The sequence below is a fragment of the Larus michahellis genome, chromosome 21, assembly GCF_964199755.1.
Source record: "Larus michahellis chromosome 21, bLarMic1.1, whole genome shotgun sequence".
Taxonomy (NCBI): domain Eukaryota; kingdom Metazoa; phylum Chordata; class Aves; order Charadriiformes; family Laridae; genus Larus; species Larus michahellis.
This window is the reverse complement of record NC_133916.1, coordinates 557642-625485: the sequence shown is the minus strand read 5'-3', so window position 1 is coordinate 625485 and position 67844 is coordinate 557642. Positions and strand designations below refer to the sequence as shown.

Sequence of the window (67844 nt, the reverse complement as noted above, 5' to 3'; positions counted from 1 at the left end):
AAGGGGACCTCTGACAGCATATCCATCATTGTGGTGTCAGGTCTGGCTTATGCTGAGGGACAGTAGCCACAGTGCGGTGGCTCCAGGGCAGTGCCATCCTCAGACCAAAGCAGAGTCCAGCCCCCAGTTTGCCTTTCTACTCCATGCACCGGCCTTTACTCCAGGCACCCTGAGTGTGGAGCTGGTGGCACAGGGCTTGTCCCCACTGAGGCATCTCCCAGACCTGAGCATCTTCCTCCAGACCTGGGGCGAGTAGGAGACCCCCCTGGGAAGCACCAACTGGGGTGAGGATGAACAAGGTGGGCAGCAAAGTGCGTGCCTGCAGCACCCGAACATCCCTGGTGTCACAGGGTCCGTATGTGGTGACAGCCGGTGGGCAATGCTCCCAAGGCTGGGCATGGGCAGAGACCGGCAGGGTCCCTGCACGCGGCTGCCAGGGGACAGCGTGTGGGCAAGGACACTGCCACTCCCTGAAGGGACTCAGCCTGACACCCAGAGAGGGCACAGCCATGGCCTGGCACTATGCCATGACCGATGCTGTCACTGCACCGAGGAGACTGTACCCATGGCTGGACACGCAGCCCTGCTGTCCCCATGGGACCTCTGCCATCCCTCCCTGGGCAGGACCCCTTGCATCCAGCCTGGCACCCTGTGACAATGTGGTGCCCCGGGGGATGCATTCTATGGGGCACTGGTGCCACTGGGATTGGGCTGGGAGCAGCGCTGGGGCTCCTGTCCCGCCTCGGCCCAGCAGCAGCATTCCTCTGGTCCTTGTCCCTCCGGTCCCTGTGTCTCCTTGTGCCCACCAGCACTGTGAACTGCCCCAGGCCACGATTTCTCCTCTCTGCCACCTCTGGGGAGCCGAGCGCTGCCCGGGGCTGCGAGGGAGGAACCAGGGGAACAGGCCGTTCCCAGGGCAGAGCCTGCAGACGATGCAGGTGCCGCTGGGACCTCTCTCTTTGCAAGGTTCACACGCCACCGTTCTCCAACCCTAAACCCTAGGGCACTGGGATGCTCTTCCTCCAACCCCTTGCAAGTGTTTAATCATTTCCACATGGAGCCCTGCCAGCACCGCTGCCTGCCTCCTGCCCCGTGCTTTCAAACCTTGGAGCTCTTCCCATTTTGCAGGGAGGGGAGGGCAGGCAGGTGAGGGGGGACATCACCCCTTCTGCAGGGCAGAGCTGTGCCCAGGGCAGGCACAGCCGTGCTGGCCAGGCTGCGGGACAGCCAGGAGGTGCAGGAGTGACTCCCGTGCTGGGGTGATGCTCAGCACGCCCCCCGCAGCTTGCTGCAGGAGGCCTGGCAGCAGAGCCCGGGATGCCTGTGGGTGCGAGCCAGGTGCCTGCAGAGCTGGGAAGAGCCGAGCTGTGGGTGACTCAGAGCACGCCCAGAGCCGGCAGAGCCGGGCAGACCTGCTCTGCCCCCCCCCGGGGTGCGGGTGCCGCCCCTGGGGCTGAGCAGGCTCAGGAGTCCCCTTCCCCTGGCAAGAGGCACCAGGTGGGGAGGGCTGATGGCAGCCTGGAGAGTGCCTGCCCCACACCTACTGCAAGCAGCGCTAGGGCATCACCTGGATGGCCCCCCAAAACCCCCCACCCCATCGCCAACAGCCTGCGGGGCTCTGCTCCCACCCTGGGAGGCAGTGTCTGCGCAGGCCGACACCAAAGGCGTCCAGTGCCACCATGGTGCCACACTCACGGGGCCAAGAAGTATCCGCGAAGAAGCTCCCGGTGCCCACCCACACCTCACCATGCTGGAGACCCCGGGCATGAGATTCCCCCCTGCGCAGGCAACGCCGTGTAATGCCAGGCAGAGCAGCGCACAAAGGCTGCCCATCCCCTGCCACCCGCCCCGGGGCCGCGTGATGGGGTTTGCCAGTACCGTGCCAGAGCGCAGGAGAGTCCACACTCCTTTCCCCACCGCACGCATCCTGGCTTCGACCGCACGGCTGGGAAGAGAGAGGGAGTGGGACCAGTACCTCTCCTGGTGGGCATCCCCAGCGTGGTCCACATCCCGTCCCTGCGAGCCTGGCGCGTGCTGTGTCAACTTGGCGCGCTCACGCTTGCCGTTTACTCCCGCTTGTGCACGGCCCTGACGCTCAAGTCTGGGCTGGTCCTGGGGGAAGGCCCGCCTGGGCTCGCCCAGCGCCTCAGCTGCAGGATGCCAGGGAGGAGGGATCAGCTGGACGGAGATGTCTCCTGCGGCCCCATGATGGCAGGGGTCTGCACGCCAGGGAGGGTGGGAGACGCATGCCGTGCCGCAGTCTGGGCAGGGCTCACACCTCCCTGCACCTCGCCTGGGTTTGCACCATGTGCTGTGGGGCCAGCCCAGGTGCTGAGGGCACCCTGTGGCAGGACCCTTGGAGACAGTGAGGCATCCCTTCATGCTGCTGTTGCAAAGGGAGCGGGGAGGGCCCCAAGGCTGTGATGGAGACAGAGCAGACACCCAGATCCACGCTCAAGCCCTGAAGGTGTCTGTGGGCTGTGATTGCTAAAGACTCTGCTGCCCTGAGCCCCATCAGACCAGCCACCATTCTGGAGTGAGACCATCCTGGTGCCACTCGGTCCCACATCAAGGGGGAGATGGAGAGGAGCTGGTGAGTTGACTCAGGAGGTCCAGAGCAGCCCAAGAGCTTGTCCAAGATGGCACTTATCCTCACCCTGGGCCAGCTGGACCCTGGGGGCAAGGAGAAGGGTCTTGCAGTGGGTTTGGAGGAAAGCTGGGACAATGGGAGCAGGTCCCAAGGCATCCCCTCTCCCATCTTTATGGATGTGGCAGGAGGATGTGCAAGAGCCACGGCAGTGAGCATGAGACTCCCGTCTCCTGCAGTCCCAGCTGAAAACAAGGCCTGGAGCTCATGTTCCTGGTCTCCTCACAAGACGCTGGCAAGACGCTGGCTCAGCCCAACATGCCACCGGCAGGTTCCCGCATCTGCCATAGGGGCTGGCAGGGGGACTTCTGCATCTGACCCTTTCCCGTCCCACGAGGGTCACACGTGTGTCAGCTGCCGCTCGGGGGCTCCGGCCGTCCCACCACAGGCACCAGTGCTGCCAGAGGCTCCCCCGCGCGCCCGCCTCGGCTGCGCAAAGCACTCTGTGGAGAAAAGGCAGAGGGAAGGTGACGGTGGCTTCATCCACCCCAGCGTGCCTGCCTGCACAGCAGGGAGAGGAGGAAGCCCTGGACGCTGCTACCGTGCTCAGCAGCTACGTGAAAACACAGCCTTCAAACTTGGAAAGCGGCTCAGTTTCCAAATACCACCATGAACTGAAAAACTCACCTCAAAATGAAACCAGTCCTGGCCCTCTGGTTCAAAGTTTCCTGTATAAAAACAAACCTGCCAGACGGCTGCATTTGCACACAAAAGGCTTTGTTTTCGGGAGGAAGGTCTCTTTTTTGGAGGAGTAAACACAGGGCCTGCCCATCCTCCATGCCCCTGGGCGGGAGGCCTGCCTGCCAGCTCCGGGCGAAGGAAGGCAGGGCATTGTCCCATCTTGCTGCCTGGCCGTTTTCTCTCCCGTGCATCGCCTGCGAGCACACCAGACCGCTGCCTGCACCAACACCAATGCCGCCGCCGTACCGAGCCGCTGGCCAGCTTGTCCTGCAAGCGCTGGATCCTGTCAGCCCGCGCCAGCAGAGGCTTATTTGCACGCATCCCCGTAGCTGTGACGCCTTGGAGGGTCCCTGGGCGTGGGGAAGAGTGCGGGATGGGGCTGTCCAAGGGCAGAGTCCTCAGCAGAGGGGATCAGCACCTGCTCGTAGCTCTCCTTGTGCCGTGGTGGTCCTGGGGTGCTGTGGCGCGGTACCCAGGGGTGTTCCTCTCCCCACAGCACAGCTGCAGCCCTCGCAGCGCCTGCTTCTGCGGCTCCTTGGCTTCTCCCTGGTATCTCCCACGGCACCCGGAGCCAAACACGACACAGGCCCGTCTCTTCACCTGTGAGTGGCGTCTGCTGCCATCCAGCCCCCAAAAGAAGGCAGGTCTGCTTCTTCACAGGACCCCCAGCCCTGCTCTACTCTCCCCAGCTCAGCTGCAGAGCCCCCTGAGAGCACCCTCCCCGGGTTGACGCACGTTTGGGGCCGGCACCAGCCAGGCGGTGGCTGGTTCCCAGGACACTGCCATAGGTGGTGTTCACCCACCACAGCAGAAGCTGCTTCTTGGGACATGCCTTGGCCATGGGTCTCGCAGCAGGCGATTGCTAAAGGCTTTGCTGGCACAAGCGTGGCCTCAGCAGGCAGGCGCTGCGGTTCTGGAGCAGGGGTGAGGCGGTTGCGGAGGGACGCAGGATCAGGCCCCTCCACTGTTGCCTGCTGACAGTTTTGCTCTAGTGTCTGTCCCTTCGGCCACAGCTTCTGCTGCTTGGCTTGGGTCGGTGGGACCCTTCTTTGGGTCTTGCAGAGTGATACAGAGCTCAGCTTTGCCTCTCTTGGGGTCCCTGATGAAGTGTCCATGGGGTTGAGCATCCTGGCTTGAGGCTTTGGGGGCAGGGAGGATGGAGGGTCTGTGGGGCTTGTAGGCCCTACCAGGTGCCAGACATGGAGAGCTGGTTCCTACACAAACCACAGGCAGAAGCTATTTTCACCTCTGAGCTGGGACACACCCACTCTGCCTCAGTTTACCACCCGTGCACAGGGAAGCAGAGGTGCTCTGCTGCTGGAGGGGAGGGAGGGAGAACAGGCAGCAGGCTGGTAACGGGGACACATCAAGCTTTTCCAAGCCTCTTCATCCCTCCCTGGGCTGTCATTAGCAGTGACTTTGGCATCTGGGCTGCGAAGCCACGCTGTCCTGCTTCTCCCGTGGGTGGTGCAGCTGGGTTGGGCTGGCTGTGGGGTCCGGGAGGGACTGCCCCAAGGCTCGGGGGGGATCAGCTGGGCCGTGGTCCAGCTCGAGCCGCTTGGCTGGGAGAGCCTAAAACAACAAACATTGCAGAATAAGGGGACATTTCACTGCTTTTTCCTGGTCAAGTGGTTTCCTGTTTTCTAAGCACTTCTTCCAGCACCACTGGGGCAGAGGACTTGGTCCCAGAGCAGACCCTCACCGGGGAGGCAAGTTCCTGCTGCTTGACTTCTGGCAGAGAAAGAGGTCAGCAAAGATTTGCTCTAGGATCAGCTGTGACCTTTACCGGAGACCTGCAGCAGGAGACAGAGTTATTCTCTTTCCCTCTGGGCTGAAAGCATCCATGAACGCGTGGTCTTACTTAGGCCAAAACAGGCTGGACACCGCTTGTTTGTTTACACAGCCTTGTTGGTATTTCTTACGGAGAGCTTTCCATGGCCTGACAAACTCATCACATGCGTGGCCACCCGCTCGACACGCTCAGCCCTGCGCGGGGAGCACGGGAGCTCCTGGGCTCAGCACGGCTCCGACAGGCTCTGCTGTGCACCGGGGTGGCTCGGTGCTGCTGAGGGCAGGGGACAAGGGCAGGACACCCCGTGGCACGCCACCGCTGTATTTCCCAGGAGCGTGGAGTGCCTGTCTCCATCTCCATCACCCCTGATCCTCCCAGGCCAGGCCCTGCCCCCGAGCTGTGTGTTGGGGTCCTGAGCGGAGCCCTGTACAATCCCAGTGCTGTTCCAGCCTTGGGTCCATCCTTTCTCCCCCAGAGCCGGTCTGCAACTGTGCGCACGGGTCAGGTCACCCCACCGGGAGGTGCTGCCCCCCCAGCGCCCCTTCCCGCTCCTCTGCCCCAGCCCGGAGCCCCCTGCCCAGCTCCCGCCGCTCCTTCCCCTGCCTGTCACTGACCTCCCCTCTGTCCCTGGCGGTACCAGGAGCGGGGGTGGTGGGACCATCCCAGCAGGTTTCCAGGAAACACACGGGTATTTTCTCAGCTGACAAACATCATCTTTCCCCTCCTTTGCTGAGTGTTATTACAAAGAAGCTGTTGGCAGAGAGTCTGCCCTGAAAGCCAGCCTGTGAGTGTCACCCCCGGGGACTGTCTGACCTACAGAGACGAGGCAGGCAGAGAGGACGCTGACACACAGGGCGGCTGTCGCTGCTTGAATCAGTCCTGGCTCCTTGTGGAAGACAGGACCCATCTGGACCTCCTCAGGGTCCATCCTGGATCCTTACACGCTCAGTCGTCCCTGACCGTGACCGAAACAAAAACCAGGCCCTTGCAGGAACGGACAGATAGGCAGACGCCCAGGGTCCTGTCAGCACCCGTGGGCCCAGACCCAGACAGCGCTGCGGGATGCGGCCGCATGCAGCATCTCCTCCCTGGCAGGAGCAGGCAGCAGGGATCCTGCCCGGCACGTGCCCGCAGGCTGCGGCGTCCGAGCTCCGCTGGGTCCCCCCGGCTGGACTCCAGCTCCCCAAAGTGGAGCCTCCCCAAAGCCCAGCTGAGATGGTCTCACTGGTGGCTCTTGCATCTGGGGAGAGGCTCAGGAAACCCACAGAAGAGGGGCGGGCAGAGCTGCTTGGGGGGGCTGTGAGAGGAGGTGGAGATGGCCCCTGGTTGGGGGGATCCCCTGGTAGGGGGAGTCATGCTGCCAGGTTGGCTGGTGGCATGGCAGGGTGGGGGTGACCTGCCCCATCTGAGAGCAGAGCTCGCTGGCCTTGCACCGCTCTCCGCAGCCCCGTGGGTCTCCAGCCAGTGCTTCCCCATCCTCTCCCCGACTCGCCAGCAGCATGGATCCCTCCTGCCCTATCCTGCTACCACAGACCTGAGCCCCAGCACCACATGCAGGCTCTGCATTAAGGAGGGGCCCACCCTTTCCCAAAGTGCACACACAGCCCAGCAGCCCTGGCTAACAGGGTGCAACGTCCCCCATAAACCAGAGGGGAGGCATGGGGGGAGAAGGATGTGCTGGAGGAGCGGAAGCTGGAGCACTGCGCAGTGACCTGGCACCACGGCCGTGACCTGCTGCTCTCCCCCGCGGTGGCAGACCCAGTGCCTTATTCAGGGTTACTTCAAACACTGCCCTGATGCCAGCCCCATGGCTCGACCACGTGCCCATGCCGGGCGGGAGCAGGGGAAGGGTGTTCGGCAGTGCTGGGTGATGGAGAGGTCTGCTGCCTGCCGCTGCAGCTCATCCAGTGCTGACAAGGCGAGGTTTTCATGGGCAAAAAGCCCGGTGCCTGTGCTGCATCAGGGGCTCTGGTGCCACCAGGTTTATCCTCCGTACTGAAAACTCCATGGCTCCATCCTCCACTACCTGCACTTCCTGGCAGGAAAGGTGTCCCCTGCCCCAGAGCATATGGGGACCACCCTTGGCCCAAACAGCAGAAGAAAAAAACAACATAAAAAGCTTGCAGTTTCTTAGCTTCTCCTCTAAATCTGGGGCATTCGTGGCTTCTAGCACCCTGGCGAGCTGATAGGAATATTTCTGATCCCTGGAGCTGGGATAAAATAGGCTGTGAGTTCCCGTGGCTCAGACCTACGTCCGCACAGCTGCGGCAAGACCAAGGGGACTTGGGAGGCACCACTCAGCAGGGGCAATGCACGGCCCAACGTGGCAGCTTCCTGATTTTCTGAGGCCAGAAAACATCCAAAACAGCTTTCAAGAGCAGGCAGGCCCATTTACTCGCACGCCAGCTGCGTGCTGGAGGAGCTGCGCTGTGCAGATCCCCGTCCTCTCTGCATTGCTGCCCTCTGGCTGCCTCGGCACATCTACGGCCCGTGTCTCCGCCAGCTGCGGAGGTGGGACCTGGCTCTTGCAAGATGCACCACAACTTGAGAACCCACCTTTGGGAGCAAGTCAATGCCTTTCAGTGCACCATCAGCCAGGCGTGGGTGCTGGCAGCCTAGTGCCAAACTACAGGACTGAAGATTTGAATTTAGAGAATTTGCCTCATTTGCACATGCGCTGCATCTGACATGATCCCAGCTGCAGGTCCTGTCTGTAGGACATATCCTGCTGTGCTGAGACAGGATTGTCGCGGTGGGATTTTCTCGGTGGGATTCAGGCGAGGAGGCTGAATCTCTCTCTGTGCTCAAGGGGAATCTTGCGGGGTGCTGCATGACAGAGGTAGGGCAGTGGGTTCACATTTGGAGGGGATAGCAAAGCTTTTCTGTGCGCTCTCTGACCTTATAAAGATACTTTAATAGAGCGCAGGAAAACAGCATGGAAAGCTCTGGAATACATGGCTTTTGTTAAAAAACCCGACAAGCCTCAGCTCTACAGTTTGCCCAAGAAAAGAGGAAGAGGCCACCGGGGTGAGTTATGCAAGTATCTGCGTGGAGAAGAGGTGCCTCCTGTCCAGCAGCAACAGCCGACATGACAGCAGCTGGAACTGGAGGAGCCGAGCTCTTGGGTCAGCTTCACCCCGCACCACTGGTCTTTCAGACAACCTCAGCTCACTCCCGCCTCCAAGACTCCATGCAGAAGCTGCTGGCGCATCCTCCCTAGCCCGTGCCGGGCAGCAGCAAGGCCTTTTGACCCCAGGTAGCTGCATCCGCAGGTCCATCCTGTGCTGGGGCCAGATGGTACAGTCAGCATCACATGCACGGGCTGTTTTTAGCAAGGTTAAGAAACTTAGCCCCCACTTAGTGGAGTGACAAACTCAGCATCTGTTTGACTCGCTGCACCTATTTCTGCACCGGACGTTGGCTGAGAGGGGGCTATTTTTAACCATCTCTGGTTTACTATCTTCTTTCTAGCTGTTATCACGGGCTAGAAGAGGATCTGTGCGCCCTTCGTGAAAAACTCACTGCCGATCCCAGACCAGATAAGCCTGCAGAAAGCCAGCGCTGCTTCCCCCGAGCCCAGCGGCGTGTGGGCGCAGGCTCTCTCGCAGCAAAAATGGAAGTGACTACTTTCTAACCGCTTCCTTTCTTTCTGGGTCTCTCTCTCTCTCCCTCCTGCTCCTCCTGACAAGTTCGTTTCCTGTTATTGATAACGGCCCCTGCACCCGGCGAGAGGTCGCCGCGCTCGCTGCCCCCAGGAGAAAACAGCCCAGGAGGCAGCAGGGCTGTGCGAGGCAGCCCCGGCCCGGCCCCGCGGGGCAGGCAGCGAGGCTCAGCCCGTGCCGCTGGGTGCCGAGGTCCCTGCTGCTGCTGGGTGCAGCGTGCCAAGGGACCCAGCACAGGAATGACACGGTGGGTCTTCAGGATTCTCAAGCCTTTTTGTGCCTTTCTCCTAGGGAGTGCTTTGTCCTGTGTGCTCTGGGGATGAAGGGTAGCCGGGGGTTTTCTTGTTCCTGGGAGCCTTTTTCCTGCCCGCTCACCTCGCAGTGTTTTGCAAGCAGGTGCTGTGGCCTGGAGCCTCCTGAGAAGACACGTGTGTGTGTCTCATGGCCTGGAGCAAGCCACTGTTTGCTGCCACCCTGCCAGGCTTCCCGTGCTAGGCAGGCACCTAGCTCCCCAGGGGAAACTGAGGCACGCAAAGGTTTTCAGACAGCCTTTCCAAAAGCACAGCTCTCTTGGAGGCAGACAGGGAAGTGCAGGACAAACCCAAGCGATATGTGGATGAGCAAGATGCTGCTGCCAGTGCTGGGACTGTGTCCCCTCGTGGTGCAGCAGTGTGTCTTGGGTGACCGTGGCTCTTGCTGTGCCTCCTCTGGCATTTGCTGGATACAGAGTCAAAGTCTCAGCACCCTGGCGACCTGGCCCCACATGCTGGCTTAGATCCTCTCTACCCTCACCGCTTGACTGAAGAGCAATCCTCCATGCACGAAGTGACAGTGAATGGGGAGAGCTTGTTCCCCCATGAGGACAGGAATAAACCATGCTGACATAAAGCACCTTCACGCCAGGAGAACACCTTTCTCAGGGGGGCTGTTCCTTGTTCCCACGCACCTCTCTTTAGTCCCCAGCAGCACCAACTCTGCCTCATCGCTAGCTCCACACAGATGGGACTGGTGGTTCACCTGCTTTGCCTCTGCCTTTCTGTTTGCAAAGTTGGAGGAAAGCTCAGGTTGTTCGCAGGAGATGTTGGAGAATATCTAATTCCAGAAACCAAAAGTGGTTCTGTTCAGCAATCATTCAAAGAAGAAAAAAAAACCCACCCACCGGTCAAGGAAGAAATACAGGTGATAAACCATCCTTGTGGTTCTCCTTGAGGAGAAGGGCAGGAGTGCAGGGGCTGGCAAGATCAGCAGCGGATGCCTTGAAAAAATGAAACAGCAATTGCTTAATTGCTCCCAGCCAGAGCCGGGCAGCAGCAGGAGAAAACCCTGCGCAGACCGTCACTGGCAATGGGGAGGAAGGTCACACGTCCGCTCCCTCCAGCTCTCCCTCACCAGGATGAGATCCATCCCAGCGGGATGCCCGAGGGTCCGGGCTGACGTGCCGCACTGCTCTGCGGGCTCTGCGCTCCCCACAGCCCCGCCGGCACTGGCTGCGTGTGGCAGACGCCTGCTCTGTGCCGGGGCCGTCCTTGGGAACGCGCTCAGGCGGAGGGAGCTGGAGCAACGAGACGTCTTTCTCGGGGAAAAGCGATCTGCAGAGGTGCTTCGCTCAGCTCCCGGCTCCCGGCTGTTCCCGGGCCAGTGGGTGCGCGACGCAGAGCCCCCCGATGCTGGGCCGTAACTGGGCTGTTCGCACCCCTTGCAGCCGGCTCTGCAGGATGCTCGGGCTAATTGCATAGTACTTCTCATGCCCGCCGGGAGCCGATTGGCCAATTTTAACAGAGTCTGCTGAATCCCAAGGCAGCCGCTTCACCTTCAAGCCCAGGAGCGATGTTTAGGCAGTGAAGGAGATGGGCTAATTTCCAAAACCCTGCAGGACATCCTGAGCTCCCGGTCGTGTCAGCGGGAGCAACACCAGGCTTTTCTGAGCGCTGGACCAAAAGGTGACGGAGGCCCAGCGAGACGAGGCTGTGGTGCGGTAGGCAATCCTGGGGGAGTGAGACTGTGGGGCAGCGCTTTGGGTGCTATTTCGGTGCCTGCCTGGGCTCAGGTGACTTTGGGTCTTCGCTGCTGTTTAGAGAGGATGAAGAGAGGTGCTGGGGTGTGTGGGTGAGGGCAGGGCAGTGGGGAGAGAAGGCTCGAGGGCAGAAATGGGCATAAGGACTGGCTGGGTTTTAGTGGGGAGAACAAGTCCCAGTCTGAAGCTGGGACCTGCTCTTTGCACCAAGGGAACTGACTATGAGGATATGGCCAGAGGATGCAAGATGACCCCATGAAAGTGGAGTTGTACAATGCAAGTGAACAACCGGATTTATTCCCCAATCATGGATAAACCCAGATCTCCCTCCCCAAAGCACCAAATCTGTAGGGTCCCAATGCCCTGCTGGCCTTGCGGAAAATAAAGCCACAGCCATACAGCCCCTCGAAGACTCCTGAGGCTCTGCCACAAACCTCTCCAGTCCCTGTATCCCAACTCATGACCCTAATGCACAGGTGTCCACAGACAGGGGACACATGGAATCCCATGCAAGACACATCTCTGGGCACCTCGCGTTAGGCCAGGGTGGATGGCTGATGTGGTAACAGTTGAGACCCTTCCCTCTGCATCTGCCCCTCCATCACCAGTCCTCTGCTGTCCCAGCAGCACTCTGGGCATCGTCATCATCACCCCCCGAAACGAACGCCACACTCACCCGCCCTGCTCGCCATGTTGGGCACTGGGGATGCTGTGTGGGGACAAGAGAAGGCAGCGAGGCAGGAGAGGGGGCTATTCTCCCTGCAGCACTCCTGCTCTCCACATGGGCTGTGAAAGCACAAGGGTGAAGGCCACCCTTGAGAGGTCCAGACCCTGACACCCTTCTGCCACCAAGGTGACAGCAGAGAGGAGTGCTGGGGACAAGGGGCCTTTGTCTTCTGGGCCCTGACCCCTCCTGCCCCACCAGGGGAGGGAGGGAAGATGTGGAGGGGCACAACTGTGACCCTATGGGACCCACCCAAGAGCCATCTCCTTCAGTGCTGCTTCCCCCCAGCCCCTTCTGGGCTTTGCCCTCCAGGGGCTCCCCGGTTCCTCTTTGCCTGTGGCAGCTTGCGATGGAGGTGGCTGTCCTGGAGTCCTGGTCCTGCCCTGACCTGCAAACCACAGAATCACAGAATCTTCATGGTTGGAAAGGACCTTTGAGATCATCAGGTCCAACCATACACACACACACAAAAAAGAAAAAAACAAAAATACCCCAACCCTACAATCTCTGTCACTAGAGCATGCCCTGAAGTGCCACATCTACACGTTTCTTAAACACCTCTAGGGATGGTGACTCAACCACCTCCCTGGGCAGCTGTTCCAGTGCCTGGCCACTCTTTCAGTAAAGTAATTCTTCCTAATATCTAATCTAAACCTCCCCTGCCACAGCTTCAGACCATTTCCTCTGGTCCTGTCATTATTCACCTGGGAGAAGAGGCCAACACCCACCTCTCTACACCCTCCTTTCACGTAGCTGTAGAGGGCAATGAGGTCTCCCCTCAGCCTCCTCTTCTCCAAGCTAAACATGCCCAGCTCCCTCAGCCTCTCCTCATATGCCCTGGTCTCCAGAGCCCTCACCAGCCTGGTCACTCTCCTCTGGACACGCTCCAGCACCTCAATGTCCCTCTTGTACAGCGGGGCCCAGAACTGAACACAGCACTCGAGGTGAGGCCTCACCAGTGCCCAGTACAGAGGCACCATCACTTCCCTGCTCCTGCTGGCCACGCTATTCCTGATACAAGCCAGAATGCTGTTGGCCCTCTTGGCCACCTGGGCACACGGCTGGCTCATGTGAAGCTGGCCATCCACCAGCACCCCCAGGTCCTTTTCTGCTGGGCAGCTTTCCAGCCACTCTGCCCCAAGCCTGTAGGCCTGCTTGGGGTTGTTGTGACAGAAATGCAGGACCCGGCACTTGGCCTTATTAAACCTCATACAGTTGGCCTTGGCCCATCGATCCAGCCTGTCCAGGTCCCTCTGGAGAGCCTTCCTACCCTCAGGCAGATCAACGCTCCCACCTAGCTTAGTGTCATCTGCAAACTTACTGAGGGTGCACTCAATCCCCTCATCCAGATCATTGATAAAGATATCAAACAAAACCGGCCCCAAAACTGAGCCCTGAGGGACACCACTGGTGACTGGCCGCCAAGAGGATTTCACCCCATTGGTCACAACTCTCTGGGCACAGCCAGCCAGACAGTTTTGAACCCAGCAAAGAGTACGCTTGTCTATGCCATGATTCGCCAGCTTCTCCAGGAGAATGCTGTGGGGGACGGTGTCAAAAGCCTTACCAAAGGCCTGGGTGGGGGTCTGTCCACAGCCTGGACAGTCTTCCCTCAAAGCCAGGCCCTACTGCAGGTCCTCCATGGCCCCAACACCCTCGTAGGACCCAGCAGCTGTCCCGCGCTCTGCACCCCAGGCCAGCCCCTGGGGCCCCAGGGCACCCCAGGCCAGCCCCAGATCTGCATCCCAGGCCCACATGCGATGAGCACGGCTGAACAGTCATGCAGGGCCCCTTGCCTTGCACCACCAGCCAGAGCAGCTCCTGGCTTTTTGCTCACTGTTGCACCCCTCTGCAGACCCATCCCCTGTCCCTTGGGAGGAGCGGGGTGGGAACATCGTCTTCCAAGCAGGGACGCAGACGCGGCCAGAAGCAGTGTGCACAAAAGCGCGTGTGTGTGCACCTCTGGGACTTCAATCCTCTGCAGAGGCCAGCGAGGTATTTGCATGCCCTTTGCCTACACGGGTGGACGTTGGTGTGTTCTCTCTGCATGTGTGGGTGTGTGTCCCCACCGTGTGCTCCTGCGGGCGGGCAGAGGGGCACGTGCCAGCCCCAGGCGGGCAGCAGCCACGTGGGTGGGTGCACCGAGGCGCAGTCGGGGGGAAGGTTGCTGCAGGAGTGGCACTAAGAGATGAAAACTGTCCTGGGTCAAGCAGTGTGTTCATGCTCCGTCTGCTCCTGGTCTCCCTCACGTCCAGTCTGCTTCCACCAGAGGCTCATGCCTCATTTTTCACCAGTACCTTGCCTTCCATGCTCTGGATCTCAGGTGGGCTGTGGCTTCCCATGCGCTGTCTCCCCCCAGATACTCCTCTGTTGTCATTTCTCAGCCTGCTGGTGCTTCAGCAGAGGGGAGGAACAGGAGCCGTGCTGCCCAGGTGGAAGCACGCTGGGATGCGTGCACCCTCAGATGCATTTGGGGTCGGGAGGTCTCAGCAGTGGGGATTTTTCTGCCCCTCGGAGCCTGGGTCATGGCACATCCCTGTGCCACATCTCTGCTTCCCTCCTGCGTTCCCTCCATCCTGGATGAGTGCCCACGGCCGGGACAGTCACTTCAGCCTCCATCAGTGCTTTCTGGATAAGAAAAAGCCAAATGGGGCCAGGTGTGGATCCCAGGGGCTCAGCCCTGTTTGTCCTTCTTGGTCCCAGCCAGCACATGTACACGTGTGGCTGGTATAGCCAAGCCAGTGGCATGGGGAGGTCCATGAGTGTCAGAGGGAAAGTGTTGCAGGGTTTTCTGGAGTACTTCCCTGAGTACCTCGACCTTGTGTTGCTTCAGAGGCAGAGTATCTCAGTATCTCAGTTTCCTCCTCATTCATGGTGCGTGGTCTCACCAAGGCACAGGAGTGACCCAGGTCCCAGGGCAACCAAACAAGGTCATTTTGCAAAGGGGGAGCATCTGCACCCTTCGCTGAAGCTTTCAGGAGGGTTTCATGACCAAGGCAGAACCTGGCAGGAGGAAGAAAGGACTTACTGCTGAGAGAAACCCAAATGCTTTGAAATGGCCATCAAATCTCTTAAATCACAGTGGGCCAGAGATCACTAAAATTCACAGCACACAGGGAGCTCTTGATTTCCATAAACAGTTTTTCCACACCACTTTTGCAGCTTGACCTTACTTCTTGGATAAAGTCACGTTTTGGTGAAAAGTTCCCCTTCCCTTTGTGGAAAAAGGGCCAAAATACAGATCTCAAAGGCCAGTGCTGCCCTTGCTTTGCTCTGTGCAGAAGAGGAGGATGTGCCCGTCATGCCTCTCCGGTACAGCAAGGTACGGCCCAGCTCTGGGGATCGGAGCCCTGTTTCTCTGCACCTTTGGGTGCTGCGAGGTTTTGCGGATGTTCCCTGGGCCCTACAAGGTCTGTGGCGGTCCAGCTGTCTCCATCCTACCTATCACAGGTGCCTGGCAGTTGGGCAGGCTGGAGATGACTGTGGGTGCACAGATGTCACCAACACGTGCCCAATGACTCGCCTGTGCTGGTGGCTCTGTGGTATCTGCCCCAATGCCATGCTGAGATTGTCCCAGTGCTTGTCCCAGTGCCAGAGGAACAGGGTGATGAGGAGGCAGCAGGTCTGTGCAGGGTTGGACCAGCAAAAGGCAGGAAGGGTGGCCCCAGGGGGCTGCATCTTGGCTGAATCCTCAGGGACCCCTTGAGCACAAAGCCACCCAGATGGGAGGGCAGATACAGTCCCAGCTTCAGCCTTGCTGAGGAGTGAAGCTTCCAGATTGTCTGACAGGCTGATACTTCAGGAAAGAACCGTCTTTGTTTACTCTGGTCCCTGCTGAGGGCAAGTCTATGTGTCCACCCTGTTAAGTACTGCACTGCTGGTCATCTCAGGAAGAATTCTCAGAAGACAGGTGGTGGGAGGGAAGGGCAGTGCTGGGGCTTCTTTGTCCGTGGTGGGGGTCTCTCTAGCGTCCTAGGGTCAAGCTCTTTCATCCCACACAGGACAGAGAGCAATTCCTCAGTCCATTCTCAGGCCTGCCATGGAGTCCAGTCCAAGTCTGCAAAAGCTGTTGGCACCCTGGCATCTGCTCATGAGACACGGATGCTGGTGGCCCTTGTCTCCAGGACAAGATTGCTTTGCTGCTGGCCAAGCCCAGCACTTTGCTCTGGTGCTTGAGCCCTCTGATCTCCCAGGTCTCAGGTAAAAGGTGGCACTGACGGAGTCCCCCATGTGCCACCAGTGAAGATGTTTTCAGGATGAAATTCTAGCACCCCCTTGCACACATGTTCCTAAAAACACACAGGCATGCACAGACATGCACCTCTCCAGCATGGCGACTGGCAGTGCTGGCATCGCACATCCCAGGGACGGCTCGGTCACTGCAATGAGCTGGGCTGGAGGTGGCCCAGGGCAACCTTGAAGCAGTGAGGAGAAGCCAGTGGGACAGCCCGGGGGAGAAGACGTTTGGTGTGCGGGGTCCATGGTGGCTGTTGGGGACACGGCGGGAGCTGCTGCACCGCAGCGGGGTGGGGGCAGAAGAGGAAGGAAGCGTTCGGTGTCTCTGCGCAGGGCCCAGGCAATAACAAACAGGAAGAGCGGCTGCGGCAACGGGCATCATCAGGAAGGATGTGCAGTGCCCCAAGGGCAGACCCGTCCTACCTGCGCCAGACCCTCCAGGGACCTTCATCCCCAAATACACCCCCTTCCCTGCTCTGCTGTGTCCTCCCTCGAGGTGCCCAGGGATGGTCCCGGGTGCGGAGGGCTGGCGGGTGGCACCCACAGGGATATGGGTTAGGGGGACGGTGGGGTGGCACGAGGACCACACTGTGCACGGTCAGGCATGGAGCCCCACGGCAGGATGGGGAACGGCTGGGACGCAGCCCAGGCAAGGGGACATGGACAGGGCGGCAGGGACTGGAGGACTCATCCTGGCTCCCTGTGGGGCAAGTGGGGTCTGATGTCCCCAGAGCAGCACCACTGCACCACCTGAACCACCCCACCTCAGCCCTGCAGCCAAGTCTCGCCCGTCCCTCCATGCCCCATGGGCTGGCACTGGCACTGGCCATGGCTGGTCACCGAAGGCATCGAGCACACGCCTCCGGCCTTGCCAGAGGTGCCTGTGGAGGCACCCCAGGATTTTGGAGGAGGCAGGGCTGTGCCCGCAGGCGCAGGACGGCAGTTCACTGGCGGGGAGCGGGGCCGGGGCTGCCTGCGGCCCAGTGGAGCTGAGCTGCGGCGATGTGGCCGGTATGTGTGTGGGCGGCAGGCAGGGTGGGGGAGAAGGAGGGAGAGGAAGCGGCAGAGGCAGCAGCTCCTTTGATAAGCAGCTTCCTGAACACTTTCAAACCGTGGTGTTACACCGACAGGCGTGGTGCCTGCGGGCCTGTGCCAGGAACCAACGGAGCCCATGCCGCGGGGCAGCAGGTAGGCAGCCCCCCAACCCACCCGTGCCGCCGGCTGGAGAGGGGACCCCCACCGGACTGTATGGGCCCCGGTGCCCACAGGCGGTGGGCATATGCTCACTGCCAGGCAGCCCCAGAGAGGGCTGGGATGCTGGGCAGGGTGATGGGGACACTCTCCCTGCAAGTGTTGGCTCTTCCCAGGGCCCTCCTGCTTGCCAGGGGCTTGGCTGGGGCATCTCCCAGGTGTTTCCTGACCAGGGTGTGAGGGACGTCTACTGGGGTTGGAGCCTGGTGCCGTCTCTAGCCAGGGTCTCCCCTGGTCCTGTGGCTCCTGGGTAGCAGCAGCCCTTGCCCTGCCTGGCCAGGGGACACCCCAGCAGCACAGATCCCTCAGGGCACCGTGCATGGGGCACGGGGACGGTGCGCATGCCAGCAGTGGCATTGCCACCCCAAGAAATGCCGCCGGGCAGCAGGGAGTCATGGGGAACGACTCCTGCCCCAGCTGCGTTTCCAGTCGGCACGGCCACAATGTGGATGGACCCAGTTCTCTGCAGGACCTGCCTGAGCTGATGCGGTACCTGAGATACAACTCTTTGCCCACTGAGAGCTCCGGCTCCACAGCATCCGCTGTCCCTTTGGGTCTGCCTCCTCCTTATGGAGGGAGCTGGGGACGAGAAGGAGCCTCATGATCCCAGGGTGCTGCGTGCACCATGAGGAGCTCTGCCCAGAGCAGAGCATCACCCACATCTCCCCATCCCTGCCAGGGTGCTGCGAGGTTTTGCGGATGTTGCCTGGGCCCTACAAGGTCCTGGGGATGGTGGCGGTGGCACGCTCCTCCAGCTGTGCTACCCCGTCGCCTCTTGCTCAGCCACCCAGATAAAGCAGTTTCCTCTTGATGGTTGCTGAGACCTGGCGGATGGAGGAGGCTGCCCCAGGGTCATCCCTCCCTCACCAGAGCCACAAGGTCATTGAGGGTGCATGGCCCCATGCCTCCCAAGAGCAGGAGCTGGCCGGGCTCCTTGAGGTGCCCACGGCCCATTTCACCTGCCCGATACTGCTGTGCTCATGTGGGTTCCAGCTCTCCCTCCTCCCCACCATGTTCCCTGGCCGAAGCAGGCATGCTGGGAAAGGGCTGGAAACACATGGCAGCATGGGCTTCCCATGGAGGTGGAGAGCATCTTGGGCTCCCCTAAAACCAGACTGTGCTCTGGCAGCACAGGGTGTGGGCGTCCTCCGCTCCGTGCAAGCAGATGGCTGTTGGTGCCATGCCCAGTGTCACCAGTGGGTGCCTGTGTGGGCTGCGGTGCTGTGGGCATGCCGGAGGGTGAACGTGCTGGGAGTCCTCCCTGTGCCACCTGCCTGCATGCAGGGCCTGGGGGACCCCAGTTCCAGGGCAGCTGAGGACCCAAAACCTGTCCCTTGCTTGGGGACCCTATGTCAGGGGGTCCACCCAGCCTCATGGTACCTCTCAGATCTGCCTTGTCTTTTCCAGCTGCTTCTCCTCCAATGGCTCCTTGATTCCCCAGGAGCTGAGGCCACCCCGTGTCCACTCCCCGTGCTTCAGGACGAGGGCTCCGTGGCTGCCGCAGCATGGTACAAGCCTGCTTGGTGTGCTCCAGAGTTCATAACGGCAGCCTGACAGCCCAGGCAGCCAGGGCAGACATGGACAAGACGGACAAGCCCAGTCCCTCTGCCAAGAAGCACGTGCGTCTTCAGGAGAGGTGAGTGTGGCTGGATGGTGCCTGCAGCCCCAACCCTCTGCTGCCCATCTCAGCCCAGACAGCAGGTACCCAAGGCACTGCTCATCCCCAGGCCTTGGGCTCCCCCAGCCCAGCCCTGCCAGCCCCCTGCCTGCCAGCTTTTGCAAATGCCAGGTCGGAGCGTGGAGGCAGCCCTGACCCACCCCCAGCCCAGCCTGGGCCAAACCTAGACACAGTCCTTTGGGGGCTTTCCAGCAAACAACCCAAATGACCAGTTAGTTCCTTGTTCCTCAACCCACCCAGTCTTCTGATGTCTCTACCTGCCCCCCTTTTTCATCCTACGTTATTCCCTGCCTGACTTTTGCACGGTGTGGGGTGGCTTTAACTGACAGTGTGGCGGGACGGGCTGCCCTCCTGTCCCGAGATGGCAGAGGGTCAGGCAGTAACCCCTTTGCCTTGCAGGAGGGGTTCCAACGTGTCGTTGATGCTGGACATGAGCTCGCTGGGGAGCGTGGAGCCCATCCAGCCCGTCTGTACGCCTCGTGACATCACGCTGAAGTTCCTGAGGACGTCCAGCCACGTGCTGAGGAGAGAGGAGCTCCAGCAATGCGCCCAGAGCCTGACACAGCTCCAGGAGGAGTTTTCGGTGTGACGCTCCCCTTCCTTCTCCCTCCTCACACGAGGGATGGCAGGGGCTGGCAGTGGGGGGGACTGGCAGGGGTGGACATCTCCAAGGGAGGCTCCGAGCCCAGCTAAGCCCAACAGCACCAGTGGCGGGGAAGGTGATGTGGGCAAACAGGGGTGAGGGGTGCCCTGGGTATCTCCTGGCTGCCCGCTCCCTGGCACACACAAGTCCCCCTTGTGTCCCTGGAAAGCCTATCCCTGCTCTCCTGTGTCAAGCTCTTCTCACATGGTAGCCTCTCTGGAAGATGTCCCACAACGTCTAGGGTAAGGACAGGGCTCATGCCAGGAACTGACATCTCTGGTGGTGCTGCTAGGTCCCTGGGTCAACTTCTTATTGCCTGATGAGCCTCTGCCACGATGAGGGGACACAAGCAGCAACAATGAAGTTTTCCTTACAGTTGTTCTCTCCTCCTGCAGAAAATCCCACCCAACTTCGTCAGTCCAGAGGAGCTGGAGATCCCTGGACATGCCTCCAAGGACAGATACAAAACCATCCTCCCCAGTATGTGCCACTGCATCCCTTTGCCTCACATTTGCTCAGGTGCCACGTGCAAGGAAAAGAGGGGTGTGTGCGTGGGGGGGTATTTGGGGGGGTGTTTGTGCGTGGGTGGAGAAGGGTGACTCAGGGCAGCCCTGCCACTGGGGTGGGCACTGATGGGTGCTCTTGGTGCTCCTGCTGTGCTTGTTCCTGCTCCCCATGTTGCAGGAGCTGGCTGCTGTCTTGCAGGGGGCATACACCATGATACGGGGTGTTATGGGAAGCTTCTCCTTGGGGTGTACTCCCAGGGTGTGCAGCGCATGACAGCCCAGCCTGGGTTGCTCCTTGCCACCACGGGGGCCTTACGTGTCCTGGGGCATGTCACTGGGGGTATAAAGGCTGAGAACATTTGGGATCTGGTCAGGCACTGTGGGAAGGTCCTGGGGAGCCGTTGCCTGGCAGGTGAGTTCCCCCCCATGCTCACCACAGTACAGGCAGGTTTGGGCACGGCTGGCTGTATCCTGCCATAGTAGTGAGGGTGAAGTGGGGCAAGAGGGGGACTGAGGGAGGGCGCAGACAGCCCTGAGCGTGGCATGAAGCTTGGAGGACTCAGTCTCTGGCCGCTGGAGCTGAGGCGGGGAGGGTGGGCAGGGTCAGGCTCTCAAAGTCTGTCCCTGGGGTAATGCCTGACATGTCTTTCAGATCCTGAGAGCCGGGTCTGTCTCAGGAGGGCAGGGAACCAGGAGGAAGACAGCTACATAAATGCCAACTACATCACGGTGAGTCCTGCCTGGTCGGAGAGCGGGTGGTCTCCCCAGTCCCGCAGCCCACAGCGCACAGGGCATCGGGCTGCAAACTCCTTGGTGGTGCAGGTGCCATGCTGGGACCCGCGTGCTGGGGCAGTGGCTGTCACCCACTGTCCTGTGCCTGCCCTGGGGTAGCAGTCTGAACTTGCCACCCCTTTCTGAGCCGGAGAGATGTGGCTCCATCCGCGCAGGGCAGAGACACCATCCTTTTGGTGGGAAAGTCTCATGAGGTGTCTGCTCTTGGCTCCTGCTGCTTAAGCACCCATGTGGGCTCCCTCGCAGTGGTTTCTCCATCTCTTCCTCATGCTAGTCTGTTGTCTGGCAAGGCCACAGGAAGCAAGCCCTCTCAACAGAGCATTGCAGACCGGTGCTGTTCAACCCAGCCCAGGAATTTCCTCTCTGCTGAGGGGGTTTGTTGCAATTTCCCAAGAAGAAAGCTAACAAAGGGGAGGGCATGGCTTATCTTTGACTCCTGATGGGGTCCCTCTCCATAGACTGAGAAATCCCCAGACCCAAGGGTGTTACTTCAGGCAGCCTGATTTATGGTAATCATTCTCTGTAAATGACCCCTTCCAGGCTGCAGTCATACTGGTGCTGAACCATACGTCACCCTAAATCAGGCTCTTGGATCAGTCAGGTACCAGCTTTGCTGGGTTGGTAGGCTTCTTTCTGACCAGTTCATCTCGTTTCAGCATCCTTCCCCTTGGGACAGGCCAGGGGTGCTGGGAAGCAGAGGTGGGTCTGCAGTCTGCAGCCACCCTGGGTGCGTGGCAGCGAGGGGAGAGTGTGGGAACGGGGGACTCAGAAAAGTAGCCACAGGAGTGCCCTCTGGTAGGATGGACAGACCCCTGGAAGGTGGTCTGAGGGTGCAGTTTGGAGCTGGAGGTCATTAGTAGCATTTCTTTTCTGATGGTGCTCATGTGTGTGATCCGAAGAGACCGCAGCGGTGTGAGCCGCCAGTGTCCCGCGGTGAGGGTCGGAGTCTGACTTTCGACACAGGAGCACCGTGCCTAAAACTGTTGGGAGGCTTGCTGGTCCAAATGAGGGTTTGAACATGGGCAGCAGAGGACTACTTTTAGAGTAGTCTTCCTGAAGCAGCCTGGCAGCGTGCAGCTTCTCATCGGGTGACGCCATCACCTTGTCCACATGCATCAGGGTGTGTGTGAGCATGTGGCATCCTCTCTGTCTCCCACGAGTGCTAACAAAAATGCACAAAGACTCCCGTCCCTCTCTCACACACATGTGCACATACCTGAGCACGCATGTGCCCACATGTCCCTCTGTGGAGCTGGTGTTTCCTGACCCCGTCCTTCCACTTACCTCTCCAAGGGTGTCACAGTGCAGGACTTTGTGGGCATATCAGCAAAGTAGCCTCCCAGCCTGCTTCTGGCATGCTTGGAAGGCACAGCCAGTCTGGAAGAGCTCTGCAGGTATTTGATCACATCAGCCCCCACCTGCGATTGAGTGTTTTTCCTGCTGACCGTATCCCATGAAATGCTTTTGAGCACAAGGAGCAGGTGGGGGGAAATTCCCACTATTGACACCTCCAGGTCTTACTGCAAGTCTCCTTCTGAATGGAAAACCATGTTTCCTAGGAAAAAAAATAATCTTGTGGCATGAGAAAAGAGCTATACAAAACTTTCCTGAAAATGTTCCTGCTTCTTGGCTGGGCCACTGCAATTTTTTGTGGGATGAAGCTGTTAACAGGATTGCTGGAAAGACCTGGATTAAATCACAGGGGTTTGGGTGCATTTTTAACTGAGATCTTTTTTGACAAAGCCATGAAGCTCTGCCTAGAGTGCTGTGTACTCTCTTTGCCAAAAGCTGTGGGCACTGTGGGTGCCTCCCCCAGCGCCCCCAGGGCATCCTCAGCCAGGTCTCCGACTCCTTGCTGTATTGCCAAATCGCATCTCCAGCTGGGAGCTGGAGTAACGCGTTACTGACGCTGGGAGAAGGCTTTCCCACCCTCATGCCTGTCCCTGCCCTCCATCTCCTGCCAGCTGCTGCCGCACGCTCTCCCCTCTGCTGGGCCAGCAGCACTGCCCGTGAGGCCATGGTGGGAAGCAGGAGCTGAGCAGGACTCAGAACACCTCCAAGCTTTTCTATTTCTTTGGTAATTTTATACTGGGGGAGGAAGCGCCCATGGAGGCAGAGGATGCTTGGAGCTGTGAAACAGAGCCTGGGGCAGAGGCAGGGCAGGGGCCTGTGCCAACCACCCCTCCAGATGTCCCCAGACCCAGCCTTCCCACTGCTGGGCACTGCCACGTCCCCTCCTGAGCCCTGCAGGGAGGCAGGACTGGTGGGACCCAGCTGGGACCATCCCAGCTCCCAGACAGAGCAGGGCTTGGTGACTTCTGCTTGTCCTTGGGGAAATGTCTCCGGTGAGAAGCACTTTCGGTGCTTGAGCTGTGGCTCACCAAGGCATCCATCACGCTGGCTATTGTCACGTCAATAACCTGGGGGTGCTTGCAAGGAGCTTGGGTGCACATGGCTTGCTCCATGGGCTTGGTCCTGGCTTGTGGGAGCAGGAGGATGGAGAGGATGTCTGGTAGTTCCTGATCAGGTCTATAAAAGCATTTAGAGGACAGGTTTAGTAGGACATAGTTGAACAGGTTTCCTGGAGAGCTGGTTGATGCCCCATCCCTGGAAACATTCCAGGTCAGGTTGGACGGGGCTCTGTGCAACCTGATCGAGTTGAAGATGTCCCTGCTCATTGCAAGGGGGTTGGACTAGGTGACCTTTTAAGGTCCCTTCCAACCTGAAGTATTCTATGATTCTATCATTCTAAATAGCCTATGTGGCTCAGCCTCTCACCTGTAGAGGAAAAGAAGCACCACAACAGCTGGGGTGGCCTGGAGACAGGCTCCCCTCACACATCAGGGTCTCCCCCCCAGCGCCACAGCTGACCATGTGCTTGGCAGGGCTATGCGGGGCGGCCCCGGGAGTACATTGCCACCCAGGGACCCATGCTGAACACTGTGACCGACTTCTGGGAGATGGTGTGGCAGGAGGAGGCGCCCCTCATCGTCATGATAACCAAGCTCCAGGAGCGCAAAGAGGTACCGCTGTCCCTCCCCAGGACCAGCACACCCAGCAAAGGGTGTGGGGGGGGTAATAACAACAGCAAAGGGTTGTGTGAGACCAAATGTGGGGTCTGAGCGCCCGCTTGCTTTCTCTGCTTTGATCTCAGAGGGGACCCCTGGCTGATCACTCTTGGAGGAGGAGAGCCCCGGGGCTGCAGCCTTGGCCCCATCCAGCAAAGCCTCCCCTCCTCACATGGCCTCTCGTGCTCTGGGCATGCTTTGGCAGCTGGATAATAGGATGAAGAGATTAGGGCAGCTCCTGGGAGAGAGAGCAGAGGCAGCAGTCGGCAGCGTCCCTCTGGTGCCAAGCAGCTCTCCTCCTGGGCTGGGAGCTCTCAGCCAGCGGATCCAGGCTGGGACAGGAGCTGGCAGCGCTGTGCCCTGCGTGGTGGCTGCTCTGTGCCTCGCCTGGGATCCCTGGCTCCGCATCCAAGGAGCACCGGGCTGGGGGAAACCACACTCTCCTTCATGGCCATGTCCTTCCTCCCTTCTCACCCCAGCTGTCACAGCATCCCTGTGCCCTCCACCAGCCAGGCTGGGTCCTCCTGGATCTGGCAGGACATGGACTGGCGCAGGCACAGCTCCTGTGGGGCTGGGGATCGCTGTGCACCCCGGGGTGTGAAAGCCATGTGGGAAAGGGTGCAGGGGGAGCAGACGTGGGGAGAGGGACCTATCCCATCCTTAGCCTGTGTTGTGTGTCACTCCGCATCCACCTTCCCCGCTCCCCCACCCCTCCCTAGGTGATGCCCCTTCCCAAGAGCACTGAGCAAAGCATAGCTCAAACATTCAGTGGGTGTCTTCAGCATCTGCACAGCCACAAACCCTGCCTTGTTCTTTCAGAAATGTGTCCACTACTGGCCCGAGAAGGAGGGCACCTACGGTCCCTTCACCATCCGGGTGCAGGGCACGAGCGAGTGTGTGGAGTACGTCGTCCGGGATCTCTCCATCCAGGTGGGTTCGAGCTCCACCCTGGGGTCAAAGGGTGAGCCCAGCAGGGCCCAGCAGTACCCTTGACACCCCTGGGCTCTCTAGTGAGACCACAACACTGTGTGACAGGACAGCAGAGGGCTCATGACTAGGACAGCTGGGTCTTATGAGCCCCCTGCCAGAGGAGAGGTCTGTAGAGCTCCTGCCTGCCCGAGGAGGCTGAGAGGGAGCAAGACCCAGCCCTGGAGGGGACAGAGAGGGGGTCAGCTGGGGACAGCTTCTTTATTAGCCCTTTGCTATTTGCACTGTGCCATTGGAGTCTACCCCATGGGCTCTCCATAGTCACCCTGGGCTAACACTACCCAAAAGGATCTTGCTGGCTTTGCCCGGACTGTCACGACAGTATTGGAACACCCCGTATCTGTTCCCACCTTCTGGGATGGGACAATTCCCAGTGTCCCTGGCCCAGGGACCTCTCCTGGGTGTCTGACAGAGGCTCAAAGAGTAGTTTGGGAGGAGAGCAGATGACACAGCCACAGGCTGCCCAGCCTCTGCTTGAGCTGGACTCCATGCCTTCATTTGTCCCAGCCCAGCAAGTCTGTGCTCCCACATCCTGATTTTTCTTTCTTCTGTGCTGGAAAAGCTTGAAGGTGAATGCCGCCAGGTCAAACACATCCTCTTCCCTTCCTGGCCGGACCAGCAGACGCCCGAGTCAGCCAAACCCCTGCTGCACTTGGTCTCCAAGGTGGAAGAGACTCTGCAGGCTGCAGCCAGCCCAGGGCCCATCGTTGTACACTGCAGGTAAGAGCTTTCCCCTCACCCGAGCCCCTGCGTGCCCCTCACCTTGGGGTCAGCCTGCAAATGCCAGAGGGGAAAATCCCACGTGTGAATGCTCATGAGCTGGTCCCGCTGTGGCGCAGAAAGCCCAGGGCACGGCACCCCCATAGCAGAGTTATTCAACCAGCAACTCCTGTCCTGGCATCAGGAGGGTGGCATTAGCATGGTGCATACTAGCCCGTAAAGAAATCTGGTTTGCAGCTTGGTCTGCGGACATCAATGTGGGAGCGGGAGAGCTCTGCAGGGGTGGGACCTGGACACCAGACCCACGGCAGATCCATGGCTCAGGCTCCTGCTTCCCCTGCCGCTGAGCGTGGCCTGCAGCTCAGCTGTGAAGCTGTTTTTCAGGGCAGCCTTCCTGGAGGAGGTGGCCTCTGTGTATTTTCTCTCACTGCTAAGTGAATTTGGGGATAGTGGAGCAGGGCACCTGGTTGTCCTTATGCAACACATTTGGCGTGCGATGCCGCAGGCTGGCCCGCCCCAGGGCAAACCGCTGGGTGCCTGGGGCTAGAGCGCAGCTGGGAGGGGGGTGCAGAGACCCCTGCACCGTGCAGGGATGGGGGACGCAGACTGGGCTGGTGCTTCCAGAACCTCCTCAGCTGGGCTGTACAAACATGGCAAGACCCCCCTGCCATGGCAGAATGATGCCAGCCCACATCTTTTGGTGCCTGGCTGAGAAAGTTGGTCTGGCAGCTGGGATCGGGACCCCACCATCCCCCTAGGAAGAAATGGCAGCAAACCAATCTGGGAGCATGTCCAGCTCAGACAGATTAAGGTCCATGTCGTTGGTGCTCAGCACAGCCGTGTCTGTCCCACAGCGCAGGCATTGGCCGGACAGGCTGCTTTATTGCTACCAGGATGGGGTGCCAGCAGCTGAAGGACAAGGGGGAGGTGGATATCCTGGGAATCGTGTGCCATCTCCGCATAGACAGGTGGGTGCTCAGAGCAGGCAGCTCCTTGGAGAGTCCTGCTGGCTGCCAAGCCTGGGAGGAGGGATGCGGGAGGGACGTGGGGATGGGCATCGTGAGGGGGCATGGGGACCATTTTTGATGGAAACCAAAAGGGTTGCTGAAAGATGCAGATGTGGTGACAGCAAATGATTGTCCAGTGCCAGGCTGGTTTTGCTGTCGGCGTATTGTATCTTTGGGGACCTGAGGACGTGAGGGAGGGGAAGGCGGCTCTGAACCTGGCAGCCAATCTGCACCTTCCAGCTCAGCCACTAAATTCAGAAACACTCAATTTTGCCATTTTTCGCGAAGTACCAGTAAAAATTAGAGCCAAATCAGTTGTTAATCTGCATTTTGAACAGCCCAGCTTTGCTTCTGAGCCCAAATACTCTTTGGGCAGCTCTGGCGCCTGTTTCAGATGCATCTGGACATGGCAGGTGAAGCAGGAATATTTGTGCCCCGGGAGGCGGGGATGGGGCTGTGGGCTTTGGCAAGGCATCAGCAGGACCTGCCTTTCCCTTGCAGAGGCGGCATGATCCAGACGAGTGAGCAGTACCAGTTCCTCCATCACACACTAGCTCTCTATGCTTCGCAGTTGCCGGAGGTGGGCGGCCAGTAGCGCAGGGCTCCCACCGGGCTGCCGGCTCCCCGCTCCGACCTCTCTTGCGCCAGCCGTGGGAACATCTCCACCAAAACCCCTGCTGCTGCCACCGGGCCACAGAGCAGCAGCACAAGCATCCCTGGATGAGTACAGCCAAGCTAATCCATGGGGATTGTGGCCTTGTTGACCCTGGGGAGGAGCAGGGTTTGGTGGGTTCGCAGAAGGGATGCAGTGGGTGCTCAAGGTGGCCGTTGCTGATGGCTTGAGGCAGGTTTCACCCCTGGAAAGAAGCTTTGGCTTTCGAAACATGCAACATTTTATCCTCAACCAGAAGAGCAAGCTGTACGGAGGAACTGAAGCTGGGTGAGCCCTGGGAGCACGGTTTGCCTTATAGCTGCGCAGAAATGTTTACCCCATTAGATGTGGAGCTGGTACAATTACCCTGCAAATAAACCGAGCCCCTCTCCTGATTTTGTATCATCTGTGGGCAGAGGTTGCGCTGCGTGCAGGGCTGGGCTTGCTCCTGACACGCGCCGCAATGCTCTTCTTGCTAAAGATACACCTTGATGATTTAGTAGAATAGGTGTGGAGTTGATTGCCTTCGTTAGGTGGCTTGCTTTCCTCTCCACCTTTGGCCAACACCTTCTCAACAGTCTTAAAGTAGGGGAGATTCCTAAGTGTGGCTGCAGTTTTGCAAGCAATGTGGTCCCTTTTGTTACAGGAGGGTGGGGGTTTTTCATTCTTGGATTTTTGCTGAAATCAGAACTAGATAATATTTGGGTTTTGTTTTTTTTCAATGATAAATTTGCGGGGATATAAGGAAGAGGGAGAAACATTTTGGCACAAACCATGGAGATGGAAATATTCTGTAAAATATTTTAAGGCCATTCAAAGCTGGCCTTCCGTTGATGAGAGTTGCACAGGCTGTTGGGCAGCGAGGACTGATAAGAGGCCGGGGGCTGCCTAGCCTGCGCCTGCCTGTGCCCACGAGCCTTGAGGTGGCCCACTTGGTGGGTGAGATTGAGGGAAAAAAGGGTCAATCCTCTTGTCAAGAGTGTCTGAGCTTGCCTCGGCTCCTGAAGCATCCCCAGATCAGGGCTGTGTGCGTGGACCTCCCTCCACTGCTCTGAAGTTCCCCAAAATGCACTTGAATGGCTGCCAATGGTTTTGCCCTAGCGCCTGTTCTTCAGGCCCTTGGCTCTCTTGGGAGGAGAAATGATGGAATAAAAAAAGAAGTTTCATCCTTAACTCTGCATTTCTCCTGACTTGTCATCAGCCCATCAGCCCAGGAGGGGGTTCCTCAGCCCTGTGTCGCCATCGCCCCAGTACCCTGTCCTCACTGCTCCTTTCCTTGCTCCTCTCCTGCCCCTCTCCATTTACTCTCTATAAAAGCAGTAAGTGAGCAAGTGAAGCAGCCTTGTCCAGGGATGGGTAGTGAGCCAGAGTCAGCTTCTTCTCCCTAATCTCACTGGGCATAAGTAGCAAACCCAGTGGCAGACCAGGTATGTGAGAAAATACCAAATATTACAGAAATTATCGTGCATTGCTGAGCCATGGTAGTCCTTATTAGTAGTTTTCAATGTGTTTGCAGACTCTCCAGGTAGAGTACTTGCCAGGGCATTTCCAATACCACAACAAAGCCACGTTGAAGCATCTGCAAGGAGAAAATCCTTTTGGCAGAATGCCTCAAAGAATGGATGGAAGAGTGGTAGACAGTGAGAGACCCTCTGCTAGCACAGCCCCCTCGCACAGCACCATGAACAAACTCACTCCCTTGTCCCACAGCAGGAAAGCGCCCAGATTTGAAGTCATATCCTTCCACCTACGGCATCTGGATTGCCCCAGCAATCTCCCTGCACCGGCTGCCAGGTCAACCCTTCCTTGTGCCACAGCCTGCCCAGACAGGCACTGCTGCGGGGACCTTGGTCTCTGCGGGGCTCCTGCCTGGTGCCTGGGCTCTTGGAGATACCCCAGAGCCTCCACGAGCCCCTTGAAGATCAAAGCATGGCTGAGGACTTTGCCTTCTCAGTTAATGTTGCTTTTGATGGTGTCTCTGAAGCCACCGATGGAAGTTTTGACCTTGTCTGAAACAGGCTTTTTTCAGCTGGCCCACGGCATCTTCCTTTCCAAGTCTTTCCTCCCCGCGTTGCCATCAGGCAGGGGAACTTGAAGAGCCTGCAAGCTGCTTCAAGGCATGGTCTTTCCCCACACTCCCTGGACAGCAAGACATGCACCATTTTTCTCATGCTTTTGGTTTATTATCAAGAGAAGAGTTGTTAGGACAGACTTGCAGCAAGACCTGCATTGAGGGTCTCCCAAAGCACGCAGGAGCGGTGCTGGGACGGGCGGCTGGGCAGGGGGTGTTGCCACCCCCTCTCAGATTCCCCAGCGGGTGCTGGGAGTCTTGCAGTTCAGCTGCCTAACGTAGATTATGATCAGTTCAGCAGTTTTCCTGTCTTTCAATTTCAATTTCTACCAGCTCTATCTGTTCACGACACTTATCAGACCATTACCACTGCACTATCTGAGCATCTCTCCATCCTCCCTGTATTTATTTCCCAAGCACTCCCCAGGGCTATGCTGGGCTATTGCCTGCATTATTGCAAAACCCCACCCCGGGGCTCACCCGGTGTCAGGGGTGAAGCAGGGTGTTTGATCTGATCTGTCTGTGTCAGGCCTGTACCTATGTCCTGGGAAACTGCTTCACCCTGCCCGTAAAGGCCGTGGGGTGCCCAGCAGGCAAAGGAAAGGAATCACTCCAGGATCTCACGTCTCCCCATGCCCCGGGTGGAGATTAAGCCCCTGAGCTTGGCAAGGGGTTTCAGCAGGACGGAGATTGCTCCTCTACCTCCTTCCCCTCCCTCAAAACCCTGGCATGCCCCCAGCTGCCTTTTTCCTTCTCGTGGCATTTCTGTGCTTTGCTGGATGTGCAACCCAGACAACTGGGCAGGGAGCTGGTACTGGGGGCCCTGGGCTGCAGACTGCTCCTAACCCAGTCCCCAGCAGGCCAGAACCTGCCCGGGGTTCAGAAAAAGTCCTTTCTCCATGTGACTGTAATTTTGGCTTGAGTTTCCCAGGCTGGTAATTTATTTCCTACCCTTGTGACAACTCACGAGGCTGGAGGTTGCCTAGGATGGGAGAAAAAAATACGGTGGCCACATGGTGCACATCGCCATAGTTGCACGCGCAGGCACTGCTGGTGTCAAGGACACCCAAGGTGGTCCAAATTCACTGCAGCTGATGGAGAGTGCCAGTGGATTGCATGGCATCCCCATCGAACACAGCACACCACTGCAGGCTGCAGGAGGGCATCGCTTCAGCCACCTTCTTGGAAGAGCAGGGCATTGGGGTAGGATGTGCCAAAATCCAGAGGTTTGGGTATTCAATAACAGCTCTCCACTCAGGCAAGCAATGTAACCAGAGACAAGTCTCCAACAGCATCCTCATGGACTTCAAGTAATCAATGACCAAGCCAGCCCCCAGAAAGGAGAAATTTCAAGGCATGCGTTGACATTGCAAAGGCAGCGCTGGGGTCCCAGGAGCTCACAGAGGCCCCGTGAGAGCACCGGCAGCAGGTGGGACCCCATAGAGGACGAGGTCCACCCAGCAGCACCTCACTCAGCACCAGAGGGACAAGCTGACCTGGTGGCTGGGAGCATCAGGGACACTGTGGGGCTCAGGAGTGACATCTGTTCATGCTGGTCTTTGGAAACTCAGTGGTTAAACCACAAGACAGGGGAACGTGGAGAATAAGCCATCCGTTACCCCACAGAAACATGGAGCACAGCCCTGACAATTCTGTTTCTTTAAGGAACTTGGTTGAGCAACCACATCAAAACCTTCTGGGAATTTTAAGTATGCTCTTGTCTGGAGAGGTCCCGGAGTGGTAATAGCTCTTGCCCAAGATGCTCTGCCCAGTCCCACACTCCTGGCATGGAGACCACGGGGTGACTGGATGGGGGACAGCGCTGCAGAGGTGCAGCTGCGGGGACCGGATCCGTCTCGAGCATCTCTGCGCATGCTGCCACGGCTCCTCTGCAGGGACCAGGGCTTGGAACCCCCTGGTTCAAACCAGCGGGAAACAGCCAGACACCTCCAGACCTGCCAGGGCTGGTGTGAGACCCTTCCCTCGCTGGGGATAAGGGGAATGGGGATGGGCAGAGGGGGACCAGTGTGTGAAAAGAATCTTTTCTGCTCATTTGCTCATGTCTCTCCCGGCGTGGGGATGGACTCACCCAGCTCCCTCCTCTGCTGTGAGGGGGGTGTTTTGTTTGAGCACTGGCTGGACAGTTTCTCTGGCAGGGACTGCAGCAACACACGCGCGGTCTCTGTGCACAACACGAGTGCCACAGGTGTTTTGGGTGGGAAGCCCCAGACCGGTGTAGGGACATTCCCTGGGCTGGAGTCTGTTAAAAAAACCAACATCTTCAGGCAGAAATTACACGTAATGGGAGGACGCTGAACTTTTCACTGGTACGAGGAGGAGCTACAATGAAATAATTACAGAAAGCAACGATATCGCTGCTTCCTTAGGCCTCCCTTCGAGAGCACGGGGATCTCTAGCCGGCTGCAGCATCTCTGAAAACAAAATGGTTTCTGCCTCCGAAAACAAAGGCAGCTTCCCAGTGACTTAAGGCATGTGATGGAAACTCTTCCCCACCATTAATTGCCATGGCTCTGCGACACCTACTGTGGGGTACATCCAACCCCAGCTCAGTTTCTCTATTTTCTGCGCATACGCTTTTGTCTCAGGCAGCCCCAGCAGTGAATTCAGCATCTTCCTCTCTAACGGGAGCCTGAGCAACCTCCTCTGCGTGTGGGCTCTTCCCAACAACCGCTGGAACTTTGGGACCGTCTCAACTCCAGCCTGGATGTAACCCAGCCTTGGTGGCATTGCAGAGCTGGCCAGGGCTGCCCTGGGCGCTCAGCATCAACGTGGGAGGGCAAAGCAGAGCAAAGGCACAGACAGCACAAGTACTCGAGCACAGGAGCAGCTTCACACCCCCTTGCAACCCAGCAGAGCTTAGCTGGGGGAAAATGAGGGGGTTATGAGGCTGCTGACCTCTAAAGGCTGATGTCGCGGCAGGTTGTGTAAACATCTTATAGAAACATCCCTGGAGAAAGTCGTGCCTTTGGATTGTGTCTCATTCTGCAAGTGGAAAATTGCTCATCGGCTCTTGTGACATTGCTTTGAGCTCCTGGCTCTGCAGAGGGCTTGAGAAATCAAAGGGTAAAAATATGAAAGCATTTGCAGCCCATCACCTGCGAAACTGAGGCCCGAGGGCAAAGGGCCAGGTCAAAGCCCAGGCCCCGGATCCACAACATCAGTGACTCAAAAAACCCCGCAGGCGAACGTGGTCCCCTTTGTGCCCATGAGGTCCCCCTGCACGACAGCGCACCTCCTGCGGGGCTGGACCTCCAGGTCACCCTCGTCTCACCCGTTAGTGTCCGCTGAGGCTCAGGAGCTGTGGTCCCTGCTGGGACCTCACCCTCGCCACTGCCGGTGTCACGCTGCCACATCGTCCTTCGGGAGCATCCAGCACTTCCACACAGCCACTTTCACCAGCCCTGAGGAGGGGGCACCCGTGGCAGAGGGGTGGCTCCTGCTGTGCCACCCAAGCAGCCTTGGCCCCCGCTGTGGCTGTATCTCAGGCAGGTGACAACAGGAGTATGGTGGCAGGGCTGCAGTGGGGTGGGAGGGCAGGGGAACAGCCCCACAGGCTGGCCCAACCCTGTTGTGGGGGCTGGGTGCCCTGTGGGACCCCCCGGGAGCCTGGGGGAGCTGGAGTCCAGGGGAGGAGACACGTAAGGGTGCAGGACTGGGGACGTGCGCAGCTGGCATGGCTGGTGGGGGCAGGCGCCGGCTGCTGCAGAGTCTCTGTCCCAGGGTGCAGGATGGGTGCCACGGGCAGGGGGAACTGGATGCAGAAGGGTACAGGGGGTGCTGGGGGTCTGGGGGTGCTGGGTGCAGAGGGTGCAGGACTCAGGAAGGTGCAAGGGCTGTCGGGTGCAGGGTGCTGGGTGCAGGGGCATTGGGGGTGCAGGGTGCAGTGGTGCTGGGAGCGCTGGGGTGCTGGGTGCAGGGATGGTTTGTGTGCAGGCTGCAGGGGTGCAGGGTGGGGGTGCAGGGGGCATGCAGAGCACGGGGGTCCAGGGGTGCATGGTGCGGGGACCCAGGGTGCCGTGGTGTTGGGCTGCAAAAGTCCTGGGGGTGCAGGGGGCAGGGTGTAGGGGGTGATCAGTGTATAGGGGTGCTGGTGTCAGCATGCAGGGTGGGAAGGTGCAGGGGTGCTGGGTGCAGGGGGTGCTGGGGGTGCAGCAGGCGTGTATGCCATGGGTACAGGGAGCACGGGGTGCAAGGGGTGCCGGGCATAGGGGTGCAGGATGTCTGGGGTGCAGGGTCCTGGGGGTGCAGGGTGTGGGGTTGTGGGGTGTCTGGGTTGCAGGGTCCGAGGGTGCGGGGTGTGAGGGTGCAGGGTGCTGGGGTTGCAGGGTGTGGGGGTGCAGGGTGTGGGGTTGCATGGTCCTGAGGGTGCAGGGTGCGGGGTGTGGGGGTGTAGGGTCCTGGGGGTGCAGGGTGTGGGGGTGCAGGGTCCTGAGGGTGCTGGGGTTGCATGGTGTGGGGGTGTAGGGTCCTGGGGGTGCAGGGTGCTGGGGTTGCAGGGTGTGGGGGTGCAGGGTGTGGGGCTGCAGGGTTTTGGGGGTGCAGGGTGCGGGGTGTGGGGGTGTAGGGTCCTGGGGGTGCAGGGTCCTGGGGGTGCAGGGTGTGGGGGTGCAGGGTGTGGGGGTGCAGGGTCCTGGGGGTGCAGGGTGTGGGGGTGCAGGGTGTGGGGGTGCAGGGTCCTGCGGGTGTAGGGTCCTGGGGGTGCAGGGTGTGGGGGTGCAGGGTGTGGGGGTGCAGGGTCCTGCGGGTGTAGGGTCCTGGGGGTGCAGGGTGTGGGGGTGCAGGGTGTGGGGGTGCAGGGTCCTGCGGGTGTAGGGTCCTGGGGGTGCAGGGTGCCGGCTGTGCCGGGTGCCGGGGGTGCGGGGTGCAGGGCGTCCGCGCTGCGGGAGGTGCCGTGCCTGGTGCGGTGGTTCCTCCCGTCCGGCAGGGGGCAGCGGTGGGCGGCCCGCGGGCCCCACCCGGGGCGCGCGGGGCGGCGCGCGGCGGTGCGGCACGAGGGCGCGCGGCGCGCGGACAATACCGGGGCGGCGGCGGCGGCTCGGCCCGGCCTCGATCGGCCACGATCGGCCTCGATCGGCCCGGACCCGCTCGGCCTCGATCGGCCCGGCCCGGTCTCGCTCGGTTCGGCCGCGATCGGCCCCGCTCGACTCGGCCCGGACCCGCTCGGCCCGGCCAGGCCCGGCACCATGCTGGCGCTCTTCAACAAGCTGCTGGACTGGTTCCGGGCGCTGTTCTGGAAGGAGGAGATGGAGCTGACCCTGGTGGGGCTGCAGTACTCGGGCAAGACCACCTTCGTCAACGTGATCGCGGTGAGAGCCGCCTGCCCCTCCCCCCGCCCCCCCCAGCCCCCGGCAGCGCCCGGCACGGCCCTGGGGCCCCGCTGCGGGGGCTCGGCTGTGCGCCTACCCCCAGGCGGAACCCCGGCTCCCTGCATCCCCCCGTGGCACCCCCCCTCGGTGCACCCCCGGTTGTCCCCAGAATTGCTCCGCCCTATTGCACCCCAGCCCAGAAATGCAGTCGGGGGGGTGGGGGGGTGCGGGCTGACGGGTGCGGTGCGGGTCCGACAGCACCGGGAGGGCCCGGGCAAACCCCGGCCTTTCCTCTCCGCATTCCCGGTGGCGAGTGCGGCGGCTCGGGGGCCGCCGGCGGAGCAGGCCGCGGGCAGGATCCCGGCCCCCGCCTGCCCCTCCCGGCCGGGGCTCCGCCGCTGCCCGCCGCCGGTCCCCTGGGTGGCTGCTGCCGCCCGGCATCGCGGGTGCCCGGCCTTGGGGGCAGGGGAAGCTCCTGCCCTCGTCCCCGCCGCAGCAGGCGCTTTGTCATGGCCGGGCCCTGCTGCTGCGGAGGAACTTGCCGGGCTCGGTGCCACCAGGTTTCTTGCTTGGTGGCTGGCGTAGGAGGTTCTTTGCCTTGCGACCTCCGTCCCTTCCTCGGCCAGCACCCACCAGCCGCGGCGTTTCGTGGGTGCCCCAACAGGGCAGCGACACCCGCCCCGGGGACCCTTCAACCCTGGCCTCCTCCACGGGGTCCAGCGGCGGAGCAGGAGCTGGGGGCCCTGGATCCCGAGGCCCAGCGTGGGGTTTCACCCATGGGGATGCTCGGCTGGAGTCTCCCCTCTTGCTTTTTGGGTTGTTCTCGCCCTCTCCAGACGTGACACTGCGAGCGAAGGGGCAGGTTTGGGCTGTCGCGCTGGGGGGTTTCAGGGAGGAGGTGGATGTGGATCCTCTGGCTGTCCTGCTTTCCCTGTGGCCCCCCCGGTCTGTGCACATTGCTTCACTCTGTGCCTCGGCTCCAAAGCAAAGGGAGTTATTTCTGCTCGCTCGGGGCGCTGGAAGCTGCTGGGCTTTCAAAGGTGATTTTGCAGCTAATTTGGAGGCTTTGTTGTGCTGCAGTTGTGGTCCCTGGGAGGGTTTCCCTTGGTGCGAGGGATGCAGGGATGAAAACGTCCTTCTTGAAGTGCCCAGGGGCAGAGGGAGGGCACCCCAAAACGCTTTTCACCTCAGAGATGATAGAGCTCCTGCTGTCGAGCTCTTCTGCTGGGAGTCACCGCTCGGTGCTCAGGCCTTGTGCTGGTTCTCCCAGCAGACCCATGCCAGCCTCAGGGGACAGGCAGCTTTGTGGTTCCGGGACAGTGACCATGAGCACCACTCTTTTTTTGGGGTGACTTTGTCCCCGCCGTTTGCATGGTTAATGGTTCTTTTTTGCAGTCCCATCTCGGGGTGGAACGCGGCAGTGCCACACTGGGGCTAGTCCTGCTCTGGACCCACCATACGCTGCCAGCCTGTTAATAGCAACACAGGCTGCATTAAAAATGGAAAAGTAATTTAGCACCTTTTTAAATAACCAGATAAGCTCTAAAGGGTGATGGAGCTTTATCGCAAACGTGCTGGGCTGTTTTGCCTGCACAGGGCTGGAAATCACTGGGGATGGTCCTCATCCTCTTGCAATGGCTCTTTTGCCAGCCCGGCTCCCCCGTCCCCACATGTCTCCTCTCCCAGCCGTGTCTGCAGCAGATGGGGCTCAGAGTGGGCTTCGGGGGGGGTGGGTCCTGCTTCCGCAAGTAAACACTTCATACCTGGCAGTTTTGCTGTGTGCAAGACCCCGCCTGCAAGACCCACGCGCCGAGACTTTCCACTTAGAAAGTATTGCTGGTGGAGGGAAAAGTGACATCCAGGACGTAGAGCAGCTCTCGAGGGAAGTTCTCCGTGCGTGGGCTGAAGCTGGCTTCATGGTCTGCTGGTGCATCAGGAGGTCTGTGGTGGGGCATTCAACAGCCTCGCAGGGCAGTCAGGCTCAGGGTGCTGAGCGGGGAGCTCTGTCCCCGCTGCAGTTTTGCCTCTGTCTGTGAATTTATTTGGAAAGTTCAGGTTTTGTGGCAGATGCACACAAAAAAGAGGCACCGACCTTTGAGAAAACATCCTGTAAATAAGTAAATAAGGACTTGTCGGGGACAGCTAAATAACAACATGACACGCAGAAAATCCCAGCTCAGCAGGAGCTGCGTGAGAAGTGTTTGAGCTGTCTGCCTTTAAGGTGATGTAATGAGGGTGTTAGAAGGGGAAATAGCTGTGATTTGGGCTTTGGGGAGGGGAAAAACCTGAACTGAAAAGTATCGGATTTTGACATTGTTGGAGAGATCTCCCAAGAAATTTCCGCAGGTGCAGGTGATGCTCCCCGGCCTGCAGAGCGGTGCGGGTGCTGGGGCTGGAGCTGCTCTATCTTGGTGCCGTCCTCCTCTTCTAGGATTTTTAGCTGCACCTGGCTGAAAACTGGAATCCAGTTGCCTGAAAGATTGGGTGGTTTCCTACAGCAGCCCAGAGCCATGGCCGTGCTGGGCTAAGGCTTTGCTGAAGGCAGCCAATTGCGGGGGATGACTCCTCCTGGGTCATCTGGCTGGGGTTTTTATTTTTCAGGGCTCATTTTTTCTTTCTTTGGCTGTGAGGAGCTGAAGCTTGAAGTTCCGTGTACAAGGAGGGGTGGAAGGCTGTGAATCACACCTGGTCTTGGTTTTAACCTGAAGCTGGAGGGCTTTTGGCTGCCTTTTCCCCACTCTGGGGGTAACGAGGGCAAGACTTGAGGGTGTCAGAAGCCCCTCAATGGGTGCTGGGGCTCAAAACCCATCAGTGCAGGACATGTTTAGAAATAGTGAGTGGTTTGCTGCCTTTGATTCAACATCGCATGTCTTCCACCTGCAGTCGAGAGCCTTCCAAGGGAGCGAAGCCACAGAGACTGGGTGCCGGGGTGTCAGATCTGTGTGGTGGGGGGAACTGGGGCAGCATCCTGCACTTGAGCTCCACCTAGAAAGTGATTCCAATCAATGCTGCAAGAGGAAACCACATCAGCCTAGTGGCATCAGGTAGGATGATGGATGCCATGGCAGCTGGCCAGCTCTCCAACAGCGCTGCCATTGGAGGTGCATCCCGTTGGAGGTGCGTCCCACCAGTGGCTTGGAGGACTGCAGAGCTCAGCGCCTGCTCCCACCTGTTCCCGGGCAGCCACTGTCCCCCTCTGCTGCCCCATCTCTGTAGGGTGCACTCGGGTGCCTGAGCTTGGGGGCAGAGGTGGCATCTCCAGGTCTTGCAAGGTCTCCAAGGAGTGCTGGGGAGGTAGAGAAGAGAGATGCTGGTGGGGGTGCTGAGGGAGAAGTAAGGAGATCTTCTTCTGATGCATTTTCACCAGTCAGTGTGGCACCCGCCTCTCCCAATAGCTCTGGACATGCCCCTTGCATGGGGTCTGGCAGTGCCAAGATGGGGCGGGAGGTGGGTCCTCGTGATGGGTGGTCATTCTACCTTGAGATGCAGAATCTGGGCCCTCAACAGCTGTTTCCATTGCACCTGAGGTTCATAGTGCAGAAGGCATTAGTTTTTTTGGAGGGGCTTCTCCATGTTTCTGGAAGAGGAGGAGTAGTGGCTGGGGCACAGTCTTGCCTTGCTGCTGCATGTTCCATCAGCATGAGCCCAGAAAAAATGGACAGTGGGTGTTTTCCAGGAACATAGAATCATAGAGTGGTTTGGGTTGGAAGGGGTCTTTAAAGGCCAACTGGTCCAACCCCCTGCAGTGAGCAGGGACATCTTCAACTAGATCAGGTTGCTCAGAGCCCCGTCCAACCTGACCTTGAATGTTTCCAGGGATGGGGCATCTCCTGTCTCCCTGGGCAAGCTGGGCCAGTGTCTCACCACCCTCAGTGTAAAAAAAAGTCTTCCTCATATCTAGTCTAAATCTACCTTCTTTTAGTTTAAAACTGTTACTTTTTGTCCTATTGCAACAGGCCCTGCTAAAAGGTCTCCATCTGTCTTATAAGCCCCCTTTTAAGTACTGAAAGGCCACTATAAGGTCTTCCCGGAGCCTTCTCTTCTCCAGGCTGAACCCCCCCAGCTCTCTCAGCCTGTCCCCACAGCAGAGGGGCTCCAGCCCTCCCAGCATCTCCGGGGCCACCTCCGGCCCCGCTCCAACAGCTCCGTGTCCTGCTGTTGGTGCCCCAGCGCTGGAGGCAGCACTGCAGGGGGGTCTCCCCAGAGCAGAGCAGAGGGGCAGAATCACCCCCCTCGCCCTGCTGCCCACGCTGCTGGGGGTGCAGCCCAGGCTGCAGGGGGCTTTCTGGGCTGCCAGTGTACATTGCCAGCTCATGGCCAGCTTTCTCCCCCCACCCAGCACCCCCAAGTCCTGCTCCTCAGGGCTGCTCACCATCCCTTCATCCCCAGCCTGTGCTGAGACCAGGGTTTGCCCCCACCCCAGGTGCAGGACCCTGCAGCTGACCTTGTTGGACCTCATGAGGTTCGCATGGCCCCGCTCCTCCAGCCTGTCCAGGCTCCTCTGGATGGCATCCCATCCCTCAGGCACGTCAACCACACCACTCAGCTTGGTGTCGTTGGCAAACTTGCTGAGGGTGCATCGATGCCACTGTCCATGTCACTGATGAAGATGTTAAACAGTACCGGTCCCAAAACGGACACTGGTCCCAATATGGACAAGTGATGCCTAAGTGTGAGTTCAGAGCAGAAACGTAAGCAGATCTGAAGGGCTTGATGAGGGTCATCCAGGCAAGCAGTGGCACCATCTCCCTCCTGCTTGGCAAGGGACCCCAGACAAGCCCGTCTGCTTGGCCTGAAGAGCAGTGTGTTGCAGAGCCATGAGCTGGCCCCTCTGGGTGCTCCTAGATCTGGCCTGTGGCTGGATGCACGCACCAGGGATGGATGCACCCAGCCCGGCATCCTCGGCACCCGCCCCCAGCTTGCTGCGGTGCCGTTCAATCCAGAGATGCTCCATGCAGCACACATGGGTAAAGCCACTCCGCTTGCTCTGAGCATTGTCCTGTGTATCGGGGACAGCAGGCTCTTGCCTGCACTCTGGTTTGGCCAGAAGAGCCGTGGCTGCATTGCTGCCCAGTTGAGGACAAGGGTTTGCGGGGCCTGCTGTGCACCGTGAGGGGCTCTGGGGATGCTGGGAGAGGGAGCGAGCCTGGTGGGATACTCTGTGCCGTGCTCAGGCTGCCTTGAAAAAAACAAAACACTATTGTGGCATGTCTCCGAGCCATTCCTGTCCCGGCTCACAGGCATGGTGGGGAACCCAAAGTACAGCAGGGGAGAAGCACGTTGGCATTGAGCAAGACTTTTGGGATGTTTATCAGAACAAACATGGGAAAATAGAGGGATAAGGGAATAAAAAGGGTCTGTTGCATGTGCACAGGTTGCTGGTCAGTACCTTTGTCTGGCCGTGCCCTGTGCTCAGCCAGCGCAGTCTGTCCTGTTTTATCAGTCTGCATTTCTAACTGTTTCCCTGGGTAAGGGTCTCTGTCTCCCGTGTGCATGTGTGGGTTTGGGCATCTGAGCACCAGCAGCTGGTCTCCAAACCGGGGTTCAGAGGCCACTTGCCGCTGGTGCAGAGGACACCCATGCTTAGGGCTCACTGGAGTGTCCTTGCCAGGGCAGGGCTGAGAAGAGCGACTCTGCCATCCTGGGGCTGATAGGCACCAGCATGAAGTTGCACCCATGTGGTGGAATTTGGGACTGCCGTGCCCCCATCTGGGCTTTCCTGGGCGCAGGCATGTGCGATGCCAGGCGTGAGCTGGCTGTGGAAGTGTCTGCCCAGCCATGCGTGTCCCATGGCATGGGTGCCATCCACTGGGCAAGAGCACCGGCGTGTCCTGAAAAACCCAAGCGTAGTCCTTGAATCCCCCCTCAGCATCACCCGAGGCCCGGACATAGCAAAGAGCTGCTAATTAAGGAGTGTTGTAATTATTTTATTTTATTTTGATTAAAGAGCACAAAGTTGAAAGGCAGCCCTAGAAGAATGTAAACACCAGTAACACTGTGAAGTTAAGGGGTAGTGTGAACCTTGAGCAGCCTGGGTTGGACATCTCTGGTCTTTCAAAGCAGGGCAGCCTTGGAGATTGATCCAGCTTTGAAGAACCACGGACTGCCAGGCTGTGGTGAGCTCAGTGGTGGCTTTATTTCTCTGCCTGGTCCTTATAGCAACTGCTGGTCTCTGCTCTGGTGCCCCTCGCCTGAGAGGTCCCCTGTGGATGTATCACCATTTTGTTAACCCTTCAGTGATCAGCCTTTACCCCTGCGGTGAAGCCAGGTGGTGCTTGAGAAGATGCGGTGGGACTCCATGTCCTCATGAGTTTTGCAGAGGTCTGAGGGAGGAGCCGCTGCCTGAGGACCTGGTGGGAATGGTCAGTCAGGTCAGGGATGAGACCAAAAAGTGGTGCGTGTGCCTGATGGGTGCTCGCTGCCGTAGAGGGACAAACAACACGTGCATTGGGAGCTGATGGCTGTGCAGGGTCAGAGCTGTGGACAGATGGCCAAGGAGCAACCTCCGGTATTCTCGGGCCTGGTAATGAGATTCCACCAGCTACAGCCTCATGAGAGGTGTGTCCTTGTCCTCAGCTTTCTCCTGTTTCCACAGCCTGCACTCACTGCTTGGTTTTCTGTTTTACTTGTTCTGTGTTTTTTTTTCCAATGGAAAAAACAAATGCATTCCTCATTTCCTCTAAAAGTGGAGAATGTGTCAACGTTGCTCTAGCTCTGGGCTTCATTACTCCTGCTTTTTAATTAATACCATTGTGCAGATTTTCTTTCCTAGTTAACTCTGCTTCTCAGGAGCAGCAGCTTCATCAGGTGGAAGAGTTGGTTTCTATGGGCACAGCTTAAATATTCACTTTGGTCTCATCTTTACAGCCTTGAAGAAAGTAATAGTTTCCCTTAGATTCAGTTTTAGTGGTGGCCGCCAGCCATAACACATACACACACACGTATATCTCTCAGTTGACCCTCAGACCCTGCGGTTCTGCACCCCTGGTTCCTCCAACAGCCACCTTCTCGCATGGTCTTGCCCCCAGGGACGCCCACCTTCTGGCTCCGTGCCCCTCCGCCTGCTCCACAGTGACTGCACGCTCACCCGTGCTCTCTCCGGTTGCTGCACCAAGGGCAAGTGGCCTCTGAACCCCAGTTTGGAGACCAGCCGCTGGTGCTCAGACCCCCAAACGCACACATGCACACAGAAGACAGAGGCCCCTACCCAGGGAAATAGCTGGAAACGCAGTTTGATAAGACAGGACAGACTGCGCTGGCTGAGCATGAGGCATGGCCAGACAAACATACTGACCAGCAACCTGGTGACCCTTTTGATCCCCTTATCCCTGTGTTTTCCCGTGTTTGTTCCCACAGACATCCCAGAAGAATCTTGTGCAATGCCAGGGTGCTTCTCCCCTGCTGTACTTTGGGTTCCCCACCTGCCGTTGTGTCCACAGGAGAGGAACCTGCTGTGGCTCTCCTGCCCTGAGAGCAGCTGGACCAGGGTTCTTTTGGATTTGTCCGCCTGTTCTTGCCTCTCTGTGCCCCTTTGTGTCTGTGCAGTTGAGCTTTTTATCACATAACTTAAAAATTACCTCATCTTGGAGATTCCCCGCAGCTTACCCTTGATTAAACCCAGCTCAGGAAGGAGAGCACAAGGCTTTGTCTTCATGAGGTGTGACCTGTGTCCTGGGTGGGCTGCAGGCCTGTGGCACAGCTACTGGTAGCGCTGTGCCCTCAAGGACCTCAAGCGTGCTGGAAGGTGCAAACACCCCCAGCCCTGCTGCTGGCGGCCCCTGCCTTGGCTGGGACATCACGGCTGGTTTGGGACACTGTGCCTGGGGGAGGAAGGGATGGGAGAAGATCCAGTTGAGAGCAGGGCAATGGCTGGAGGTCTCCAAGAAGCCAGAGCAATGATTGATGAAGGGACAGCCTGAGCGTTGTTGTTCGGTAGAAGACCAAGGGAGACTGAACAACCTCAGAAACAAGAGTTGGGCCAAGCTTCCCCAGTGCCGAGTTTGTATAAGCTGGGTTGGACTGTGTGGAGGAGGCAGATGGATGCTGGCAGTGACAGCAGAGGCATGGAAACATTATGGGTCGGGGATGGATTGAACACCGTGTCTTCAAGGTTCCATTGCTGGGGCCATCCATGGGGCTGGGTAGCCAGAACCAAGGGTGCAGGTACCACGCAGCCAGCTTGTGTGGGTCCCTCGTGTTTGGAGATGCGCACTGAATAGCAGACAGGCCGCTTCTGTTTCCTTCAAGAGGACGATGCTAAGGGCAAAGCTGCGACCTTCGCCTTGTCCCAGAGGATCTGGAGTCCTCTGAAGGCATTGCCTGCTGCCCCTGTGTTGCAGAGTGGGCTTGGGATGCCCGGTGCAGAGAGGCTCTGCTTTGGTCCTGAACCACGTTGTTCCCCGAGCTCTCAGGAGGGCACCTTTTCAGTGCCTTGCTAGCATCCAGAGACTTTTGGTTCTCTCCAGAGTTTCTATAACAGACCCTTGCTGCCATCAATTGGTGCTGACGCTGGCGGGGGCTGTGCGCATCCAGCACCCCAAAGCCTGAGCCGGCAGCAGGTGGTCACTCTAGAGCCACCAGCACTTTGTGTGGCCACCACCTCTGTCCCTCCGCCCAGATGTTGCCTCATTACAGACACACCTGAATGAGAGCAACCGCTAATGAATTTGTAGGCAGTTGTGGGGTCGGTCTGCACAAAGGTGGGAGCAAACGTTGCTGCAGCTCTTGTACAGAGATCCCTTCTCCACCTGGGTGACGAGAGCTACACTGCGTGTCCCCGGGGAGCTGCTGGGAGTATTTCCGATGTGCCTGTGCCTCTGCCTCACACAGGGTGTCGGGCCAGCACAGCCTCAGCACTGACGTCCAGTGTGTTTCGGGCTGTGGTACAGCGCCAAAGAAGCGAAAGCAGCCCAAGGATTTTCCCTTTCATCTGAGAAACCTCACTTTTATGAAAGAAATTGAGCTTCAGTGATACCATGCTCTAAAAAAAAAAAAAAAAGTGGTATGAATCTGTCCTGGAGAACATCATCTTTCCGGCTCCCATGGGCTTACTGGCAGTGTCAGTCACGCCAGCATCACCTGGGCTGCAGGGTCAGCTGGCGTATGGCCTGGCTGCCGTCTGCAGGCTTGTCCCCAGATCTCATTTTCGCTCTCAAGATCAGAGTGGCCTGGAGATAGGGCCCGTGGGGTCAGGAGGGCAGCACAGCCTGTTTCAGCTGCGGTAGCATCACCGGGAGCACGGCCAGGAGGAGCCTGTGGGTTTTCCACCGTGCTGAAAGCTTGAAGTGTTGAATTTCCAAGCTGAGGGGTGCTGCAGAGCCAGACCGTGAATGTTAATTGCAGGTGGTGGTGGTGAGACCATCTGCTTTGGGGTGGAGGGGTGCGCGCCCATCCCTGTCCCACAGCACCATGCTTGCCCAGCTCAGGCTGCTGACCTGCCCACGGCGGTGGTGTCCGGCTGACACGGATCCCTTCAGCATGATCCCTCTGCACAGAGGTTTTGAAACCAAAGCGTGCTGAGGATTTGGGGCAAAAGTCAGGATTATCTCATTCTCAGACCTGTGGGGCTCTTCCTTCTTGCTGCTGGCCCTGGGCTAGCTCCATCTTGTCCGGCTCTGGGTGGCAGCCCCCCTTCTCAGGTCTGTGGGTTCCCTGGGTTGTGCTGCGCTCGGGGACAGCTCTGTCTCCTCTGGTGTTTTCTGCAGGGGGACAAGGGGCTCCATGTTGTAGGTGCCCTGCGTTGCTCAGAGCCCCAAAGAGTTGTAAGACCTGCTGTCAAAGAAACATTGCAAGGGCTTGGCTGGAATTTGCCTTTTTCCCATCCGAATGGGGTACTCGGAGTCAAGTGTCCGTCTGTGGGGCTCTGACAGCTCGGCTTGGCGACATGAGTCATGCTGGGGGGGCCGGAGCGAGCCTGTGCAGTGGGGCTGATCTTTTTAAACCATTTTGGAGAAGAGCTCCTGGAAGAGCAGCAACTTTGCAAGCGAAGCTCTTGGCTGCCCGACGCTCCCACCCTGCGCCATGCACGAAGCTGGTCGAGGAGGTTCCAGGCATTTCTCTCTGGGTTGGAGCTCGGACAGGGTTCGTCAGGGACTCGGCGCTGTGCCACGCAGCGGGAGATGCCTGCAGGAGCACGAGGCTGGGTGGTTTCGGGGGACGATCCAGGCGCTGGTGGGAGCCCTCCAACCAAGGGCACTTTGCGCATCTGCCTTTGTCCCACAGAGGACCATGTTCTGGTGGAGACATGACTTTGGATGACCAGGGGCCAGGCTTTCGGTGCTGCCATCTCTGGTCCCTGGGGAATGGCTTGCTGTAAGCACCTGGTGATATGGGTCTGCAAAACAGGCAGTGGTGATTTATAGAGAGCAGGTCGCATCAAAGCAGCGTCATCCTGTGCTGGGGGAGGGTAACAACTGCCTGGCCATGGTGAGGAGCAGGGCCTGGTCACCTCGGCCCTGCATGCTGCCTACCAGAGCTGGTGGATGCGGCGTGGAGGCTGAGGTTCTTTGCCTGTGCCAGCCAGCCGACATCCTGGGACAATGGCTGAAGTGACAGGTGACATGGTGTCCACGTGCATGTGGCAGAGGATGGGGCTCGGAGTGAGCTGGGGGCACCGCTCGCCCCTGCAAAAAGCTGGATCCTGGCCGCCTTTTCCAGCTGGAAAGTGGTAGGGCTGGGCATTTGTCTTCCAGCCAGGGCACTGGGACAGGCTGGTCTTGCCAGGGTGTGGAGGGGGCCCTGTCAAAACCAGCGATGAACTGGAGCCTGTTAATACCTGAACAACCCGTTGTAGACACAAAATCCATCTTGCCTGCAAGGATTCCCAAGTGATCGGTGCGGCTGGGCCTTATCTCCAGGGTCAGTGCGGTTGCTGTGTCCATGCCATAACCAAAATTTGGGCAAAAGATGTGTCCGGCAAAGCTTTTGCATGCCTGCAGCTGGGCTGGTCTCCCCTCTCCCTGGCAGTGGAGCTGCAGATGGCTGGTAGCTGAAGATGTGCCGAAGGCGTCAGCATCTAGGGCGGTTGGAGAGGGAAGAGGGGGCATCATGTTTCCACCATTCAAAGTTGATTTCAGAGAGCAGCCAATGCAGAAGGAGCTGAACGCGTTGGCAGCACATTGAAGATGCTGCCGTGGGTGCCAGGACAGCAGGGACCACATGCCAGCCATCCTGGACCACAACATGTAACATTCGCAGCCCATCCTTTTTTGGACAGCACATGTGGGTTTGTCGTGGCCCCTTGGCCATGGGCCGCACGGAGGCAGGCACCGCGGTGCAGGAAGGATTTGGGTCAGGGCGCAAGGCCGTGCTTTGCTCGCAGAGGTGTGCTTGCTCCCATCTCTGGTGGAGGAAAGCAGAGGTGACTCCTGGCTCCTGCAGGCCGTCCTTTCCTAGAAGAAGAGCCATCACACCTGAACCGTGTCTCAGGTGGCTTTCACACAGCCAGCAGTTCCCGTGATCTGGTCTGGGATCCCCAGTGGAGGTGGCCTGCAGCTTCCGAGACCTCTTCAGCAATTGCTCTCTGTGTCTTCTGATCAAAGCCTGATAATTTCTTAAAACCTGGTCCATAAAGCCAAATTGTGTGTTGAACTTCAGTCCGCAGGAGACATTCCTCGTGGCGGCCCGTGGTAGAGGGATTCCTGTCTGCTTCCCCTCCTCTCCCCCCATGCCCTTCCCCGCCAGTCCCTGGCGTGGTTTCTGGGTGCTCTGTGACCCCTTGGCTGCTGGGCTTTGCTGATGAACGCAAAAGGGAAATGAAATAGGGAAGCAGTGCATGTTGCAGAACCGTTGGAAGAGGTCAGGAAAACCCTGGGGACTCGCTGATGTGGTGGGTCTGGAGGAGCCATTGGCTCAACAAGGCACAAAATTCTGCTTATCAGAAAATGGCATAAATTGTCTTCCCTTTTTGAGGTTTGTGTTAACTGAAAGAAAACCCAGAAAAGTCCTAGAGAAACCGAGATTTTAAGCCAGTAAAGAGCTGCTGGGATGAGTTTGGCTGTGGTTGGTGGTTCCTGCTGGTTTCTGGCAATAATGGCCAAAAGCCCCAGCGATGTGTTATTCTGGTTATCAAGCCCTCTTCCCATCGACTTCCCTGGCATCCTGCAAGCAGGGCCTTCCACAGGGATGTGTTTTAAAAGCAAAGAACATTATCCTGTTTTGAGTACCAGTGAGGCCGCCAGGCAGGAGGCTGCTCGAGGCAGAGGGTTGTGGCAGCTCCTGCTTCCTGCCCCAGGGATGCTGCTGGGGCTGCCCGGAGCATCCCTCTGTGCTGCTCAGCCCAGGACCATCTCGCAGAGTTGGGATCTGAGCAGCAAAGTGGAAGGTGGGGTCGGCTTTAACAGACCAGTGCCATCCTGTCCCTCCAGTGTGGTGCCGGGCAAGTGGGCTGGTGAGCTGGTATCCCCCCGCGGTGGCAGAGGGGCTGTTCCTGCTCACCGCTCTGACAAGACTAACGTAGTTTCACAGCGGCACTGGGATGCTGCAAATCTGCGGTGATTTCATGCATTTCATGCCTGACATGGCTCAGAGCTGTGCTGCCAGAGGACACGTGGTGGCACGTGGTGGCAGCTCCTGGGGAGGGGGAGAGGGGACCTTTTGCTTTCCCCCATGTCACCCAGCCCCCATGCACGGGCAGGGTGTAGATAGGCAGCAGGCTTGCAGGAAAGCAGAAGTCAGTCTGGTTTGGGCTGGGCCGTAAACGATCCGAAGCAGGAAACGTGCCAGAGCCCCCAGGACTCGTGGCCGGAAAGGAGCTGGTGCAGGAGCTGGCTCCCCTGGTGGGAAGCCCGGCCGCCTGCCTGCACCCTGGGTCCTTGTGGGGCTGCTGGCGGGTTTTGCAGGAGAGGTTTGGGCCCGACACGGCTGCCCTGAGGTCACCGCAGCAGGCAAAGGTCTCTGCCTCCTCCCGCAAAGGGCTTGGGAACCCCACCTGGGAAGGATTGGGCTGCGTGAGCCTGCGCCACCCCACCGAGACAGCAGCATGGCTGGGGGTGGCAGCTCGCTGCGGGGTGGGGGGCTTCTCCGGTGCACCCAGGGCGCCCTGCACCCTATGTAACAGCAGCAGCTGCAGCAGGATTTCCCTCCTGTAGGCGTTTTGCCTCCTTGTCTCTAATTTTACTCCTGGTGTGGACGAGGAGGAGGGTTGCGCTGTGCCTGCTGCAGGGTTGGCAGAGCGTTTGGGGTCATTTCTGGGCAGGCTGTCAGCCTCGCTGCCCTGCTCAGTGCAGGCTGGCGGGTTCCCGTGCCTCCTAACGCTGTTTCACCTTGTTCCTTGCAGTCAGGACAGTTCAATGAAGACATGATCCCGACGGTGGGCTTTAACATGAGGAAGATCACCAAGGGGAACGTTACCATAAAGGTAAGGTGCAGATGTTCTCGCCGGTGTGTGCTCTTGGGATGAAAGGTGGGGTGAAGGGAAACTGGTGGGACTTCTGCTGGAGGTTGAAAGATGTCAGCAGAGCCAGCTGCAGTTGGGAAGATCTGCCTTGTTAGGTTTCTGCAGGTACCCACCAGATGTGTGGAAGGGATGTAGGAGATCCAGAGACCTCTGCAGTAAGGGCCAGTCCAGGCTGCAAAGCTGGAAGTTTTCTTATACCTCTGGCTTGCTGGCGGGGACTTATGGATATGGTCACCTTGCTGAAGGTGGGAGCGCCAGGAAAAACAGGTGGTGGCTTGCAGTGGTGGTCTCTGCCTCAAGAGCAAAGGGAGAGGAGAGTTCTACAGTTCTACCTCGTCTGGATCTTTCAAGAGCCCCGGGTTGAACTGGGAAGTAGCAGTGGGATGGGCTTGAAAAGCTGATTTTGTATCTCTGCCTGCTGCAGAAAAGTTTCTGAGAGCATGCTGAGTGTTTGGAAATGGCAGGTGCGCCAGTGAAAGGCCAGGAGTTGCGGTGGGTATGGGGAGAAGCCCCCCAGCTTGGGCCAGCAGAGCGCATCGCAGGAGGTGTTCAACACCCTCCAGCTGCCCTTCCTGAGATGTCTCCTTTCTTCATTGAGTCACGAGCCTCCTCCTTAGATTTGAGCCGAAGAGGAGAGGATGGGGGTGGGTTTGGTGCATGCCAGGTGCTCTGGCCAGGTGGCCGCGTTGGGAAGGGTCACGGACAGGACAGTGGAGTAACGCTGCCTTCTCCCTGTCACAGCTCTGGGACATCGGTGGCCAGCCACGGTTTCGCAGCATGTGGGAGCGGTACTGCCGTGGAGTGAGTGCCATTGTGTGAGTATCCCTTGGGAGCCAAGAGCCCCGTCACCCACGCGCCGGCGCTGAGCCCTGCCATCAGGTGGGGGCACAGTCCCATCGCCCCACACAAGGGTGCAGGGCAAGGCTGAGCCGGGGAAGCTGCCGGTGCCTTTGCTGCAACACCCGCTGCTGACTGTCAGCAAGTCTCTTGAGTGTCCCCGCACGTCCCCTGCTTGCAAACATCGCAGTAAGCGCAGTCCAGGCTGGGGATGAGACTGGCAAGATGCTCATGGGAAGCAGGCTGCCTGCTCCTAGGGACAAGAGTTAACCCTAGAAGACCACATCGGTGTTGCTTAAACCCAATGAAAATCAGATTTATGTGATCTTCACCAACTGACAATGCCTGCGATTTTGGAGGGCTGGGTTTCTGTACTGCCTTTCTCAACGGTAGGTGAGGAGGAGTGAGGGACCACTTGTCCTTCTTATTGGGACAGCAGTGTCTGGTCCTGCCCTTGATGATTCTCACCATGTTGGGACCTGTCCTTGACACTTTTTATTACAGTGAGCTTTGCTGGAAATTAAAAAATGCCGTTTTTTTCACTCCTTATTTACTTCCATAATTTCATCACTTTTCCAAAGTTTCCTCCTCTGGCTGAGAGGAAATGAAAGGACCTGTGGCCGCCCAGGTCACGGTCCAGTCTGCCTTCCTTGCCTCAAGCTCCATCACATCCCTTTTATTTTGCCTTCAGCCCTCCCACCCCGTTCAGCCTGCTGAAGGCTCGTGGCAGTGTCTGGGTGGTGTTTTTCCCTCTCCCTCTCGGTACAGCCATACAGATTTTCCTGTGTTCAGCGCTTCTATAGCTAAAGGCCCTTTTCCTATATTTAATAAACCCCACAAGGCCTGATGAAGCTCGATGGTGTTTCTCACTTCTCTCCCAGCTTCTTGCTCTTTAAAATAAAAGGTAGTTTGATCAGTTCCTCTCCCCAGTTTTGGCTTCACTTATGTCCTTTGCCAGACGGGTGTCCACCCATAAGATCTAAATCCTTCCCTAAATCTCCCCTGTCTGCTCAGAGCAAGCATTGCTGACTGCAGGCTTCAAGGGCCTTTTGCTCCATGCCCCGTGCCCAGGACTGCTCCCATAGAGAGGACGAGCAGGTCCTTCCCCCTGCCAGGATCTCAGGTCGACATCTCTTCTCCATCATCAGCTCGTCTTCTCTTCTCTTGTTGTCCTCTGTTCTGGGTGTCTCCGTAAGGAGCTGCCACGTGCAGACAAAGTGAATGTGCATTGGCAGGGGGTTGGACTAGATGATCTCCAAAGGTCCCTTCCAGCTCCTACCATTCTGTGATGAGCCTTACTTGGGTGCTTGGGGACAATGTGTGTTTTGCAGCTTCTTCTTTCCAGGCAGTGCCTGGGCTCTCCCTGCCCACCATGTCTCTGCTGTAAACAGAGCGGACCCCTGTGGGGATGGGGACAGGGAGGTCCCCCACATCCCTGGGAGACACGAGGGGCTATCAGCCCCACAGCCTTTCTTGGGAAGAGGGGTCCTGGGGAAAGGATCCCATTATCCATCACCTCCATGCACTGGCCTGGCAGCTGGAGGGGGTGATGCAGCTGCTGCGCGAGCAAGGTTTGGTGGTGGCATGGACCTCAGCACAGCACCAGGGTGCGGGGACCTCAGTGCCTGCACTCAGGGATGTCCCTTCCCTTGCAGGTACATGGTGGACGCCGCTGACCAGGAGAAGATAGAGGCCTCCAAGAATGAACTGCACAACCTGCTCGACAAGCCGCAGCTCCAGGGCATCCCGGTGAGCTGCTGCCTGGATAGGTGTCCCCCCGGCAGCTGCTCACGGTCCCCAGGCTGCCGGCTGCCAGGGTTTGCGGCGAGGGGCTTGCGTCTTGCAGAGCAGATTCGAGGTGGTGGATCCCTTCCTGTGGGGGGATCTCCTTCTCCCCTGCATTCCTGCGGGAGCTGGGGCAATGACGTTTTCTAGCCCAGGGCTGGGCCAGCCAGGAGGGGAGGGAGCTGTAGAAGAGACTGAAAATCCCCCCTGATGTGTGAGATCTGTCTTCTCACGTGAATTTGCACCTTATTTGTGGTGGGACATTAAGGTCTCGTCTCCTAAGAGAGCGGCTGCTGGGCTGTGGCATCTGCAGGAGGTGGGTTGTGGCGGTGACGCGGGGTGTGCTGCATGTGCCGGGGTGGGGTGCTTACGGAGCATCCAAAATCATCACCCTTTGAAAAGAGCTAATCGGGGATCTTGCTCAGATCCCAAACATTTGTGGCCAACTAAATTAAGCTCCCAACATAACACGCTGCATTTGTAGCCTTTCCGAGTGCTCTTTTTTGAGAACAAGTCTGCAAATTTAAATTGGGGGATGCTGCGTTACCGTGCTGCTGCAAAGGCCCTGGCTCACCCCAGGCAGGCGGCCGCAGCCTCGGTGCTGTCCTTGTCAGATGACAGTCGCGTGGCACACTCCGGAGGGACGAACGAGTCCTGCCGGGTGATTATTTCCCCTTGCATAGTCTGAGGATGCCTTTGTGGATGTGAAGAGCCTTGAAGTAAGGAGAGATCAGTGCATGGTGCAAACAGCCGTTGCTTTTTTGGGCTGGCTGCCTGCAGAGAGCGGGTTCTGCACAGCATCTGGATCTCGCTTTTTTTTTGCTCAAAGACAGCAAGAGGCTCCTGGGAGAACGTTCTGGATAGCACGAGAGATGCTGGTGCCCTTCAGGGAGGATGAGCTGTGGGGCCAGCTTCTCACTAGAGAGTACACAGGAGATGCTGTGTACGGGCTAATTAAGGCTGTTAATTGAAGTGCTCTGCTCACTGAAGGGATTTTCTTAGTCCGGGCCCACCCTGGTGAAGTGGCTGAGGCTGTCCTGCATCAAAAGTAGGGTCCACTTCTGGTTGGCAGAACCAGGTTCCCTTCTGGTGGCCGGGAGCTTCAGGTGTCCCCTCTCCCCTTTTCCTGCAGGTCCTAGTCCTGGGGAACAAGCGAGACCTGCCCGGTGCCTTGGATGAGAAGGAGCTCATTGAGAAGATGTAAGTGTGCCGCTGGCCCAGCTGGCCGCGGTGGGGCTGTGACACAGTGTGGCCCCGCTGTTCCTGCCATGTCCCCACCGGCAGGGTCACCCTGCCATGCTCTGCCACTAGTCCTTCCCCAGCTGGGGGTGGCATCACGGTGCCTGGGGTGGCCTGGCAGAGACAGGTGGCTGGGGACATCCTGAGGCAGCGGTGGCAGAGGTGATGTTAGTGGGGACGGGGAGGAGCTGGGAGTCATGGCCGCCAGTGCCAGGGCTGGGTCCTGTGTGCCACACGGTGGCGTTGGGGCCCGGCACAGCCCGGCACAGCGCAGCGCTCAGCGGTGGAGCTGGGTTCTGTGTGGGTGCTGCTCCCGTCACCCTCTCGAGAGCGGCTCTGCCCTGCTGTGCCCCCCGGCAGCCCTCACTGCTTGGAGGTCGGATCCTGCTCCAGCGGGTGACACCACCATGGCTCTCTCCCTTACTTTGCCACCCTTTGCCGTGCCGACGTGCGGCCTCCTCGCAGCCGATGCTGCCTCCTGCCCACCTCCACGCTGCTGGGGGCGATCCCCTCCCCTGCAGCCAGAGGACTGGGACGCTGCGCTGACTTGCAGCCTCTCTGCTCCCCCACAGCTGGCCCCCGGGGATCTCCCGGTGGGCACCTGTGCAGCTCCCGTGCTGACAGCCCTGTGCTGCTCCCAAACCCTCCCTGCCCCGTCTTGCCGCGGGGCCACGCAAGGAAGCTGTGTGATTTCATGGGCCCGCTCTCCTTGGGGTCGGGTCCCTCCTGCCCCATCGTGTCACCCTCACAGACGGCGCATGTCCATCGGTCATGGGCACGGTGCGCTGGTGTCCTCGCCTGACCCACATGTAGGTCCCCAGGAGCAGGGGGAGACGTTGGCCCTGCAAAGTGTCTCCTGTCTTGGAGTTGGCCTCCAAAGGGACCCTCAAAAAAGGCTGCCGGGAGGCGTCTCCCATCGCCGCCGACATGCAGTGCCAGGGGTCTACAGCCAGAGCTTGCTTCTCTCCTGCAGGAACCTCTCCGCCATCCAGGACCGAGAGATTTGTTGCTACTCCATCTCCTGCAAAGAAAAGGACAACATTGGTGAGTGCCGGCGGCTCCAGTGTGGGGCTCGGGGTGCGGCGGTGGCGGGGGCAGCCCTTGCCCAGGCTGTTTGCCCAAGTACAGGAGGGGGAGACGGCCAGAGGGAGAGGCTGTTAGTGTCCCCTTGTCTTCACAGACATCACCCTACAGTGGCTTATCCAGCACTCGAAGTCTAGGAGAAGCTGAGATCCTGCGGACCACGGCCTGGATCGGGAAGATGCCATTGTACAAGCCCATGCCCCTTCTTTTTCCTGCTCTGTCCCTCCAGCTCTCTCTCTAGATGGGTATTTTTAGGGGACCCCAGACTCCGCTCGCATTGAGGTGGAGCCCTTGTTTTTATTGTAAAGAAAATGTCTGACTCTCCCCTCCTCCCCTCTCTTCTCCTCTCTCTGTCTCTTCCATTTTGGCACTGTTCTGTTGTTGTCTGTGTATACAGTATATATATATATGTATATATATTTTAATTTTTTAATTTAAGCGATAGCGCTCTTACTAAACTGGGCCCTGTGAGCGGTAGGAAGGCTGTGGGCTCCCCGAGGCTGGCCAAGGGCCAGCGCTGGGAGGAAGATGAGGGTGGCGGCAAAAGGCAGCCCCTCGGGGATGGGGCTGTGCCAGGCTGCAGGCAGGTCCCCTGGGGCTCCCTCATCCCTTCCCCGGGTGTCCTGCCTGTACCCCAGGGCAGGGAGCATCCTGGGGGTGTCGGGAGCATGCCCACCTCACCCTTCCTTGGGCTTTGGCCCCATGGGCAGGGTGTGAGGGGGAGGCGATGCCACCCCCCTGGGCTCCTCACCCTTTCGGGGGGACAGGGATTAGTCATGACCCGCTGCCATCAGCCTGCCCTCCATTGCCTCCAGCTGCCGTGGCACTGCCCCGATCCCTCCTCACTGCCCTGGGCCACTTGTCCCCCTGCCCCATGGCCCCCCCAGGCCCCCGCACCTGGGCTGGATCCTGCTCCGCTGCCCAGTGCTGCTGCCCTGCTGCGCTGGGGTGGTGATCCGAGGGGCCGGTGCCACTGCAGGGGGGGGAAGCAGCGATGCCAGCCGCCCCCACGGGGCATGGTGGGCTGTCTCCTGCCCCCTCCCTGCCCCAGCTACCCCCAGAGAAGTTTGGCCCCACGTAGCCTCGCAGGGGGGCTGCGCTGGCTCCCCATGTGCCAAAAGGCATCACCTGCACCTGGCTGGGGGCTGCTGGCTCTGCCCCGGCCAAGGACATTGCGTGGGGGTGTCAGGGAGGGAGGGACACATGGAGACGTGTGGGGGACCATGAGAGCCCCCGTGGCCCCGCAGCTCTGCCCTTCGGAGGCGGGGGGTGCTCTGTGTGCCCTGCTCCCTGTGCCCTGCTCCCCACGCTGGACCCCAGCTCTGCTGCCCTGGCTGGGGGGGAACAGGGGGGCAGTGGGGCAGGGGTGGCGGTACTGGGGGTGCGCATGGTTGGGTCCTTCTCTGCAGGTGGGGAGAGGGTGAGAGGAAATTTTGGGGGGGGTCAGGAAGGCTGTGCCCATCTGTGCTGTGTGATGAGTTGAGTCTCTGCAGGTGCAGCCTCGGGGCCTGGCCAGGTTGTTTGGGGCCAGTCTCAGGGGACTTAGCTGGGCTGGGGGGGACATGCTGGCATCGGGAGGGTGAGGGCATAGTGGGGTCGGGTCAGCAGCGCAGCGGGGAGGCAGCTGCCTGTCCCCGGCTCAGGGCCGGGGGAGAGGGCGGTGGCGGCCCTGGGGCGGGGGCTGCGGGGGCACCTCTCGGTGCCATTTCCCCTGCTCGGCTCCGGGGCGGTGAGGCCGGGATTTCTCTTCTGTTCTTGTTTTTGCAGAATTGCACAAAGAGAGGTTTCCTTTTTCTTTTTTTTTTCTTTCTTTTTTTTTTTTTAATTTAATGAATTGTAAAGTGTTGTCACCCCCCACCCCCCTTTTTTTTTTTAAGAGATATTTTGGCTCAGATATGACCTCTGTTGGTAAATGATTCTTGTAACTGTACAATTTTTTTGCCTCCTAATAATAATAAATTAACAATTTTGCGTTGGGGGGTGTGGTTGCATTCGCGTTACTTCCTCGCCGTCGCTGCTCTCCGTCCCTCCTCGCTGCTGAGCGCAGGGCGAGGGTCCCTGTCCCCCAGGCAGCACCAGACAGCCGCGCGGTCGTGCTCACCCGAGAGGTGCCGGAGCCAGCTCTGACTGCTCTGGGTGCCTTGTTTTCTTGGTCTGGGTGCGAAGATGAGCTTGCAGACTCCGGCTGTGGCCGTCGCTGCTGCCGAACCGGTCCTCTGCCCCCCACACTGTGCCCCGGGACTGCCACAGGGCCCTGCTTCCACGCTGGGTTTGGAGCGGGGTTGCTGCGGAGCTCCTGCGCCCTCTCCCTGCCCCCTTGCTTGCACCAGCCCCCTCCTGGGGGCTGTGGCCATTGCTGGTGGGGCCACCCCTGCCCCGTGTCCCCTGGGGGCTGGCCCCTGCACCCCTCTTCCTCCCCAGAGTTGTGCTTTCTGCTTTTTGCAGCCTGTCTGGGTACCCGGGTACTGGGGCTGGGACCACCAGTGGTGACCCCCAGCCCATGGGGTGCTGTGCCTGCTATGGGGCCATGTGTTGCCCGCAGCCCATGATGATGGTGCTGCTTATGCCCTCCCTGCCCCCCTCCCCCAGCTCTCCTCCCCACGCACCCAGCCCCCTTGGGCCGCCGCAACAAGCCTGGCTTTGTTCGCCCTTGGCCCGGGCTCAGGACGGAGCGGCACGGACCAAGCGCATGAGAGCTGCCCCCGCTCCCATCCTCCCACCGCCACCAAACCCCCCCCGGGGACCCTGCTCGCCCTGTGGGGATGTGAGGGGTCAGGGCATGGTGGGCAGCCTGGGCTCTGCACCCCCCTGCCATCCCTGTGCCAGGATGAGACCCCTCTCCGACCTGGCTCCTCCCAAACTGCGGGGCCCAGCACTGGCCGGGGGGGGGTGTTGGGGGGAAGGAAAGGAAAAACCCGGTTTTGTGCTCTCGGAAGAAAACTGGGGCTTTTGTTTCCCTGGAAACGGGGCTGTGAAAGCAAAGCCTGGTGGGTGTCGATGCTGCACAAAGCCCGCAGTGAGCCCCTCGCATTCACCCAGCCGTAGCAACCGTCTCCCTCGCCCCGGCATTCCGCAGGCTGGGGTGGGTGCCAGCGCAGGACAAGGAGCTTTAACAGCTCTGGCGGACGGGGCCGGCGTGGCCAGCCTGTCCTCAGCCCGATCCCACCGCCCCGCCTGCTCCCCAGAGCCCCCCCTGGGTGCAGGAGCCTTGGGCAGGGGTTGGGTGTGGGGCTTGGAAACCCCGATGGCCTCAAACCATCCTTCTGGGGCAATTTTGTCCCCACAATGGGCAGGCGGATGAAGGCCAGGAGCCCTGCACAGGGATGAGGTGTGCTCACCCCCTCGGCTTTCCAAGGGGTGCTGGGGGTGGTGGTCCTGCACGCCCCCCCCCCCCTGCACTGCATGGCAGAACCGTGCAGCGGCAGCACCTTGGTCCTGTACGGTGTGGGTGAGCAACGGGCTGCCTTGCGGGCTGCGGAGCGCCTCTGCCCAGCGCTGGGCTGGCTGGGCTTTACTGGGAGCAGTTCGAGTCCTACCAACCCCCCCAAGGCCGGTGCTTTGGAGGGGATGCTCCCAGGGGCTGGCTTGGCACCGGCTGCTCAGCATCACCCCAGAGGGAGGGGGGCAGAGGGGCTTTTCCCCATCGCCCTTCGGTGCTTGGCCTGGCACAGCTGCTTTCCTGCCCTCATGGCCCCCCACTGCCCATGCTCCCCCCAGGGCCCCCAGGTGTTAGGGAAGAGCCATCCAAGCCCCAAGCGCTGGCTCCCCGCGGCTCTGCTCGGCAGTGCCGGACGGCTGCGTGTGCGATGTTCTCTAGGTTACTGGTTTATTGAGCTCTTACAAGGCACTGCTTGGATCTGGTGGGATATGGTCACTGGGACCTTCTCCTACTGTGGAGGGGGCTGGCAGGAGGGGACGGGACGGGACGAGGGCAGTTTGTGTTTGCTGTGTCCTCTGCAAGCCACCATGGAAACCCTCCGTAGTTTCAGATGAGACCTTTCTGGCACAACTCCATCTCCAGAGCGGCAACCCCTCTGGGGCTGGCTGAGCAGCCAGGACGGGAGGTACTGATGTCCTTGCTGGCCTTTGGGCAGAGGCAAGGTGGCCGCCAATGTAGCCACAGGGACTGGGGTTTCAAGCCCCATGTGTCCAGTGTGAGGTTTGGAGCCTGTGGCGCAGCCCCCTGCGCTGTCTCATCTGCTTGCTCCACGTCCAGACACGGGCACTAATGGCAAAACGTTTGGTCTTGGGAGGAGGTGGTGGATCGATCTCTACAGCTCCCCAGTGGCACTTAGCAAGGTGTGCCGAGGGCCAGGAGGGGTGGAGGGGACTCCCGGGGCTTGTCAAAGAAGATGGAGGAGGACATCTCTGTTTTGAGCTTGCTGTCAGCGCTGCCCTCGCTGGAAGCAGTGTCGGGGCTGCAGCCCTCGCAGCAGCAGCAGCAGCAGTCCATGAAGGCCTGGCCCAGGGGTCTGCAGAGGCACAGGAGCAGGACGGGCGTTACCGAGCACTTGAAGAATAGGAAGAACTGGTTGATGAGGTTGAGCAGGTCCAAGGTCTGCTTGGACATGTCGGGGGACATGTAGGCCACCACGATGTTGCAGACGTTCTCAGGGGTGGTGCAGAGCCCGTAGATGATGGTCAGCCCAATGATGGTGCAATTCAAGTGACTCTCACACTGGCTGTGCTTGGTCCCTCGGCACTCAGTCTTCTTCTCAGCGCCGCTGATCCTCCGGGTCACCAGCTGGCAGCTCACGGTGAAGAGAATGGGCAAGCAGAAGTAGCAACCAAAGTACCACCACATTCGAGCGTTTTGGTAGGTCAGCACCAGTGAGTAGACAGACTCGGGCAGGTTGGACGAGGGCTTCATGGTGCAATACTCTGTCACTATGCCAGACACGGGCGATGTGTCCTGTGCCAGCTGCCAGAGCAGGATCTCCGGCACCGACAGCGTCATGGAGCCCACCCAGATGACAGCCAGCTTGGCGATGATGGACTGGCACTGCTCAATGGGCCGGGCACTGGCCTGGGGGCTGGTGGCCGCATGGAACCTGTCGATGCCCAGGGCGCAGAGGCTGAAGGTGGTGACTCCTAGCGATGATACCTGGTGAGAGGGGAGGCAGAACAAGTGGGCCTTGCTGCAGAGACATCACGGAGGGCTTGGCTTTACCAGGCTGGTGGCAAACCCCTGGCTACCCAAGACCACAGCCCAGGACACTCCAAGGTTTTAGAGGGGACACAGCCTGTGGCTGCATCCCAGGGTTGGAGACACTTTCCTGTGACCCTGAAATAAAACTGTCCCGTGACCTGTTTGTCCCTGCACAGCTCCCTTTTCTGTAGAAGGAAGAAGCTTTGCTGGATGTCTGTCTGTCCATTCAGCCAGGGTGGGAATAGCAGGATTGTCCCTCAGGCCCTTTCTCTGTTCTGCTTGGGTCTTGGAGAGGGAAAACAAGGACTATCACACCCACCAGCACCTTCCCAGGGTCCCCAAGGTCCCCCAGCTGCCCCAGGCTGGCTTGTCCCAGCCCTGCTCTGCCGAGCTGCCGCCTACTTCCCGGACAGGCCAAATGAGTTGAAGGTGCTGTTGTCACAAACCAGCTTGGGGCAATTTCCGCTGCATTGAGAATGGCAGGAAAAACATCCCGTTTGCCAAAGGGAAGAGGCCAAAGGAGACAGAGGAATTGCGGTGGCTCTGGGAGGGCTGGCAAGGCACCGAGGGTAACAATCAGCATTCATGGTCCTGGCCCCAGAGCTGCAGCTTTGCTCAGAGCCAAGTCCCACAGCCCTTGGCCAGGAAAATGGCAGAGTCACGTGCTGGTGTCCCCCAGCCCCATGGCTTTTCTGATCTCATGAAGCTGACAAACATCACCCTGTACTGAGGGACCTTCCCAGCACTCGGAAACCTCCCAGGGCTCTGCATGCCTGGGCAGAACCCTAAACAGGTCTGGCACCGTCCCCCCACCGTCCCCCCAGCCTTTTCCAGTGGTCCTGGGTTGGTCCCTTCAGTGTTGCAGAGCACAGGAGCTCATGACCAGCGCTGATGCCAAGCACCCAGCATCACTGCTGGGTTACGCGCAGCGGTGTCCCCTCAGACACAGCATCAGGGCACCAGCTCAGCATCACCCTCCCGCACCCAGCCCCGATGCCCGACATGCTGCTCATGTCCCAGCTCCTCTGCCCAATGCCCAGAGCCACCAGCACCCTTGCTCTGCCCCACAGCCAGCACCCAGCACACTTGCCCAACTCCCTGGTTGTCACCTGCGGCCCTTCTCTTCCCCCTGCACCCTCCTACAGGCTCTTCTCTCTCTCCTGGTCCCCTTGGTCCTAGCATGTAATTCAGACACAGCTGAGCATCCTTCCCCGCTGCCCTGGCAGGGATGCAGCTGGTACCACTGGTCACCCCAGGCACATCTCTGCACACCGCCTGGCACCAGAAGCCCACGTAGCCAGCTCTGCTCCAAAAACATGGCTTTGTGCCCCTCCCTGAGCATTTAAGAAGCTACCAAGTGGAGGGCAGAAGACGTGCTCCTTTCAGAGTTCACCAGCAGCCTGAAACACTTGCACAGCCCCATAGAGAAAGGCTGGACACTAACTACTGGGCTGCAGACTGAGTCCCCTCTTGCGGCTGACTCTTCGCTGGGGATTTAGGTCTGGCCTGGCCATGCCCTCCCACCCAGGCTGAAGGGCCCCTAGTGCTGGGTCCCAGGTGGACAGAGAAGCCCTGAAGCCCCCTTCAGCCCTTGCTCTGGGGCCCGGGGGCAGGAGGGCAGGGCAGGGTGGGTGGCTGGGGTGGCAGAGTGGGAGCAGCCTCCTGGGGGGCACCGCACCAGGACCGCGCTTCCCCTGGGGCTGGGCCATGCCCATCCTTCGGCAGCCCCAACGTCCCGTTGACCTTCCTGCCTCCTTCGGGGACCCAGCCGTCCCAGGGGCACACCGGTGCTGCCCCACCACTGCACCTGGAGGTGTCGCCCCCAGAGATCCTCACAGGGACATGGCCAGGGAGCCCATGGGCGGCTCAGAGACAGGCTGTGGCAGACCCTTCTCACGAAGGGGTCTGGGCTGGGGATATCACCCTTCCTTCCTGTCCTCAGCAGGGGTGTTGAGCCTGCCCGGGCAAACATGGGTGCATATACCTGCCCCTCTCCGAGTCCTCCTTCTGCCTGGCTGCGATGTCAGGGGCCTGAGGTAGGGGACAGGGATGGGGCAAACACTTCATTTAATAGAGGCTGGGGTGGGAGACCTCCAGAAATGAGCAGCTCCTGCTTGCGGAGCAGGGGAGACAGTGGGAGAGGCAGGGGCTGCCCATCTCCTCTAGCAAACACCACGTCGTCGTGCTGGTCTGTTATGGGCACGTTTAGGGCCGTGCCTGGCAGGCCAGCCAGCGCGCAGGTCCATCACCCCAGGCCTGTGCCCAAAGGTCACGGTGGCATCGCTGGGGTCCCCTGCTGGGACTGTGCACAGCCAAAGCCACCTGACAACGTCCAGGGACCCCTACACCTCTGCAGAGCCTGCGCAAAGGCACTGACACCGGGGAGCTGACTGTCACAGTGCCAGCGGGGGACGGAGCAGCAGGACAGAGCGGGAGCACTGGTGGCACTGGTGGCCTTAGACCTGGTCACCCCACAGCCCTGGCAGTGGGGGCCGTGCCAGCCCATCCAGTCCCACGTCTGCCCCCCCAGCCCGTGCTGGAGTCACCCCAACCAGCAGCTCCTGTGAAGCAGGAGAGGACAGTCCAGCCACCCAGGGAGCGGGATGCAGGCAGGTCCCGTGCCCGAGAGCCCTGCGGATCCCAGCAGAAGCTGGACTAGGGAGGGGGATGTTGGGGAGGGGACTGTGATGGGACATGTCAATGTCTCGGGGCCATTTCTTTGCCTGTAATGACTGAGCTCCCTGCAGCCACGAGCCATCCCTGTCTGAGTGCCAAGGCCTGCTCTCTGTTCCCTCCAGCTGTTATTCCTCTGAGCAGGCTTGAGTCTTGGTGATGGGCACAGACACATCTGGCGATGACAGATGGCCAGGTCCCAACCCAGCATGGTGACAGTCCTGGGAGGAGCAGGGCTGGCCTGGGCATGGCGCTGAGAGGTGCCAGCGGTCCAACGCAACCTGATCATGTCTGGGGAGAGCGAGCGCAGCGGAGCCAGGGCCCTTGCGCACAAGCCATGGCCCACTGACCATGGGAGTAGGCACTCGGTGGGACGGGCAGGTTCTGAACCCTATCTGACCTGACCAAGCTTGGGAGGGTCTTGAGGAAACTGAGACTGTCTCTGATCTCTTCCAACCATGTGTTTGCACCCTTCTTTGATAAACCGGGCTTTGGAGCCCCGGACAACGTGCATACGCAGGCTGGGTCTGTGGGCACGGAGAGGGGCAGGCTGATCCCAGCCTGGAGGTGGGACACACCACACAACATGGGTTTGTTTTCAATGCAAGAGCAGAACCATGCAAAACCGTGCTATCTGGGACAGTTTTGCTCATTCTGCCTTCCCCTTCCACCACAGTCCCTGTAGCCTTCTCAGAGGGTCCTCAATTCACCCTGAACGTGGCCAACCCACCATGCGTGAGGCTTGAGGACAAGCAAAGATCTCAGGTTCCCAAATGTAATCCCTGGGCTCTCCTGCCCCAGTGCTGCTCAGCACTGCCCCACCTGCAGCCTCCTGTCCTGGGGCTGTCCTCAGCAGCCCACCAGGGCCAGTGCCAGGCCAGCACGCTGTGGGGCTGAGCCCACACGCTTGGGGGGTGTCAGGCTGGGACAGGGACAGACAGACGGAGGGACCCCATGGACCGAAGTCCCCATGCTGGCTGGACTAAGGCGGGTTTCACAGGCTCTCCCCAGCCCTGGCAGTGATGTTTCTGGCTGCAGAGCCTGAGGAACGGCCCAGGGCAGAGGCAAAGGGAAGGTCAATATTGGGACCGTCCCTCGGCTCCTTGCTGTGCCCCACGATGGGGGTCTCTGGGGCACACAGCCCTTGCGGCAGGCCATGGCCAGCATGAACTGCCCCCAAAGCAAGAGAGAAGAGAGGAGATGAGTCCTTGAGCCCTCCAGGGCCCTGTGCAGCCCCTTACCTCCATGAAGGGCAAAATGCGACAGGACACGTCGCCCAGCAGCCTCTTCTTGGTGATCTCGTTGAAGATGACCACAGGCAGGCAGAAGAAGAGGATGAGGAAGTCCCAGAAAGCCAGGCTGGCCAGGATGGAGTTCCAGGCGCTCTTCATGTAGTAGTTGTGCCACACGATGCACATCACGGAGAGGTTTCCGATGATGCCCACTGCAAAGACGATGAGGGACAGGAACATCACAGCATAGGCGCTGTAGGAGTTCTCTGTCACCGGGTACAAGGGGTTCTGGATTTGCAACCGTTTGTCAGACACAGTGGTGAGATTGGCTCGGGGTTCTGCCCCCTCCCCGTCGGTGGGGACCCCCTGTTGCTGCTCAGATGGGTCCGTGCTGGATGGCAGCAGGCCCTTGGTTGGGTGCAGGCTGGCGGAGTTGAGGGGCCGTGGGAACTCCACCCGCACCCCCGGCACGTACTGCTGCACTGACTTGGAGTCCTCCTCCGTCCCCCGGCGCAACCTCTCCTTCATCACCTGCACCTCTGGACTGTCCCGAGAAATCGTCCGCAGAGTCTTAACTCCATCCGCACGCCAGCCATGGTGGGTGCTGCCATCCCCAGCCCTGCCTTGCATCGCCACAGCCCCCAGCACCAGCAGCATCGGCAGCAGGAGGACAAGTGGCGTCAGAGAAGGCATGGTCCCCTCCGCACCCTCCGGAGAAAGCGTGTGGCAGGAGACAGAGCAGCCCCGAGCACAGGGACCCCGGGGCTGCGGGCAGCGAGGGAGCGGTCTGGAGGAGCAGCTGGTCTGTCCGGCTCCAGCCGCTGCTCTGGGCTCTCCGGAGAGCTCTGGGCAGAATATAAGCAGCGCTGGGAAGCGGCAGAGCCAGGCCCTCTGCTGGTCACCCACCCGCTCCCAGGGAGGCTGCCAAGCTCTCAGAGATGCGCCAGTGCCCAGGCCGGGCAGCTGGGTATCCCCTAGCATCCCCCCCAACTTCCCCCCAAAACTGCCTAACGTCTCCTCAACATCCCCCCAGCATCCTCCCAACATGTCCTCAACGACCCCCCCAACATACCCCCAGCATTCCCCAACAACCCCCAAAATCTCCCCAACATCCCCCCAGCATCCCCCAACACCTCCCAAACATCCCCCCAGCATCCCCCAGAACAAGCCAGACGAAGGATGCCCACGGCCTGGCAACGGGGATGGGCTGCCGAGCTCAGGTCTTCCCACTCGAGATCTCCCAGCCCCTGCCCCAAGCAGGCGGCACTAAGGATGCCTGAGGTGAGGTCCGGCCCTGGGCACCATGTGGCACATCCCCTGGACACTCAGCCTGGACTCAGGATGCCCTCGGACAACAGACCACCACCCCAGGGCTGGAGGGGCGATGGGGCTGCCCTCGGTGGGGGGGTGAGAGGAAGGACTGGCCGGTCTCAGGCCGCATCAGGGTGTCAGATCTGCTGGCCCAGTTCTCCCAAGGTTTGTCACTGCTTTTCCTACTGCCTTCCCCCCGGGACAGGGGTTTGAACAGAACTGAGGCCCCTGATCCCCTGTACCTGTGACTTCTCCCCATGCCCAACGTCTCCCCCTCACACCCATCATCCTTCCCCCTTTCCATTGCCTCTCCCCATACCCACCACCCCTCCTCTGTCCAGTCTCCTGTTCCCCTACCTGTTATCTCTCCCTGCGTTGTCACCTCTTCCCCACGACCATGGGACCGGAGGGACCAGGGGCCATCTAGGGACATGCCCTGTGGCACGTAGGCAGCCCATGGGGAAGCGATGCCAGGCTGGAAGCGGCGGGGCTACCCCAGACCCCGGGAGCTCGAGGAGTCTGTCCCTCTCCCACACGGGGCAGCAGCAGGGGCTGGGACGCCTCACCCCATTGCAGCCAGCAAACACCATCTTCCCCCTGTATGCGACCCCACCGTCATCTCCGTCTGGCCCTGTGCCCACTCTTCCCCGAGCCAGAGGGGCCTCTGGGCTGACGTCCCGGAGTGCTGAGGGGGACGTGGGCCTCTTGCTGTGCCGCTGGGAGCTGGGGAGCTGATGCTACTGCAGCCAGGGCTGGGAAACTGAGACCCAGAGCTCAGGGGCTGCCCCTTCCAGGGGAGCTAGCAGGACATTTGCTGACATGGGTTTCGGCGGTGGGATGCTCCTGCTCCACTCAAAATCACGTTGCACTCAGCTGGCCCTGGTGCTCCTCAGTACTCCTTGGTGCTCAGCCACCACAGCCGGGCTGGCGGAGACTCCTGTTGTCCCACACTCCTCCACAGTGGGGCAGGAGGAGTGTCTGCCCCCAAATCATTTGGCTCAGCCAAGTGCAAGCCCTTCATCCCTCCTGCGCTGGAGCCCTTGTGTGTGACAGAGGCCACAGGAATGGGAGGCACACCACCAGCCCCGCACTTTGGCTTGAAGTCCCACCCTCCTGCTGGCAGCGCTCTGCCCAGGGCCCTGCGGCCAGGAGCCGGCAGATGTGCCTGGCTGGTCTCCTCTCTCACACCGCTTCTCCTGCAGCCAGGTGCTGCTCTTTGGCTCTTGATAATGCCATGATTTTTGAGGATCACTTGGATACATCCAATGGGGAAAGAAGGAACGCAGCTCTCGCTGGGTCCTACAGGAGCAGACAGCGGCAATGCCTGAGGTCTGTCCTGGGTCCAGAGGGACCAGTGCCTTGAAGCGATCACTGGCCTGATGCTAGTGGAGCCCACCGACTTCAGAGGAAGAATGGCTCAGCCTGGGCTCAGTGGCAGCCTGAGGACCATGCAGGAGACTGCTGTGGGCTGCCAACTACTTCAGGTGCTCTGGCTCCAAGGACACCAGGGAATCCGTGGAAGATCAGGGGACCAACCCCAGGGTCCAAGACTGCACTTGCCTTGGCCCACCATCCCGTGCCTAAAGTGAGCCAAGCGTTCTCCTTAGTGGAGAACAAACCCCCAGAAGAGCTGGACTGTGTCGAGTTTGCAGAGGGGGACGGTGCTGTGCCCAGATGTGGGGATGCCAGCAACGCCATGGGCAACTTGTCCAGCCAGACACTGCCAGCATTTTAATTAACTTTATCTAACTGAAGGACAGATAACACGAACTTGCTCCCCAGTGAACCTGCAGTGCTGATCCCAACTCGCTCTGCAAAGGCCAGGTGGGAGAGATGGTGGCACCAGTCCCCACTTGTGGCCCAGAGAGGGATGCCATTGCACCTTGTGGAGGCTTGGAGGAAAACCACGCTGCCTGGCGATGGGAGCTGAGCGAGGGAAAAAGAGCGGAAAGGCAGGTCTTGGGGCAGGAGCACAGAGGAGGATGATGTCTTTCCTCAGTGCCCACATTGGCTCGGAGGAGGGAGCCCTCGGTGCGCTCCTCACCTGCCAGGAGGGACATGGCTGCTGGCAGGGTGCCAGCAGCCGGCACCCTCCTGGCCCCAGCGCAAGGCAGCCAGGTGTTTTCCTGTAAGGAGAGGCAGCTATTTTTAGTTTAATTTCATGTCCGTTGCACAATGGCCGGGTGTGTCATGGAGCTGCCTGAAGACAACAGCAGAGTTCACTGGGGCAAGGTGACACTCTGGTGGCACGGGAGTGACCTTGGGCGGGCTCTGTCACCCAGGGAATCGCTGCCCAAGCAGCCTTTTTGAGATGCTCCTCTTCCTTCCCTCTCTCCATCCAGGAGCTCCCAGTCAGCGTGGGTCCCTGTCTGACCTCAAACTGGGAGCCAGACAACAGCCCTGGAGAATATTTGGGAACTGCACATTTATCTTCTCCAGCCCAAATTCACAGACGGGTTGAGGCTGTTTCTCGGGAGATGAGTGTGTGTCTGGGCTTTGCAGACATCTCCTTGGAGGTACTTTATCAGTGTCAGAGCTTTCCACTGTGACCCAAGGGAGGTTTCCTTGGGACAAGTCTGCATAAAAATCGCATCCAACCTAAGACCTGCATGTCCCCACTCCCAGGCCCACGGGGACACCCCCCTCAGTAACAAGTTCAGAATCATCTGATACAAAAGGGGCAAAAGTCTGAAGTGTTTCTGAGCTTGCATTGCACCACACCAAATGCCTTCCCCACGCTGGGGCTTTTTCAAGCTTCCTTTGGAGCAAGACAGCTTTGTTGCAGCCAAGGGCAGTTATGAAGCCACCCAGCAACTGCTTCAGCTCCCATCCACAGTGTCCGTGTACCCACCACGATTCTCCGGATGCTGGGGATGGTTCAGGAGGGACACAGGGGGTCACGAGGGAGATGCTGCGTCTGATACATTGCTGGACGGTCTCTGCCTGGTCGGAGGGGATAGCCGGGTACCAGCACCGAGACCCCAGGGTATGTGAGTGGGCAGTGTCTGTGACAGATGTGTTAGATGATGAGTTTCTCCAACTCCCTTCTTGCCTCTGCAGGGAGCCCCAGTGTCCTCCTCCTCATGCTCCAGCATAACCCTCGAGAAGGAGCCCAGTGGGGTGACCTGTGCCCAGTCCCCATCCGCATGACATTGTTCACTGGCTTTGTGATCTCTGGGGAGAAGGAGAATTGCCCGGTGCAATTTGCTGTAATCCAAGCTCAGGGGCATGGCTGGGATGGAGGAAGCCTGAAAGCCCAGGCAGCAATAAAATAGCTGTGCCCATGAGCATAATGCCATGTGCCGAGATGGACAGTTGCATGGGTGGCGTCTGAGGGGACACGGGACTGCTTGTGCGTGGGATCAGCGGCATTTTTGCTAGGAGGTGACCGCACCAGTGATGCTGAGTTTGCAGGCAGGCTGGGAGAGCAGCAAGGTGGCAGGAACGAGCTGCCCTGTCCCCCGTGGCATGCACCACCCCGGCACCTTGGCACCGAGGCCAAGGTCCATGACCTCCCTCAACCCTGCTGCTCTCTGCACGCTCCCGCTGCTCTGCAGCTCCAGCTCAGCAGGTCTGTGCTCTGCTGGGCCGTGGTGTTACAGAACATCCTCACTGAGGGCTCCAGGAGATGCCAAAGCCATCCTCCTCATCCCCTGCTCTCGGCAGGAGCGCATCCCTCATCAGACCCCAACAGGGAATTCAGAGCCAGCACAGCTCAGCTCTTCCAGAGCCCTGCGAGTGGGCGAGAGCCCCTGTGACTACAAACAGCCTGGAGCGACTGAAGAGCAGGTGCACCCGGACTCAGTGTCACCCCTGATTTTTCTCCGTTGATGAAAACACTCTTTTTCTTAAAACAGTATAAATGTCAGAAACCTCCCCGAGGCTTCATCCTGCCTTCCGGAGAGCTTTGATGAGCTCCTCAGGGCTGCCACAAGCTATCTCTGACAGCACATAGCACAAGTGGCTCTGCCTCGGGCTGCCTTGCAGACGTGGCAGGGCAGCGGCTCCAGACCCCCGCCACCCCCTGCCACCATGGGTGCCCCTCGCCCTGCGGCACCTCGCACGTCCACGTTGCTAGAGAGACTCAGAGCAGATGAGGCCCAAATACCCAATGAGAGGAAGAAAACGGCTGGCTTTTGTTTCCACCAAACAGTCCGGGCTGCACGGGAACAAAGCAGTAACAGGGCCGGTACACACCTGTTTGCCCTGCGCTGTTAGTGATCTTGCGTGGTTCCTTGGAAAGCGGGGAGAGGACAGGGAGGGGACACGGTAAACACAGATGTCTGGTGCGGGCACTGCTCGGGCAGCTCCTGCTCTGAAGGCAGGGCTGCGGGAGGCGGGCACGAGCGAGGGGCTCCCCACCACTGCTATGACCCCTCAATGAAGATGCTCCGGTGTGATTTTCATGCCCTGGGACAGGATGATGAAACCCCCCCACTGACAATCCTCTTTCTCCCCCTTGTTCTGTGTTCCTGACTAGCCCAGTATCTTCCACTCCTGTGTCTCAGAATTAACTCCCGGTATGCTGGGCTGAGCCTGCCTCACTCACTGCTTTACGGTGGTGCTTGGAGTTCCCATCAGTGTACCGAGGGCACCGATCCTGCAAGCTGCTGTCTCCCGCAGGGATGGTATGCAGTGGTTCAGCCCAGAAGTTGGGAGTTTTGGGGGTAAAGCAGCCTGA

General features: G+C 59.4%; 3 protein-coding genes across 3 annotated transcripts; 2 read left to right on the top strand and 1 right to left on the bottom strand.

Moving 5' to 3' along the window:
* Nucleotides 1-16811: 16811 nt before the first annotated feature.
* Nucleotides 16812-28231, top strand: PTPN7 (protein tyrosine phosphatase non-receptor type 7). Its single transcript, XM_074564265.1, has 10 exons — nucleotides 16812-16944; nucleotides 18415-18643; nucleotides 19085-19268; nucleotides 19724-19808; nucleotides 20487-20563; nucleotides 23512-23649; nucleotides 24514-24624; nucleotides 25244-25401; nucleotides 26256-26369; nucleotides 26910-28231. The coding sequence occupies exons 2-10, from the start codon at nucleotides 18513-18515 to the stop codon at nucleotides 27001-27003; spliced, it is 1092 nt and encodes a 363-aa protein (XP_074420366.1). The 5' UTR covers nucleotides 16812-16944; nucleotides 18415-18512; the 3' UTR covers nucleotides 27004-28231.
* Nucleotides 28232-34115: 5884 nt separating this feature from the next.
* On the top strand, nucleotides 34116-54773 carry ARL8A (ARF like GTPase 8A). The gene is made up of 7 exons (XM_074564362.1): nucleotides 34116-34458; nucleotides 47735-47815; nucleotides 48596-48669; nucleotides 50347-50440; nucleotides 51609-51676; nucleotides 52689-52759; nucleotides 52896-54773. The coding sequence occupies exons 1-7, from the start codon at nucleotides 34336-34338 to the stop codon at nucleotides 52943-52945; spliced, it is 561 nt and encodes a 186-aa protein (XP_074420463.1). The 5' UTR covers nucleotides 34116-34335; the 3' UTR covers nucleotides 52946-54773.
* Nucleotides 54627-62678, bottom strand: GPR37L1 (G protein-coupled receptor 37 like 1). The gene is made up of 2 exons (XM_074564360.1): nucleotides 61862-62678; nucleotides 54627-57902 (listed from the first exon to the last, which is right to left on the bottom strand). Exons 1-2 carry the CDS (start codon nucleotides 62543-62545, stop codon nucleotides 57090-57092), a joined length of 1497 nt encoding a protein of 498 aa, XP_074420461.1. The 5' UTR covers nucleotides 62546-62678; the 3' UTR covers nucleotides 54627-57089.
* Nucleotides 62679-67844: the final 5166 nt, after the last annotated feature.

What these genes read in the sequence shown, in the direction of transcription:
- PTPN7 (XM_074564265.1), top strand. Translation starts at nt 18,513, where the DNA reads ATGGTACAAGCCTGCTTGGTGTGCTCCAGAGTTCATAACGGCAGCCTG. An exon ending in ATACAAAACCATCCTCCCCA is followed by an intron (nt 19,809 to 20,486) that starts GTATGTGCCACT and finishes CATGTCTTTCAG; the next exon opens with ATCCTGAGAGCCGGGTCTGT. An exon ending in TAAATGCCAACTACATCACG is followed by an intron (nt 20,564 to 23,511) that starts GTGAGTCCTGCC and finishes TGTGCTTGGCAG; the next exon opens with GGCTATGCGGGGCGGCCCCG.
- ARL8A (XM_074564362.1), top strand. Translation starts at nt 34,336, where the DNA reads ATGCTGGCGCTCTTCAACAAGCTGCTGGACTGGTTCCGGGCGCTGTTC. An exon ending in AGGGGAACGTTACCATAAAG is followed by an intron (nt 47,816 to 48,595) that starts GTAAGGTGCAGA and finishes TCCCTGTCACAG; the next exon opens with CTCTGGGACATCGGTGGCCA. An exon ending in CAAAGAAAAGGACAACATTG is followed by an intron (nt 52,760 to 52,895) that starts GTGAGTGCCGGC and finishes TTGTCTTCACAG; the next exon opens with ACATCACCCTACAGTGGCTT.
- GPR37L1 (XM_074564360.1), bottom strand. Translation starts at nt 62,545, where the DNA reads ATGCCTTCTCTGACGCCACTTGTCCTCCTGCTGCCGATGCTGCTGGTG. An exon ending in GCATTTTGCCCTTCATGGAG is followed by an intron (nt 57,903 to 61,861) that starts GTAAGGGGCTGC and finishes CCCTCTCACCAG; the next exon opens with GTATCATCGCTAGGAGTCAC.